Source organism: Schistocerca gregaria, chromosome 5, assembly GCF_023897955.1.
Source record: "Schistocerca gregaria isolate iqSchGreg1 chromosome 5, iqSchGreg1.2, whole genome shotgun sequence".
In the NCBI taxonomy this organism is placed as follows: Eukaryota; Metazoa; Arthropoda; class Insecta; order Orthoptera; family Acrididae; genus Schistocerca; species Schistocerca gregaria.
Genome location: NC_064924.1, coordinates 9,866,787 through 9,938,875, shown reverse-complemented (window position 1 = coordinate 9,938,875; position 72,089 = coordinate 9,866,787). Strand labels below are relative to the sequence as shown.

Genomic DNA, 72,089 nt, shown 5'->3' with positions numbered 1-72,089 from the left:
GGCGTTGCCTGGCGAAAAGTTGTTGCGATGCCTCGTGTAAGGAGGAGAAATGCGTACCATCACTTTGATAAGGGTCGGATTGTAGCCTATCGCGATAGCGGTTTATTGTATCACGACATTGCTGCTCGCGTTGGTCGAGGTCCAATGACTGTTAGCAGAATATGGAATCGGTGAGTTCAGGAGGGTAATACAGAACGCCGTGCTGGATTCCAACGGACTCGTATCACTAGCAGTCGAGATGACAGGCATCTTATCTGCTTGGCTGTAAATGATCGTGCAGCCACGTCTCGATTCCTGAGTCAACAGATGGGGACGTTTGCAAGACTACAAACATCTGCACGAACAGTTCGATGACGTTTGCAGCAGCATGGACTATCAGCTCGGAGACCATGGCTGCGGTTACCCTTGACACTACATCACAGACAGGAGCGCTTGCGATGGTGTACTCAACGACGAACCTGGGTGCACGAATGGCAAAACGTCATTTTGTCGGATGAATCCAGGTTCTGTTTACAGCATCATGATCATCGCATTCGTGTTTGGCGACATCGCGGTGAACGCACATGGGAAGCGTGTATTCGTCATCGCCATACTGGCGTATCACCCGGCGTGATGGTACGGGGTGCCATTGGTTACATGTCCCGGTCACGTCTTGTTCGCATTGACGGCACTTTGAACAGTGGACGCTACATTTCAGATGTGTTACGACCCGTAGCACTACCCTCCATTCGATCCCTGCGAAACCCTACACTTCAGCAGGATAATGCACGACCGCATGTTGTAGGTCCTGTACGGGCCTTTCTGGATACAGAAAATGTTCGACTGCTGCCATGGCCAGCACATTCTCCAGATCTCTCACCAATTGGAAACTTCTGGTCAATGATGGCTTAGCAACTGGCTCGTCACAATACGCCATTCACTACTCTTGATGAACTGTGGTATCGTGTTGAAGCTGTATGGGCAGCTGTACCTGCACACGTCATCCAAGCTCTGTTTGACTCAATGCCCAGACGTATCAAGACCTTATTACGGCAAGAGGTGGTTGTTCTGGGTACTGATTTTTCAGGATCTATGCACCCAAATTGTTTGAAAATGTAATCACATGTCAGTTCTAGTATAATATATCTGTCCAATGAAAATCTGTTTATCATCTGCATTTCTTCTTGGTGTAGCAATTTTAATGGCCAGTAGTGTAACTCAGGAAAGCAGATCACCTGAAGTGGATGAAGCTCTTTGTGTACCATCAGCGACAGGTTAGAACAGTCCTGGAAAAGCAGTAGGCCTCCCTAGGGGAGGGGCGGGAGGGGGAAGGAGAGGGAGGGAGGAGGGTAGGTAGGAGGGGAGGTAACTGTTTCTAGGCAGTTTAGTCTGTATCCGCAAATCGAGGTGAAGACACGTGGACTATTCTGGTCGAAGTTTTCTTTTTTTGATAGTTGTGTAGTGTTATTGCAATGTTTCGTCTTCCCATAGAACCAATGCTATGAGTATAATGCACTTGTAGCATAACATAGTTGTTGCTATTGTGTTTTTTTAAGTATTTTCTCGATTATAAGAGAATTATGTCTCCCTCCTCCTAACACACTCTGGCATCACTCTCAAGTAAAACACATCTACTCATCCCGGAATGTTTGCTCATTATTGGTTATGGGGTTTTTGTTGGTCGTACCAGCATTAGGTTATTCGCGACTACCATAGTGTGTGCCACTTGCAAGAAGAATGTAAACTATGTCATCAAAAGTATCCAGACACCTGGCTGAAAATGACTTACAAGTTCGTGGCTCCCTGCGTCGGTAATGCTGGAATTCAACATGGTGTTGGACAGTCCTTAGCCTTGATGACAGCTTCCACTCTCGCAGGCATACGTTCAATCAGGTGCTGGAAGATTTCCTGGGGAATGGCAGCCCATTCCTCACAGAGTGCTGCACTGATGAGAGGTGTCGGTGTCGGTCGGTGAGGCTTGGCACGAAGTCGACGTTCCAAAACATCCCAAAGGTGTTCTATAGGATTCAGGTAAGGACTCTGTGCAGGCCAGGGATGTTACTGTCGTGTAACCACTCCACTACAGGCCGTGTATTATGAACAGGTGCTCGATCGTTTTGAAAGATGCAGTCGACACCCCCGAATTTCTCTTTAAGAGTGGGAAGCAAGAAGGACCTTAAAACATCAATGTAGGACTGTTCTGTGACAGTGTCACGCAAAACAACAAGGGGTGGAACTCCCTCTATGAAAAATACGACCACACTGTAACACCACCGCCTCCGAATTTTACTGTTGGCACAACACACGCTGGCAGATGACGTTCACCGGGCATTCGCCACACCCACACCCTGCCATCGAATCGTCACATTGTGTACCATGATTCGTCACTTCACACGACGATTTTCCACTGTTCAATAGTCCAATGTTTACGCCCCTTACACCAAACAAGCCGTCGTTTGGCATTTATCGGCGTGATGTGTGACTTATGAGCAGCCTCTCGACCATGAAGTCCAAGTTTTCTCACCTCCCGCCTGACAAAGTACTTGCAGTGGATCCTGATGCAGTTCGGAATTCCTGTGTGATAGTCTGGATGGATGTCTGCCTATTACACGTTACGACTCTCTCCGTCGGCGGTCTCTGTCAGTTAACAGACGAGGTCGGTCTGTACGCTTTTGTGCTGCACATGTCCCTTGACGTTCACACTTCACTACCACATCGGAAACAGTGGACCTAGGGATACTTTGGAGGGTGGAAATCTCGAGTACAGACTTACGACACAAGTGACACCCAATCATCTGACCACGTTCGAAGTCCATGAATTCCGCGGAATGTCGCTGATGTCGCTGCAGTCGCTGATGTAAAACGTATGTTTTTGGGGGTGTTGTTCGGATACTTTTGGTGTCATAGTGTTGGACAGTGTGAAGTGCTTATTTTGTAGTATAGTCAATGCAAGATTCAATGTCCTCGTTTCAATATTCATTGTAGCAAGCACAAGTTCATATAACGGGAGCGAATTTACCCTTATTTAGCGGGAAATTTCATTGATTTTAGTAATATATCCTCTATTTGCACTGTAGCTGTCACAGTATTCGTTTTAAAAGTGTAAGGCTACACCGTTTACGTTGTTCGAGCCGAGGTCTGTCGGCACAATATTCGTTGTACGTAGCAAGCACAAGAATCACATCTGGAGAATACACGATGATAGTACCTCATGTAACAAAGGAGTGTTCATATCTGTTGAGTCACTTTTTCAATTATACTCCTGGAAATGGAAAAAAGAACACATTGACACGGTGTGTCAGACACACCATACTTGCTCCGGACACTGCGAGAGGGCTGTACAAGCAATGATCACACGCACGGCACAGCGGACACACCAGGAACCGCGGTGTTGGCCGTCGAATGGCGCTAGCTGCGCAGCATTTGTGCAGCGCCGCCGTCAGTGTCAGCCAGTTTGCCGTGGCATACGGAGCTCCATCGCAGTCTTTAACACTGGGAGCATGCCGCGACAGCGTGGACGTGAACCGTATGTGCAGTTGACGGACTTTGAGCGAGGGCGTATAGTGGGCATGCGGGAGGCCGGGTGGACGTACCGCCGAATTGCTCAACACGTGGGGCGTGAGGTCTCCACAGTACATCGATGTTGTCGCCAGTGGTCGGCGGAAGGTGCACGTGCCCGTCGACCTGGGACCGGACCGCAGCGACGCACGGATGCACGCCAAGACCGTAGGATCCTACGCAGTGCCGTAGGGGACCGCACCGCCACTTCCCAGCAAATTAGGGACACTGTTGCTCCTGGGGTATCGGCGAGGACCATTCGCAACCGTCTCCATGAAGCTGGGCTACGGTCCCGCACACCGTTAGGCCGTGTTCCGCTCACGCCCCAACATCGTGCAGCCCGCCTCCTGTGGTGTCGCGACAGGCGTGAATGGAGGGACGAATGGAGACGTGTCGTCTTCAGCGATGAGAGTTGCTTTTGCCTTGGTGCCAATGATGGTCGCATGCGTGTTTGGCGCCATGCAGGTGAGCGCCACAATCAGGACTGCATACGACCGAGGCACACAGGGCCAACACCCGGCATCATGGTGTGGGGAGCGATCTCCTACACTGGCCGTACACCTCTGGTGATCGTTGAGGGGACACTGAATAGTGCACGGTACATCCAAACCGTCATCGAACCCATCGTTCTACCATTCCTAGACCGGCAAGGGAACTTGCTGTTCCAACAGGACAATGCACGTCCGCATGTATCCCGTGCCACCCAACGTGCTCTAGAAGGTGTAAGTCAACTACCCTGGCCAGCAAGATCTCCGGATCTGTCCCCCATTGAGCATGTTTGGGACTGGATGAAGCGTCGTCTCACACGGTCTGCACGTCCAGCACGAACGCTGGTCCGACTGAGGCGCCAGGTGGAAATGGCATGGCAAGCCGTTCCACAGGACTACATCCAGCATCTCTACGATCGTCTCCATGGGAGAATAGCAGCCTGCATTGCTGCGAAAGGTGGATATACACTGTACTAATGCCGACAGTGTGCATGCTCTGTTGCCTGTGTGTATGTGCGTGTGGTTCTGTCAGTGTGATCATGTGATGTATCTGACCCCAGGAATGTGTCAATAAAGTTTCCCCTTCCTGGGACAATGAATTCACGGTGTTCTTATTTCAATTTCCAGGAGTGTATGAACAAACATCGTAGCAGTTGAGCTGTTAAGACCAGCAATACTACAGGCATACACTCAGCATGCTATAGCACGAAGAGCAAGTGAACTATGTAAGATTCCTCCACCGTCTATTCCTCCGCTGTCTGCACAGCCGGATCTCACCCTTCCACAGTGTAGTACGAGAACTCACACACGCACACACACACACAAATATATATATATATATATATATATATATATATATATATATATATATAAAGCAGCCATTCGGTACAGTGGTGCGTCTATAACCAGAGGCAGCGGCCTGCGAGTGTGGACACTGTTCTCCTGCTATCGGGGACGCAGCAGGCAGATCAGCGCACAGTGAGGTGACTGGTATATAGATCCGTGTGTACTTCATTTTCGAGGGACGTGTTGTTTGATTGCTTTTCCTGCATGAGACTGAATTCACTTGGACGAGGACCACTTTCAGAAAGCGCCAGCACATCCAAAAAGTTGGAAAGCATGCCGCTGTGGACCGTCAAGTTCTTCATCTGTGACGCACAGTCAGATATTTCGCTGTTGTTCCACGGGGGTCAGTCTTTCCGAGAAATACGTTTAACAGCTTCCAGGCTCTTCAGTCTTTTGTTCATCTATGACTGATTTCTGCAAACAGGTAACTGTATAACAGCAGATGGGTCTTTCTATGACTAACTGCAACAGTTTAGAACGGGTCTCAAAATGTGGCATCCCTCCCTACGAGGGAGAATAGGGAGGGAAGAGGGGACATAGGAGGGGAGGTAAGTCTGGTTCCAAGCTGACTAGTCTGCATGTGCACACCCGAGGTGAACACACTTGCAGCTGCCACCAAACTCTCCTGGAGAGATCTTTTGGGGTTGCGGTAGTTATGGTGGTTTTTTCATGACAATATAGATGTGTAATTAGAGCAGTGAAGCACTTTCTTCAGTTGTGATAGCGTGTCTTGGCCTTCCTTCATATAAGTGATACGAGTGGTTTGCCGCCTAGCCCCTCAACTTCATTTTCTGTGTTCAAGACCCTCAGCAGCTATATGCTTGTAGGTCAGTGGAAGGAAACTCTTCCTACACTTCAATGATAGTTAGCTGCCCTATCCCTACATACCACGTATCAGTGTAGAAGTGTCTCAGCAATTATGCACTTGTGGATTATTGTGAAGCAACTCTTCCAACACATCAGTGATAGTTTACTGAGTAAGCCCTTCATACGATGTTTCTGTATGCAAGTTCCTCAGCAGCTATACCCTTGTAGATCAGGAGGATTCAAATCTTTATGCATCTGGGTGATAGTTTTCTGTCCTATCCCTTCGTACCATGTATATGCGTACGTTCCTCAGCAGCTATCAACTTGTAGACCAGTGTGATCCAGCTCTTTCTACACTTCAGTGATACTTTGATGCCCTGCCCTTTCATATCGTGTATCTGTGTATAGGTTACTGAGCAGCTAGACACTTGTAGATCACTAGCAGGTAACTATTCCTATACTTTACTGGTGGTTTACTGGTGGTCTGATGGCCCATCGCTTCATTCCTGAGCAGGTTCAAAAATGGTTCAAACGGCTCTGAGCACTATGGGACTTAACTTCTGAGGTCATCAGTCCCCTAGAACTTAGAAATACTTAAACCTAACTAACCTAAGGACATCACACACATCCATGCCAGAGGCAGGATTCGAACTTGCGACCGTCGCGGTCGCGCGGTCCCAGACTGTAGCGCCTAGAACCGCTCGGCCACCCCGGTCGGCCCTGAGCAGGTATTTGAGATCGCTAGGAGGCAACCATTCCTATACTCCAGTGATAGTTTGCAGCACTATCCCTTCACACGATATATCTGTGTGCAAGTTCCTTAGCAGTTATACACTTGTAGGACTGTAGGAGCCAATTCTCCCAGGAGCCGCTTTCGAGTGCTACTGTGGACTAGGGCACACAGCAAAGTGAACATATACACACATTCGTTGCAAGTGTGGCTGGGGGACGACGAAAGGTAGGGGCACGGTGGGAGCCGGCTATAGGACAGTTTCGAGCACCCTTTGGTGGCAGTATTGTGGACTAGAGCAGTTGGTGTTCAATGCCATGTGCGATCGTAATATGCGGGTTGGTGGGTGGCGGAAATTGGAGGCGGAAGGCGGCTGAGTGTGGAAGCAGCAAGATGATACCCTCAAAAATAAGTAAAGTAAATAAATACTTTAAATCATTCCTCTCTAGTAATTCAGCACAGACTCTTTTTCCCGCCAGTTCACAAGTGGAGGAGGGGAGGGGAAATGGAGGAGGGGAAGAGAAATGGGGAAGGGGAGGATAGCTGGGGGAGGTGAGGGGAAGTGAGGGATGGTGAGTGGAATGGAGATGGTGACATCATTTGCGCCATACTGCCACATCTACTTTCCACAGCGAGGAAGTGAGGAAATCACCATCTTCAATAAATTACAAGGTAAGGGTTAATTAAACAATATAATTAATACCGATGTTATTAATACAAATGTGATAGAATCCTTGAAAGTAAAGTATGGATGAATTGGTATTTTTTCGATATCTCTGTTTAGTCAACAGTGCAGACTGCACCAACTTCAGCTTTATCCTGTCTACTCATGCGTTCACTGACTGCAGCAACTACAGTCCAGTGTGAATCGATTGTCATTGACAAGGCGGAAAACTGTCTCTAGTGCCCTGTTAATCAAAATATTTTTACAAAAGCTGTTCATATGTTGTGTAACATAAAGAGAGAATCAACATCTCTTGTAGACACGCTGGACAGTCTGTGTTGGTACAACAAAAAATTGGCGTGCTTCATCACAGTTTGCACACCAAAACAAACAGATAGGCCCTACGCAGACTATCCGTCAGTGATAGTCATGTGACTGCCTGGTACTAGGTCTACAGCACCTTTTACAGGGGTCCAAAGCTTCCAGTTTTCAGCATTTACAGCAGTCCCAAGCGAGTAGTTTACTTTTTTAAGAGGGTGGCAATATTTTGTCCTGTAAGTTTGTCATACGTGCGGTCCCACAGATAGGCTTTGTATGGTTCTTTTCTTTCATCTGATGTGCTATGACAAAGGACTTGCTACCACACGTGCATGTAGCACTACGAGACATCAGCAACGTGAATGTGTCACTCTAAAACTATGACTGTGTGTGAGTACCAGCATTAGTGATGCATCAACCCAATTTGTGATTCTTATTCGAATGTGAGTGGGGCGAAAAGAAGACTTCCTATAGAAACCGCGACTGATTATTGTCAAAATTTTCATTGCCAAACGAAAAGTGAGAAGAGGACAAATGGGGTACCGAACTCAATAGCGCGAGGTCTAGTCCTACAAAAAGGTTTTTTTGAAGGTAACGAAGGCAGTTAAGAAAAATTTAGTGAACTGAGAAAAATGAAATATTTTACGAACAGCTAGTGATAGCTACATAACTGAAGTGATAGAATGTACATCTCTTCATGTCTGCATTCGGCATAAAGACGTACTGTTCTGGCTCTTAGAAGCCAGTGGTGTGAAAACAAGAGTTCCTCCATATTTAAAAATTTAATTATTACTGATGCTTCTGAGAAAAACTTGAAAAAAATTGAAGAAAAAGGTGTAATCTTTTGTGAAATGATTTGTCTGAAAGGGAGAAATACAGAAGATTAGATGAACATTTGATATGCCTTTGAATGGTGCTCGAAAATATATACAGCAAATGAGACTCCACCGGCTGGGTATCGCCCAGTACTGTTTGAAATTGTAGGATGCTCAGTTAAACGTTGAACTTTAAATTCTCAGTCAGCATCCGAATTGATGTACATAATTCTCAAAACTATCCAAAGGGGCGTTAAATGTTTCATAGTCCATTTTATTTCCTATCTTTAAAGAAGTATCTCGTAAATAATTTGAGACCCGTTTTCCTGTGAAAAACTTTTTATGTATTCTCTTTCACGACGTTTGCTCTGTTGAGGATGCATGGCACGAACAGCCCGATGGAGAAAGCTCCACAGACACTCAGTTGGGGTCAAATCCGGGGAGTCTTGTGGACAGTGGATTACATTAAACGCATCCTCGTGCTCTTCCGTTCTCGCAGTTACACTACGTGCTGTGTGACACGTTGCTTTGTCCTTCTGGTAGATCTCATCGAGCCAAGGAAAAAAAATGCATTTAGGGACCCCGAGGATAGATGTATACACTGAGCCTTCCAGAGTGAAGGGATCGCCTAAAGGATGCCACGAAAACGTTTCCCAGACCACAATGCGCATACCTGTGTTTGCTTTGAGACTGAACAGTGAATTTACCTTCAAAACCTTTTCTTAAGAATTTACTTTATTTACTGGAGTTTCATCAAGAACATTAACACATTTAATCACACTATGTGAGCGTGGAAGTAGTTGCCAGTGGGCAACTGAAGAAAACAAATTAAACTTCTTTCAACAAATGGAAATTTTATTCCTAAGAAGGTTTTATTTTTTGAAACATTTAAAATTATAATCAGAAACCACCATCTAAATATCAAGTTACAGTTTATTCAGAGGGAGAAGGAACAAATATTGACAGTATGAGCTTTCGGGCTGAGAAACTTGCCACTCCCTTTTGACACGGCCGTGGTCACGACTACTCACAACAACCTCTGAAAGACTACACTGGTGCAAATCTGCAACACACCAGATTAATTTAACTAAAATTTTTAGCACCTCACACAAGCACAAAAAAACTTGCCACCAACAGTGCAACTTCACAAAAAAAACCTCTTACGATGGAAGGGTGGCAACTTTATATACTAAAATGAACATTTAAATAAAAAAATCCATGAAATGCAGTCTTACATAAAATATACAAACATGCTCTACATTACACATATACCGCCTCTCAAAATGATAGGTAAGATAAAAACATATTTCAGGAATTCGGCCGTTACACTTCAAGAAATAAATTCGTTAACACCGAATCTGACAAACATGACAGAGGCAGCTATTAACGTATGGCAGATTTACAGGGAGATTACTGAACAACCCGAGCTTCAGGTTGCTCTAACCCTCCCCTACTTCAGAAGGAAAAAATGGACCATTCAATTCATAAATAACCACCTTCCCGCAGGTGGGCAAACGGAGAAGAATGGTGGGACGACCCCAAAACAAAGCGGCCGGTGACCTCATCAAGAAAACAAGTAGAATTTAACAAGTAAGTGAAACATCATATCTCCAATCACTTAACTTCTAATAAACTGCGATTTCTGGCGAAGACCTGGCGCAGCACGCCTATCGCTCTCCCTAACCGTCCGCTGCCAGCCGTTGCAACGGCGCAGGAAGGCTCGCCGACCTCCCGGCTCACGGCGTCGCAGCTCGTCCCGATATCGTGGTTCCGCTCCAGTTGCTCTCTTGTGAGCCGCGGAGCTGCTACCCCTTTCTATACGGCGCTGCCCTCTGGACTCACTTGGGGACCTCACATGCGCCGACGTTGTAATTGGGTGAGTGACGTGAAGGAGAACGGTATGGAACATTATCACGGAATGTCTCAGTGCACGACCGACCAACCGAATCCAACCGCCAATGACCATTGCCTGAACAAACTCGAGCAGACTGACGGCCTAACACATACTAACATTCCGGGCGACAGACAGACACTGACTGCCCCACACTGACCCAGCTGACCAACTGACCACCTGGCGAGCTCATAGAGCTACTGAAATTCACGTGAACAGGCAACCTTTCCCCTTTCACACCAGAGGGAGACACCAAAGCTGCGATTGCCACAGCGGCGCCACCGCCAGAAACGGAGGGCGACTGCTTCACATTACGTGCTGCGGCGCGCTCTTCAAAACAGCAACTTTTTACCACGGCTGAGAGACGTTCCACCCTGTATGCGCCATTGATGTGTGTCTGATGCATCATAAAACGTGATCCTCCTGGAAACGCCACCTGTGGCCACTCAGTGACGTCCAGTCGCGTTGTTGGTGTGCACATTCCCGCCTTCAATGAACAGCAGACAGCATGAGTGCATGAAAACAGGCGCCTCCTGCAGATAATCATGCGCAGCAACATTCCCTAAACAGAGGCCATGTTGGTAGCACCTTAGTTCATATGGGTGGCCAGTTGCTCAATGGTTCGACGTCTACTCGCCCATACACATTATCACAGCCACCACTGGCCCCTGTCATCTTCAGCCCATGATGGACCGCAGTAGCTTCAACGCCAGTCTTCCATAGCACCATTTATCCATGCATGGTATTCTTCAACCACAACAGAACATGAACAGTTTACAAACTCAGTCATTTCGGAAATGGTTCTAGCTTTTCCCCAAACGCCGATGGTCATGTCGGTTTGGACGTCACATAAATCATTTCGTTTGCACATTACAACTACTGCTCTATTTGGAAACCCACCGACACTCTTCGTGTACCCCTCACTGTTAGCGCTGCCAACTGCCAACGGTGAGACGTTACTGGACGTTGATATCAGTCGGGTGGTGACGCAGATAGCAGCACAATTTGCTAGTGTGGGTTGCGTACATTCAGGGGAAAACGTGAGTGATTTATGAACCTCTCAACCTCCCCTTAACCTATAGTTCTGTTAATTGGCTTATTACCCCCTGGGGGTTGATTTATGACAATCTGTCCTTCAACATGCAAAGACCTAGAGAGATCCTGTGTAATTGGGTGAGTGACGTGAAGGAGAACGGTATGGAACATTATCACGGAATGGAAATTGCAGTGTTGGAATGAGAAAACAGATCTACTTCACCAGCGCTTTGGAAAAGGTCTTATACTCCTTCCGATTCTCTTTGCGAAAGCAAAATGTCAAAGTGTATTGATTAAGTGGAACTCAGCTCGTTCTCTTACTTAATAAGACATCTAATGTAGCTGGTTTATTACCCTCCTACTACTTGTCAGTTTCAAATTAAATTGGAGACAGTGTTGCAGGGAGGGTTGGTTAAATACAAAGGAAGTACTACGACATTCATAGAGACGGATCATATAGGGTCCTTAGCCTATAGGTTTACCGAAGCGGTAGTTCATTTCAAAACAGAGAGCTGACGCGATTGCAAGAATACATTGTGACTCCATCCAGGGAGGGTTGGTTAAATACAAAGGAACTATTACGAGATACATAGAGAGAGATCATACAGGGTCCTCAGCCTATAGGTTTACCGAAGAGGTAGCTCATTTCATAATAGAGGGCTGACATGTATGCAAGAATACATCGTGAATCCATCCAAATAGGGGGACAGGGCAAATCGCAATAAAATCTTACTGAAATTATATACTGTTTCTGCTAAGGAATGTAGTTTTTTCAGCTCCACTCTGCTGATGGCTGTTTCCTACACTAAGAAACATTATTTGTGTCATGTGGTGTAGGCTGTATACATGATGCATCCATACATGTGTGACCCTGTCAAAGTAATGGAGGAGGTGCATTAGCAACTATATAGAAATTTAGAACTAAGCGACAATGTCATCGGCTGACATAATCATGAGATCGACACAATGAGACATTTTGCTAACATGCTAACGTTTTGAGAGTGGTGATTTGGACCTCGATCAATTGAACACAATGGGTTGAAATTACGGTAAACCTGGTACAATTACGAAAATTGATGAAAAATACGTAAAACTGAAGAAAATGCGAGATGAGGGTACTTACATGCTCGCCCTGGTGTATGAAAATCATTCCACTGCTCCACAGGTGCGATTGACAACTGATGGCGCATACTCTATAGGTTCAAGTCCTCCAGAATATCCCCTTGTTTAGCATCGTAGTATGCTCTGTAAGTCATAAAATTGAAAGACATAGTCTCTAATGATTTTGAGGTCAGGGTGACTAATGCCTAGGACACTGAAACAGCGATCATATACCTGGCTGCAATATGCACCACCAGTATGAGGAATCAATGCTCAGGGTCTCTTCGAAAAAAGGAACACCAAGACGTCTGCTACCTTGTCACTGTGGCAGATGAGTTAAATCTAGAGATCATCACCTACAGTTAGCTGTTTGGAAATCGTCCATAGTAATGAAAACTCTTATAGTTCCCATATGTTGCGATGACCTCCACATTTTGTCAAGAAGAAACACCATCCTTTGTGGTGTTCGAGCAGCATAGTTTTCAGCAAGTGTTGTCCAGCGGTCTTTGAGAACCAATGGTTCGAAATATGTTAATGTCAGTTTAGAGTATGACACAGACCTTCAAGTCCTGGTGGAAAAACAAAATGTATCATCATCATCATCATCATCATCATCATTTAAGACTGATGATGCCTTTCAGCGTTCAGTCTGGAGCATAGCCCCCTTATAAAATTCCTCCACGATCCTCTATTCGGTGCTAGCATTGGTGCCTCTTCTGATGTTAAACCTATTACTTCAAAATCATTCCTAACCGAATCCAGGTAACTTCTCCTTGGTCTTCCCCGACTCCTTCTACCCTCTACTGCTGAACCCATGAGTCTCATGGGTAACCTTGCTCCTCCCATGCGTGGAACATGACCCCACCATCTAAGCCTGTTCGCCCTGACTGCTACATCTATAGAGTTGATTCCCAGTTTTTCTTTGATTTCCTCTTTGTGGACACCCTCCTGCCATTGTTCCCATCTACTAGTACCTGCAATCATCCTAGCTACTTTCATATCCGTAACCTCAACCTTATTGATAAGGTAACATGAATCCACCCAGATTTCGCTCCCATACAACAAAGTTGGTCGAAAGATTGAACGGTGCACAATAACCTAGTCTTGGTACTGACTACCTTCTTGCAGAAGAGAGTAAATCGTAGCTGAGCGCTCACTGCATTAGCTTAGCTACACCTCGCTTCCAGTTCTTTCACTATGCTGCAATCCTGTGAGAATATGCATCCTAAGTACTGTTCTAACTTTGTTCCTTCTATTTGGCACTCAATCCGTTTATATTTCTTTCCCACTGACATTACTTTCGTTTTGGAGATGCTAATCTTCATACCATACACCTTAAATTCTGATCTAGCTCTGAAATATTACTTTGCAACCTTTCAATAGAATCTGCCATCACAACTAAGTCATCCGTATATGCAAGACTGCTTGTTTTGTGTTCACATACTTTAATCTCACCCAGCCAGTTTATTGTTTTCAACATATGATCCATAAATATTATGAACAACAGTGGCGACAGGTTGCAGCCTTGTCTTACCCCTGAAACCACTCTGAACCATGAACTCAATTTACCGTCAACTCTAATTGCTGCCTGACTATCCATGTAAAGACCTTTAATTGCTTGCAAAAGTTTGCCTCCTATTCCATAATCTCGTAGAACAGACAATAACTTCCACTCATAACACTTCTCCATTATTTGCCGTAAGCTAAAGATCTGGTCCTGAAAACCTCTAAGAGGCCTAAACCCACACTGATTTTCATCCAATTGGCCCTCAACTAATACTCGTACTTTCCTTTCAACAATACCTGAGAAGATTTTACCCACAACGCTGATTAAAGAGATACCTCTGTAGTTGTTACAATCTTTTCTGTTTCCATGTTTAAAAATTGGTGTGATTACTGCTTTTGTCCAGTCTGTTGGAACCTGTCCCGACTCCCAGGCCATTTCAATTATCCTGTGTAGCCATTTAAGACCTGACATTCCACTGTATTTGATGAGTTCGGACTTAATTTCATCCACCCCAGCTGCTTTATGGCACTGCAATCTATTGACCATTTTCTCCACTTCCTCAAATGTGATCCTATTTCCGTCATCATTCCTATCCCATTCTACCTCGAAATCTGAAACATTACTGATTGTATTTTCACCTACAGTGAGCAACTCTTCAAAATATTCCCTCCATCTGCCCAAGGCATCCACAGGATTCACCAGCAGTTTTCCTGACCTGTCCAAAATACTTGTCATTTCCTTCTTACCTCCCTTTCGAAGACTGCTAATTACACTCCAGAATGGTTTTCCAGCAGCTTGACCCATAGTCTCCAACCTGTTTCCAACGTCTTCCCAAGATTTCTTCTTGGATGCTGTAATTATCTGTTTGGCTTTGTTTCTTTCTTCAACATAACTTTCTCTGTCTGCCGGAGTTCTAGTATGTAGCCATTTTTGACACGCCTTCTTTTTCCTTTTACAAGCTGCCTTGACTGTGTCATTCCACCAAGCTGTTTGCTTCTTCCTGCTTTTACACACTACTGTTCCAAGACATTCTTTAGCCACTTCTAGTAGTGTGTCCCTGTACCTTGTCCATTCCTTTTCCAATGACTGTAATTGACTACATTCAACTACCTGGTACCTTTCTGAGATCGCTGTTATGTACTTGTGCCGGATTTCCTTATCCTGAAGTTTCTCCACTCTTATCCTCCTACATATGGACCTGACCACCTGCACTTTCGGCCTCACAATCCCAATTTCACTGCAGATTAAATAATGATCAGTATCATCAAAGAATCCCCTGAATACACGTGTGTCCCTCACAGCCTTCCTGAATTCCTGATCTGTTATTATATAGTCAATGACAGATCTGGTTCCCCTGCCTTCCCAAGTATACCGGTGAATGTTCTTTTGTTTAAAAAAGGAGTTTGTGATTACTAAGCCCATACTGCACAGAAATCCAAGAGTTGTTTCCCGTTCCTGTTGGCCTCCATATCCTCTCCAAATTTACCCAAAACTTTTTCATACCCTTCTGTTCGATTTCCATTCCTGGCGTTAAAATCACCCATGAGCAGAACACTGTCTTTGTCCTTTACTCTAGCAACTACATCACTGAGTGCCTCATAAAAACTATCCATCCTATCTTATCGTACACTGCTTTGATGTATTACAGCAAGAAAACAGCTTATCAGACTGCTTATGATAGTCTGCGGGATATGGTCGTCCTACAGTGTGGCTGATGCGACTTTACACTGGTCTGTGCAAGTGACTTCGATCACTGGATCAGTACCCATATATTTAATATGATCGTCACATAGTCACATGTATTACAGACTGCCTAAAACCGCTCTGGAGTTTTGATGTGTAGGGTCCTTAGCACATCAATTCGAAAAAGGTGGCTCATTTCGAGATATGAGAGTGCCACAGAGGTGATTCACCAGTGGCTGAAAACAGTGAAACACTTCTCCATAGTCTCCAAGGCAAGAGTGTGGCTGAATGGACAAACTTGATTCCAAATCACAGACAACATTTCTACCAGAAAACATAACATTATATACCTGAAAAGCCGGTGTAGTGGTCATAGGATTTTGGACACATCTTATGACTTCAATCCAGTGTTGCATTTTTAAGTGACTCCTCACATAGTACTCCATCTACTGTGTGTTATCATTCTAAGTCAAAAAGTCATGCTTCCTCGCCTATACCTCATGGATATATCGCAGAACATTCGATACACTGTGAATGTAGCATCGAGACAGAATGCATTGCAAGTTCTTTTGGTTAGCGTGAGAAATATCTAGCTGTGGCATGAGGGAGTTGCAAATATCGTCTTAATACCGCATTCATAAGTCGAATCAGTTTCTAAATGCAGTGAGAAGGGTGGTTTTATTACGAGCTTAGACCACAGGTGACGTGCAACTACACTTTCGGTATGTTAATACACACACCCCAGCGATCAGAGTATATATTCAATGTCACAGTATCTGTGTGTAGGATGACTTCAAAAGGCAGCAGTATCATACATCAAGTTATAAACCACGTATAGTATTTAAGATAGATATCATAAGCAATACTTGTGTATGCCTGTTGAAGCAAGATCGCTTTTTACACAGGGTGACAGTAATATAGGTGTTGGAATTGAGTTTTTAATAGCTGGCTGCTTATAAGACGGTTACCTCTCTCTTCCTAAGATACACTGGTACCATTCGCAAGAAAAACAAAAGAAGCATGTTCAAACATTACAGGATTTTCGCTCAATATTTTTGGTGCCCTCAACGTTTTATTATTGATGAAGTATTATAATTAGAAGGGGTTGCGTGGTAGATCCTCTGTGATCAGTAGAATTTTAAAATATGTGTTGGGATGTAAAGTTACTATGATCAGGGTTCCAACATATACAAAGAAAATTACTATGTCTGCTCGTAAGGGTGGTATGGATTTGCGTGTAAAATCAAGATTTCAGCACACTGGTAGCCGTAAGGGGTATAAAAGATTTTGCACAGAAAATTGTGATCAGTCATAAGGAGGACATAGTTATTGGTATTTCCAGAGACACAGCCATCAGGAGAAGGTATTTATAATACTTTGCATTGTCAAATGTCATCAGATTGGAGCTACAGACATAATATTTAATTTTAATTACAGTGATAAATATGTGTCTGTTTTCTTAGTGTAGCACCGTTTTGTGTGTGAAGCTGGTAGAGTGGTTGGTGGAGTGTCGACAAAAGTGATCATGTGTGTTTTGTGAGAAGTTTCTGTTTGTGCTGGACTGTTATTCCCTCCATGTAATTTGACTGGTTAATTTCTTGGTGACAGTGTCTGTGATCTCCGAACATTCGGTACAGCAGGTGTGTGGATGCCAGGGGATGGGCAAGCAGCTGCTGACATGGCCAGTGTGGGTGTGGGTCTCTCCCAGTCTGTGTGGGTGCGGCTAGCTGGCAGTTGGTGGAAGGCACGTACTTTGCAATCAAGATGTGTGTGAGACTGGAAGGCATCAAATAGTGATTCATGATTTCTGGTCTGGCCTGCTACATGTGGATATTGAGACATGACAATGGAGGATGTAAAAGAGTCCCAGCGATCTCCAACATCAAATTGTGACAACTGCTGCTACCACTACTATTACTAAAGAATGGAACATCATTTATGTGTATCGTGTTGACTGCTTCTCAATGCATTGCAGTGCACTTTATTTTGTAGTGGTATTTGATATTGTTATTATCTTATCACACTGTAGATCCATCCTCCTCCTTCTTCGACCTGGTGTATCTGGAAGAACCAACTTAGGGTTTTAATAGTGCTTTAAAAATCCGCTCACAGCATCAAATTCACAATTGATCAATTTATTGTTTCCAGTAGTGATATTGCCAGCACACACACACCAGTCCATCCCCTTCACAGATTGTTCCAGAACATAGCATGCAACTGAGCTGAAATTCCAATGTAATGGAGTTCCTACCAAGTAACCTAAATGTACCAGTATCCACCAATAGTTAGGAAAGACACAAAAAATGTAGAATGGTTTGGAAACTTGACAGTTATGGGATCGATTCCCCCAAAATAAACCACTCCTGGTATCCAACAATAAGATGCAGGGAAAAACTGCCCCCACACAAAGTACATGAGTTAGTCAGACAACCTGATAGAATGAGGGAGATAACTTTGTTCAGGTGAAGAATGACACATGACAGAGAGAGAGAGGGGGGGGGGGCAGGGGGAGGGAGGGAGAGAGTGAGAGAGAGAGGTGGGGGGTGAGACAGAGGGTGGGGCAGAGAGAGAGAATGTCTTTCGACAGGAATTTTCCAGGTATCAGCAACAAAGACCTACTGCCAATTGTTTAAAAGCTTTCGGCTAGTGATAGTTTGTCTGACTGGAAGTAACCAGAGAGTTTAGGGAAGGAGAGGAGGGAATTGTAGGGAGGTGGGCTGGGTGGTTGCTTCTCCCAGCGTCCTCTGCCGGTGCTGTTGTGAACTAGCTCAGTCAGCAGGGTGAGGACATGGAGCAGCTACTACCACTGACCTGGTATGGAAAGTGTATGTTTGGGAGTAGATTGCGTAGATGCTGCAACCGCAAATAGCTGGTTCAGGTGGCAAAGGATACTGCCGCAAACAAAGGGGACTTCAGCTGTGGGGGTGACCTGGCTGATGGACCATCTCAAAGAAAAAAAAAAAGGCACGCAGTGGTCTGAGATAGTATGGGCTGCTGATTTAGACAGGTTGATGTAGTGATGCAGATTCTCGCAAGCAGTGGTACGGAACTGGAAGTAGGCATTTGGGGTGTGCTAATACCACGGGACTGCTGGCAGTGCAACAGCCAACAATGGGCGTGGAGGGAGTGGGCATAGTGCGACCTATCGGACAACAGGGCGTCGTACAGACTGACAAAGCGTTCGGCGTGTGGGCGCGCAGTAGCCTGGCTGGCACATCTGCCTTGCATGTGGTATAAAGTTATGATTGAAACATTTATGACAGTGTAATTACATGTAGTGACTTACGTTGACATCGAGTTCTTGGGGGTATTCCTTGTGTGATAACAAGAGAATGCGATCTATTTAATTACTTCTTTTCCATATATTTTCCAGTACCTGTATCTTCTCAGTAGACAGTGATGAGCTTTTCACATCAAATAAGACACAGATACAACCTCTGCGAATCAAATTTTATAAATAAGCAGTACGTCATCTGCTATGTAATTGCACTGATTTGTATTTCCTGTCGTGAGATCCTTCCTCTCCAGCACAGACTGGGTCGTTTTCCCCACAAATTTTGAGTTTCGGGAGGGGCAAGTGGACGTGGAGGAGGGATGGCTGTGGAGTTTTCCAGAATAAGAGGGGTTCATTAATTGATCGATTTGATTAATTAATTAATTAATTTGATACGAAAAGTGTGCTTGTATTGGTGAGGTGCTTTTTATGAGAGGTGGGGGAGTAGGAGACGAGGGGGAGGGGTGGGGGTTTCTGAAAAGGACAAATTATCCCCACGAGGCCATAAATCAACCCCCAGGGTGTCACGATTCAATTAACAGAACCATAGGTTAAGGGGAAGAGGAGGAGGTCATAAATCAATCAAGTTTTCCTCTAAATGATGCAACTGACACTATCAAAATATCAAAATATGCTGATACCCGCTTTGACAGCCCCTCCCCCCCTACTGACATCGAAATAACGAGTGTGGTCCGTAGTAACTCGTGTGCCAACATGCGAATAGAACGAGCACCAAGAATTTCCTGAAGGAAATTTGCTGTTTGCGGCATACAAGAGAGCTACACTACTGACTAAAGCAAAGGATGTGTGTCTGGAAACCCTGACGTGAATGTGATAGGTCCTTTAACGGCAATGCTCCACAGAAAACGGAAACATTATGAAAGAGTAGACACAAAAGATGTTGTTAAGAGCAAAATGGGTATAAAATTATTTCTGAAATGGAAATGGCTGCTCCAAAGAAAAGAAAATAATTTAAGAAACATTTGATGCCCTTTTGAATGATGCTCGAAATCATTTACAGCAGGTCAGGTGCTGATTGAGAAGTTAAAGTTCAGTGTACATCTTAGAATCCTGCAACTTCAAACAGTACTGTTCGATACCTTACTAGTGGAATGTCATTTGCTGGATATCTTTTCGAGCACCATCCAAACGCACGTCAAATGCTCTTTGCTTCTATATTTCGTAGTTTTAGACAAATGATTTCAATAAATATTACACCATCCATTTTCTTTCATTCATTCAATCTTTGTTCAGAAAGCATGAGTCATATTTATTTAAATATGGGGATAGTCTAGTTTTCACTCCACAGGAGTGTATATTTTTATGTGGGAAGTAGCTAGACCTGAGTCGACACAGCTCTACATCCTTGACGGTACCTCAGAACGTCACTGAGTATCTGTTTGTGCCCCTCTCACAGCGATCCATGATGCATCAAATGGTTATTCCAGGTTTTGATAGTGTGACTAAACTGTGTATTTGCAGTTCATGTCATAAAAATAACGCTACCTCGGAGAAATCGGTTTATCCATGCCTAAGTTCTAAATGATGGCAGTGCACGTGCTTCAGAAATGAATAAATTGTTGAAGAACTTGCACCACCAACCTTGTGACTTGCACAGTTTGTGTCTTTACTATTTACCCGTGTAATAGGAAAACTTTCGCAAAATCTTGTTTTTGCCAAAGGAAATCGCAACGATCGTGCGCAATGGATGTAAAAGTAAACCAAGCAGTGAGCGCCATTGAGTAGAACGCACTGGCCATGTCCATTGAGCGGCTCGTTGTGCAGCCTGCGATGCGGCGCCTTGGCAGGTGTCTGGTGTGGGCTCCATCAACATCAAGACTTAGCAGCAGCCACACAAATTGGGAGTCCTTCTGCATGCAGTTAGCCTTGCACTAACGCCTACCCAAAATCAACTGTGTCAAGTCTCAATCATTTCCAATTCACAACATTGAACTAGCTGTGCAAGTTCGTAAGATAATAATAAACTTTAGTTAAAAAATGTAGTGAACCCTCATAGTATAATACCCTGTGGGTACCGAGATGGACCTTTCCCTAGCTGTAATCCGAAAATTGTACTTAGGCTCTACACTGAATCACGAAACATTGCCCATAGAAAATGAAATACTGTAACACAAAACAAAGCACGAAAAGGCGAATATGCTCCTGTTGACTGACAAGCGGGGTACCAGCTGCCTCATTCTACCTTCGTCATCAATCTTTAAAAATTATGGAAATTTGAAGTTCTTATTATTTACGAGTCGTTTGCATGTATGTAGGCTGTGCAATGTGTTATTTTGACATTTTACAATCAGCAGGCACGTGAGTAGAGCATTATACATGAGTTATTTAGGAGTAGTTTGCAGATCTGTATGCTGTGTGGCACGTCACAGTATGTGTTCTGTATCACTGTGATATATACTCCATCCCTAAATAAATTGTTCCAAAACAAATAAAGTACACTCCTTCCTCTCTCCAGCAGCCCAGTGCAGGATGAGTCCTTTTCTCACCAATCCCTAGGAAGAGGTGGTGGTCTGTTGACTTAAGTTACTGGAGGTAGTCCAAGTGACCTATCTTCCCACGATTTTCTTAGGTTGGAAGAGAAACCCGAAGTGACCTTTCCTTACCGCCAAAATTCAAACTTGGTGCCAGTTCCTAGGACGAGGTGGCAGTCGGGTGACTTAGGTTAGTGGGGTAGCCTAAATGACCTATCTTCCACTAGATTTTCTTATCTTTGTAGAGATAACTGTGGTGTGATGCATTATCCTGTAGGAAATGGAACATTTTCTGGGGGAGGGGAGGCGATGGGGGTTAGGTTAGTGGAGGTTGCCCAGTTGACCTATCTTCCGGCCAAATTTCAAACTTCCTGCCAAAATCAGTCATCTCAGATAATGTCATAACTACCATCTTGGGTGACGCCATCACCGCCATCTTGGATGACGTCATCGCCGCCATCTGGGATAATGGTACCTTGGGGTAGAAGTGCTTTGTACCAATACTTCAGTAGGGGTATAATATTTAAAACTTCAGATCTGCAGGAGGTATGGTCCCTGTAAATGCCTATAATATTATTGGATTTCAAATAGGTTGCATATGAAGTATTTGTCATAAAAGAAAAGGGCAGTCAACAAGCTGTATTTCGTAAAGATGCTAAGCATCACAGCGCGAGAGTAAAGAGACGAAATATTTTTATAATGTGGCCCTATACCAAGACGTGCGTCCAGCGTTTAAATACTTTAAATTAAACACTATGACCTACTGGGCGCACATATTTAAAATCATTGCCACAGCGCTTGATAGCAAGAAGCTACGAAATAGAAGAAAGAAGAATCTATCTTTTGTTGAGAAATGTTCTAGACACTTCATTATCCCTTGTTCTTTTGGTCGCCGACATGTTAAGTAGTACTACGTAGCATTACTACAAGTTGTATTTTTATTTTGTGTGAAAACTATGTGAAGCTACGAACAAACGTTTCAGTAACTCGAGTGAAGATATAATATATTTCACGCCCACGCAAGGGCATTTAATTTTTAAGAAGGAACGGACTGGAAGAGCAGCTATTATTGGACTGCGCCGTGTACAAAAGAAATATCAGATGTAAGACATGTATTCGTGGTATATTTGTCAATGTCTAGAAGTTTAAAGCCAATTTGTTAAAAATATATTAATATTTTATGATGCAGTAATTTTCTTCCTATTCTTTTCTTTTACTAACCAAAAATGATGTTCAAATGTATGAGCTTTGTTACAGGTTCGGTCTTTATCACGGTGTCTCTATTGTATTTGGGAGACTACTAATGTGTTCAGCTTCCGAGCTGTTAATCTTTTTCTTGCGAAATTCCACTAATTTGCTTTCATTTCAATTAAGAAAACCCCTTCGCGTAATCAATCAGTATGTCTGCTGAACACAATCGAGAACCAACGGATCGGTGATCAATTAATAATGTCTCTCTCTTTTTATGTCGTGCTGAAAAACGGCCACACAGGATAGCCATAAGTATGGAATCCATTGTTAAGTTGCATTTTGCCAGTAAATATTACCAACTAACAGTGACAGTACCACTTTAGTACTATTTCTTATGCAGAATATGCAAATCCTAACACAAGATGCCGAAACTCTTATGGAAGCTGTTTGGGATGCCATTTGCTCTAGGCGCCTTATTAACTGAAGCCTGGTGTGAGATTTGCTTTAGTTCTTCGAGGTCGGAGGATTGGGGAAGTCTGTTGTTTGCGTCCTCCATCTTGTGTATACGGTCGGTGGATCGAGATAGCCGTATTCGTACTTGTGTACCAGGGACAAGTGCGCTGATATAGAGTTCTCGATAGTGCTGGGCTGTTATCCACTCTTTAGTTGCCTTTCATGTATTATGAATTTGGCCCTGCGGATCCGCAAAGATGATGCGTTGCTATCTGGCTCGACTGTATTCTCTAATTATGTAGTACGTGGTTGTGGTTTGACGGAACCGTAACGCAGTATCCTCGACGTAATTGCATATCCATGTATAGCCATGCTAGTATGTCTTAGAATCTGGACCTCATATTGTTTGTTATGTGATGGCGGTCAGACACTTGAAACGTCTCTGTGAGGTCGTTTCATAAAACGCTTGTAGAATTCGTTACAGCTTATTCACTTTACTACCTGATTTTAGCTCAATTCATGAACTCTTCCAGGAAGACTGAGCACTCAGATAAGGCCTATTGAATATTATATGTCTATTTTAATGTGGGGTTTCGGTTTTGTTTTGTGGGAAACGCTGAATTGGTCACCGTCTGCTGGGAGCAGACGATGTTGCTCCTCGTTCGAAGGAGAGCACAGGATGACCAACTTAGGTTTCCAATACCTGAACAGAGAGGTTTACCCAACTTAGTCGAAATCTGTGTCGAAGGGTTAAAACGTCCCCTTGGAAAAATTGTACAAGTCTGTGCTTAAACTGACACACTATATTTTTAGCGCAACGCAATCTGACTTTCAAAAATCTCTACGAAAGAATGGCCCTGACTAACATTAACCTATACCTTTCACAAATCACTTACCTCACCAAAAATCTTCGTTACTCGAACTACTGCAATACAGCGAGCGCCACTACTGCCAGCTAAACAAAAGATTCAAACTACGGAAGGCACTAACTTCTGATAGGAATAGTTAGCAAATGAAAGATTTTAATAGAGAACAAACAATGTATTTACCTTAATATCATCAGAAGTCATAATATATATAGCAGTTCGCGACATCCAGTCTTAGAAATTTCAAAACTCCGCCATCTCTCTCCCCACGTCCACCACTGCTGGCGGCTCACCTCCAACTGAGCAACGCTACGCGCTGTTCACATCCAGCTGCCCAACACTACAATGGCAGACAGCAATGCAAACTAGCCACAGACTGCGCACAGCACAGCCAGTGATTTTTCATACAGAGCGCTATGTGGCGTTAACAATAAAAAACCTAAACAGCCTACTTACAGGGTGTTTTTGTGTATGAGGTTGGTGACGAAGGGATGCCCCTCTGGTAGCTTCCGCTGCATGGGGAGCTAGGTAATCTCGAAAGAGAAAGCGGCACTCTTCGGTGAACGCTTGGTGAGTACGGATCGTAGCTCTTAAGTGGTAGGAAGCAACTTGAGCTAGGACTTCGTTATGTTTAACTGTTGAAATACTTAAGAACTTCAGCTCAACTGAAGCGTGTGAAGCGAGTTGTTTTTCCGAATGTGCCGTAATTGTATTGCTTTAAATAGGTGATTTTTTGGTGTTTGAGTTAAAAGTGTGGTAGTTGCTTTGTTCATTTTGAACAACGATGAAGTAGAGTTGCAAACGGTAAATCTGATTAAGAAAAGCTGGTTAGGATCACTTCAAACGTACGTGAGTATAATACTGTGGCGAAGCGAGTATGATTTTTAATGATTTTAATCTTACATTTTATGGAAGTTGCTTTTGTCTTTGTGTGTCGATTTTGTGCCACTTGTTTGGTAATAAATGACCCTTCTGGTCCACCACGGCACCGCAATAGTCTTTATTTTAACAGTTTGAGTGTTTAATGAGCTGTAATTTCGGCAATAATATCTGTTCTTTCGTGCGCTTTCTACAAAGCAACACAACAGTTTGATTCGGAATGCACCACGTGCTCTAGTTCGGCCGTTCGCAAGCAGCAGACGCAGTTGCGGGGTTGAATAATTATCGCACAACCTCGTGCATCCGTTAAACCTCTGTCCAGAATAGTGAATGCGAAGAATCGTAATGCGAATCTCACTGAGGTATTTTTATGGTTTTAATGCAAAGGAGACGATAGTACCATTGTCTCCCACTCCGGTTTTCTATGTTTCTTCTAGCTGTTGTTAAATTGTGCCCTGTTACACGTAATTCTTACTTAAATATTTATAGTCAGGCACCAGTTATGTGTAGTTGGGATGTGCAACCAAATACTTAGATACAATAAATGATCTACGTGAATGATAAATTCTGTGGTGTTTATCTTACCCACTTACTCCGACTTCCAATCCTGAATTAATGAAGTTGCTTGATACACGACATGGAGTGATATTTATCTGGCTACTTAAAGAAATTTGCATCCTTGTAATTAAATTATTAAAGTAATTAAACTAATAATTTTCCAGCTCTGTTTTTTTTCTAAATGGTTAGGGAGGGCTTGGGCTGGTGGCGACCCTGAATTTCTGAATTCCTATCCTTATTTGTGTGAGAGAAGCAGCTAGAAATGCGAGATAACGTATATGGCTCTATGAGAAACGTCGTAAAGATAGTAATACGTTACACACTTCATATAGTTCTCTACCATGTAAAATGATACTGCTGAGTAGGTGGTCGGCACTGAGCCTCCTTCCAAGTATAAAGCTTTAAAAACATGATTTTCGTCTTGGCACTACCGAGCCGCTATTCTATTCCTCTTTTGTATCTTGGGAGGGAGGAAATGCATTTTCCTTAAAGTGCTTGTACCTGATAGTGTAGGTAACACGAAAACTGGACTACACAATACAGGGCAAAACATTTTGATCTACAAGATGACGATTTCGGTGTATCGTCCAATGAGGTTGGCAGTGTGGAAGGTATGAGAGAATTGCTGGACAGGTACAGTCATCACGTTAGCACCACAAGAAGTAGACGCATAAATGGGGATTCTCCTGTGCAGCCGGCATCCGCACATGCACACAGGCAAGGATACAAGCCGTGTATTATAATATCGTTTGAATGAGGAAAATAATGCCTGTGAAGATGCGTAGGGATAGGAACTGCTCTCATGAAACAGTAAAGACGCTGTTTTGGAGGAATTCATTTTATTACAGTGTAATATTGTTGCACATGGAAGAAACGTACAAGTGTAACAGCGAAGAATAAAGTAGGTGCAGGAGTGTAGACGCGGCCGCGTCGCGGGGTGACCAGCAGGTGTGCCCCCGCCGCTCGCCGCCCGCCGCCGGCTGTGACGTCAGCGGCCGTCGTGGCCGTGGCCGTCGCCGTCGCTGTGGCCCTTGCCGTGGTCGTGGCCGCCGCCGCCGCCCCCGCTCTTCTCGTGGTTGCCGTACGCCATTTGAGTGAGGCACGCCGCCATCACCAGAGCGACGAGTAGAAACACCTGCAACACGCGCGGCGTCGCTGTAGCCACCTGACGATGTGCCAGCAACGGCAGAAACGCGGAGTGACGCGCTGACATTCCAACAGAGCAGCGCGAAGAGCGTTATACGAGGCTGACAAATATGAAGGGGCAAAAGGAATGTGGGAATTACACACTGCTGTCCTAGACAGTACTGTGAAATGTTTCATCATTTCTCCAACTAGTTATAAAGTTTCCGGTGTGTATCTGCATCGTCTGGTTTATAGTAACGGGTGCTTATGTAGTATAGCATTCTCTTAATATTGTTTTTAATGATGATACATGATAGTGATGCCTAGTGCTGAGCCATAATAGCTTGCACGAGGAGGCCTCTGGCCTGGCGTCCACCCCATTGGATCCATCTTCATCTGTAGTGCACATGGCTTCTCCTGTGGCCTTCTCCACCAGATATCGCGGCGCCTAGAGTATCAGCAACCAAACTGACAGCCTGCAGCCGCGGGTTGCCCGTTTCGCAGGCACACCGAAGCACTACACAACCGACAGGCAATATTGATGAATGGCCACAACAACAACAACAACGCAGTAAAGACACCAGCGGCCACCAGGGGCCACTACCGGCCCACATAAACATAAGGAAGAAGTCACTGCAGATCCCGTGATGGAAAATAGTTCCGAGGTACTCATCTACCGAAGCGCTATAAAGGCAGTTCATCGACCGCCAGCAGACGTAGATAGCTGCCAGCCCAGCTTGGATCTTCTCACTGATCTCTGGATTAGGCTTGGTATATCGGAGAAGTCTCTGGCGGAGACTAGTAGGAAATCATTTCAGTTGTTTTCTGTATTATTATTGTATGTTGTGTAATTCTAAGATGGATCACCGTTTTGTGTTGGTGTTATACATGGAGAATTTGTTTTGGTTAATCTAACAGTCCAATAAATTGTTTTCGGACTTTGATCGTTAGTTTCTTCTGCTTACGCAGACGTATCAGCTACCATCCGTGAGGCAGTGTGGCAATGTTTGGGACAGTAATCCGGAGCTTTACGTCAGTACACCTTCCCTCATTGTTGGCTAGACTCTCATGACAGACGTTTCTCTCACTACCAGAACTTAAACAAACTCTAAGGCAAAGACCATCAGTCTCTACCGCGCTGGCAACCTCAGCAGTGGAGGTGGGTTTACTGTAAATCGCCGATCTAACTGGTAGTGGCGGATTCCATACGTGAGGAAATGACACCGACTTCAGTGGAGCTGGAACTCGATTAGCAATTAGACAAGGATCTCGAAGAAGTCATTTCAGCCTATCCGATCAGTAGCATTGGCAACTCTCTCCCTCCCTCCCGCGTAAATCAAAAGTAATGGAAGCTGATTCTCCTCTGTACGTCCGTAACACAACGTAGGGCGAATTTGGTTTTTGATGCCAGAGGGGTGAGCATGTGACTGTACTCAAGAAGGACACGTCGCCAGCCATTCTCTCCTTTGAAGTCGTCGTAACGGGACAAAAACTACCATCGCCCTCCTTCCAATACACTATCACGCCATTTCAGTAGTAAGATTCAGCCCGTTTTATCGAGGTGGTAAATCTGACAAGAAGTAACAGAAAAAGAAGACTGCTAAGGAGGAGAACATGGGAAGTTCCATAACTTTATTCCTGAGAAATCTCGCACGGTGTAAGAGGAGCCAAAATAAGGGGACGCTTGTCTCGGCTTATCCCTAGATACTCGATCGTTTCTGAAAAAAGATGGCCAACATTATCGAGGTAATTTGCAGGCAGTGTACATGCCTTTTACCGCGTGCTATTGCTAGGCGAAATGGTGATAGAGTAGCTAGCGTCGCGGATTGTCAATTTTGCGTCCCCTTTTTAAAACCCGGTTATTACTTTAATTTTTGTTTTTCATTTATATACCCATGAATGTTTTTCAGTGTATATTAATATGACGTTGTCCTTCTACACCTACTAATTGTATATAACGTGAATGAATTTAAAAACTAGAGAACATTATTTGAAATTATTTTCGGCCAAATTATTGTAGAGCACCTACATTCAAAATCAATCCAGGCGCTAGTTTTCGGAAAAGCGGTCCGTTATGCATGTTTTACAGCGAATTTACTGCCAATGCGCGAAATCTTCAGCAATGTCAACGACGTTTCTTTCCCGAGGGAAGAAATACCTCTGTGGCAGACCTGCTTTCGCACAATGCTCGTGGAGTTCGGAATATCCGTGTTTCTGCTGAAAATCCCTGGCAGATTAAAACTGTGTGACTGACTGATACTCGAACTCGAGACCTTTGCCTTTCGCGGGCAAGTGCTCAATTTTTTTTTAATTGTGTTTTCGAGGGGTACCTAACAAAGAGAAATAAAAGAAGATCGTAGCCATACCTAAGGGGCACCGCCACTTGTGTCCCTGTCAAACAAAAATGAAGTCTTACCTCTTCAGGCGTTGCCATCCTTACTACGGGACTAACGTGTGTGCGCCAACCCATAAAAACACGATGAAAGGAAGTGGGGGAAGGGTTTTTCTATCGTTATGTACAGTATGGACATATAAATAACAATGTGCGAACAGTCTTGGGTTTTCAAGCCCGCAAAACTAAAACGAAGACACCATCGAAGATAGTAAACATAAATAACAGGAGTATAAAGCTACCACTTTGTAGCCAGGCTTCCCAGCAACTGCGCCAACTGATAAACATTGTGTGATCGTCTGCACATCGTTCTGACCTCATCTACCACTGCCTGGAACGTTCCAACTACACGGCGGCTGTGAAAGGCACACTGCCTGAGGGGGTGGCGACTCACCGTGGTCAGCCTCATGTCGTCACGTTGCTCTGCTGCTGCGTTGCCGGCTGCTGTCTGTCGCTCCTCTGCTCTTCGACTCTTCTGCTGCGGTAGCTCGGTGTCACCTGTCGCACTGCCACGTCGGCCGCCCCTTATATACTGTGCAGTGCGCCTACTGTGCGGACGCTGCGACCTTCCATGCCCCGCCGAGATTATTCACGGCCAGCCGCCGGCGCTTCAGATCGGGGCCCACGGCGCGGGCGAGAAAACACCGTCATTGTCACACCGAAAGCCTTGGCAAGCAGAGCGGAACAGTTCCTGGAGCACACTCCGCGGACGTGTAATCAATTGCCTCCACTCAAGGCGACCGTCGAGCGTTTTGTGCCTCATCGCGTGTTGACCTCATTTAACAAACTTACAAGGGGACCGCTCCTACTTCGTCTGGATTCGTGATATATGCAGAGCTTGGAGAGAAATGAAACTGACAGAAATGGGAGCTCCAGATTGCTCAGCGTTTAGGACACAATAATAATAATAATAACATTTTTGGCAAGGATCGGGCGAGGCACGAGGCATTAACGTTAATAAAACTTTCGGGCAGCGGGTTACGCAGCGGAAATAGTACTGAACTGTAATTCAACGGTCGTGCGGCCGAGTCAATACGCGGACAATTTTTATTTTTATTTTAAATTTTTACTGCACTTACGCTGCAGGAAACGGAAATATTGCTCAATACATTCTATTTATCAATATTTTCATAAAAAGGGGCGAAGAAAAAAAGCAAAAAGAAAATTTAGGATTAAAACTAAATTTCCAAGACAGGATTTACTTGTAATGTCCACGAAGACTTTGCGAATAGCTTTCCAAGAAGGGATTGCAATGAAAGCGTAAACTACTTCGTATCGCCTTAGTTTCATTTTACCTACCATCGGCCCGTGGCAGTCGCTCGTGAACAATAGGTTCCCGGTGCTCTCTTGGACCGAGAATTCAAATAACGACTTACGACTTATCGTCACGCAGAAAAACGTAAAAACATCTTCATTACTTCATCAAAATCTGAGAAACTTACAACAATATATAGGGTGGTCCATTGATCGTGACCGTGCCATATATCTCACGAAATAAACTCAAAAGGAAAAAACTACAAAGAACGACTCGTCTAGCTCGTAGGGGGAAACCAGATGGCGCTATGGTTAGCCCCCTAGATGGCGCAGCCATAGGTCAAACGAATGCTAACTGCGTTTTTTAAAATAGGAACCCCCATTTTTTATCACATATTCCCGTAGTACGTAGAGAAATATGAATGTTTTAGTTGGACCACTTTTTTCGCTTTGTGATATATGGCGTTCTAATAGTCACAAACGTATAAGTACGTGGTATCACGTAACATTCCGCCAGTGCAGACGGTATTTGCTTCGTGATACAATACCAGTGTTAAAATGGACTGTTTACCAATTGCGGATATGGATGATGTCGTGTTGATGTATGGCTACTGTGATCAAAATGCCCAACGGGCGTGTGCTATGTATGCTGCTCGGAATCCTGGGCGACATCATCCAAGTGTCCGGACCGTCCGCCGGATAGTTATTTATTTTAGAAGACAGAAAGTGATCAGCCACATGTGAAATGTCAACCACAACCTGCAACAATTGATGATGCCAAAGTAGGTGTTTTAGCTGCTGTCGCGGCTAATCCGCACATCAGTAGCAGACAAATTGCGCGAGAATCGGGAATTTCAAAACCGTCGGTGTTGAGAATGCTACATCAACATCGATTGCATCCGTACCATATTTCTATGCATCAGGAATTGCATGGCGACGGCTTTGAACGTCGTGTACATTTCTGCCGCTGGGCAGAAGAGAAATTACGGGATGATGACAGATATTTTGCACGCGTTCTATTTAGCGACGAAGCGTCATTCACCAACAGTGGTAACGTAAACAGGTATAATATGCACTATTGGGCAACGGAAAATCCACGATGGCTGCGACAAGTGGAACATTAGCGACCTTGGCGGGTTAAAGTAGGGTGCGGCAATATTGGAGGAAGGATAATTGGCCCACATTTTATTGATGGCAAATGGTGCAATGTATGCTGATTTCCTACGTAATGTTCTACCGATGTTACTACAAGATGTTTCACTGCATGACAGAATGGCGATGTACTTCCAAAATGATGGATGTCCGGCACAAGCGGTATTGAATAGCGCATTTCATGACAGGTGTATTGGTTCTCGAAGCACACGTTCACCGAATCTGGCGTCCCCGCCTGAAGGATATTTGCTATCGCGATCCACCAACAACGCCTGACAACATGCGTCAGCGCATTGTCAATGCATGTGCGAACATTACGGAAGGCGAACTACTTGCTGTCGAGAGGAATGTCGTTACACGTGTTGCCAAATGCATTGAGGTTGACGGACATCATTAATGTGGTATTTACAGGTAATCACGCTGTAACAGCATGCGTTCTCAGAAATGATAAGCTCACAAAGTTACATGTATCACATTGGAACAACCGAAATAATATGTTCAAACGTACCTACGTTCTGGATTTTAATTTAAAAAACCTACCGGTTACCAAATGTTCGTCTAAAATTGTGAGCCATAGGTTTGTGACTATTACAGCGCCATCTATCACAAAGCGAAAAAAGTGGTCCAACTAAAACATTCATATTTATTTACGTACTACACGAATTTGTAATAAAATGGGGGTTTCTATTAAAAAAAAAAACTCATATGATATCCGTTTGACCTATGTCAGGGCCATCTAGCGGCAAACCACAGCGCCATCTGGCTTCGTTCTTTGTAGTTTTTTCGTTTGACGCTTATTTCGTGAGATATTTGGCTCGGTCACGATCAAGAGACCACCCCATATATATATATGATGATGATGAATCTCCTCGCGCAGCAACACAAAATAAATTTCTCGTGGGCATGACAAAGAAAGTCCAAACTTACACTACGAGATTTTTCAAGATGAAGAAGAATCACTATCGTTCAGTATTAATGTAATTCTCCCAAAACTCACTCCGTTATTGCAATCCTGTGATGTCTACATTTAACTGATTTGATGGGAAACCTTCAAAACTACTCTTACAGGGTGTTTCAAAAATGACCGGTATATTTGAAACGGCAACGCAAAGTAAACGAGCAGCGTTAGAAATACACCGTTAGTTGCAATATGCTTGGGACAACAGTACATTTTCAGGCAGACAAACTTTCGAAATTACAGTAGTTACAATTGTCAACAACAGATGGCGCTGCGGTCTGGGAAACTCTATAGTACGATATTTTCCACATATCCACCATGCGTAGCAATAATATGGCGTAGTCTCTGAATGAAATTACCCGAAACCTTTGACAACGTGTCTGGCGGAATGGCTTCACATGCAGATGAGATATACTGCTTCAGCTGTTCAATTGTTTCTGGATTCTGGCGGTACACCTGGTCTTTCAAGAGTCCCCACAGAAAGAAGTCACAGGGGTTCATGTCTGGCAAATAGGGATGCCAATCCACGCCGCCTCCTGTATGTTTCGGATAGCCCAAAGCAATCACACGATCATCGAAATATTCATTCAGGAAATTAAAGTTGTCGGCCGTGCGATGTGGCCGGGCACCATCTTGCATAAACCACGAGGTGTTCACAGTGTCAAATAAGGCAGTTTGTACCGCCACAAATTCACGAAGAATGTCCAGATAGCGTGATGCCGTAATCGTTTCGGAACTGAAAAATGGGCCAATGATTCCTTTGGAAGAAATGGCGGCCCAGACCAGTACTTTTTGAGGATGCAGGGACGATAGGACTGCAACATGGGGCTTTTCGGTTCCCCATATGCGCCAGTTCTGTTTATTGACGAAGCCGTCCAGGTAAAAATAAGCTTCGTCAGTAAACCAAATGCTGCCCACATGCATATCGCCGTCATAAATCCCGTGCACTATATCGTTAGCGATTGTCTCTCGTGCAGCAATGGTAGCAGCACTGAGGGGTTGCCGCGTTTGAATTTTGTATGGATAGAGGTGTAAACTCTGGCGTATGAGACGATACGTGGACGTTGGCGTCATTTGGACCGCACACCTGCTGCACTAGCTGCGCGTTGCCCTCTGTGGTTGCCGTACACGGTCGCCCTACCTTTCCAGCACGTTCATCCGTCACGTTCCCAGTCCGTTGAAATTTTTCAAACAGATCCTTTATTGTATCGCTTTTCGGTCCTTTGGTTACATTAAACCTCCGTTAAAAGCTTCGTCTTGTTGCAACAACACTCTGTTCTAGGCGGTGGAATTCCCACACCAGAAAAATCCTCTGTTCTAAGGAATAAACCATGTTGTCCACAGCACACTTGCATGTTGTGAACAGCACACGCTTACAGCAGAAAGACGACGTACAGAATGGCGCACCCACAGACTGCGTTGTCTTCTATATCTTTCACATCACTTGCAGCGCCATCTATTGTTGAAAATTGTAAGTACTGTAATTTCGAAAGTTTGTCCGCCTGAAAATGTACTATTGTCCCAAGCATATTGCAACAAACGGTGTATTTCTATCGCTGCTCGTTCAGTTTTTATTACCGTTTCAAATATACCGGTCGTTTTTGAAACACCCTGTATCTTATCGAGAGTAAGTACCCAGGAAAGACTCCTATTGGACACTCCTGATTAACAATATTGTTTTTGTCGGGCGTCTAAACTTGTGCATTGACGATGTAGAGACTTAAATTACTAATTTGTGAACTGACTACATAAAACCACTAAGTACGTCTCATCTTATTTTAGGAGCTGAGAACACGGTTACTCCTCGTCAGTCAGCTAAGCCGTCGGTGCTGACGAATGTGCTCCAGTGTCTTCATTTTGGCAAAAGGAAATGACGTCCCCTACTTTGTCCGTCTTCCTAAGCCTCTGATGGTAATTTTCGATCCAAGTTGTCGTCAGAGGTCGAGTCCAGCATGAAAGCTGTCACAGTTTGTCTGGAGAGGTGACAAAGTCGGCGCCCATGGTCGCTGCACGCTCTGACAGACGGGAGGTGGCTTCCGATCGTGTGGACCTGGAGCAGGTCGCGCGGCCGGAGGGAAATACGGGCCCGCAACGCACCTGAGACGTCACGCTTGTCGCCCTGCCCGACATTCATCGCGAACGCTCGGCAACGTGCGGGGCTGGGAGGGAAATCAGTATGTCAGTGAAAATGTATGCTGAGTCCTTAACTTTCTCATTCGTTATCGACAACGCGAGTGTATATAAACACACAGGCACTAAGTGCAGTATTAAATTGTTCATAACTAGAAACTCGCTCCTCACTGGAGACGGTCGCTGCAACTCATAAGACCTGCAATGTCACGTGCTGTTACGTAATACCATGGGGCCCGCATAAGTCGTTGACACGCCATTTGTGACGTCATGGGTTGACGGCACTATCGGCGCAGTGCATCACACAGACACGCAGATAAAAAAACTTCTTATTAGTATTAGATTCACGAACTTTTTTATTAATATTTTATTTAATGGTGCAGACAATTACGTTAGTAGTGCAGAGCCAAATATGTATGTTTTACATATGTACAATGAATATACTTTGGACTTTACTGTGCACATCTCTGTAGTCGTCATTCATTTTCCTTGTTTCATAGCTATGAAATTGGTTGTTTAATGTTAGAAATGAGTTATGATATTTTAGTTCGCTCTCAGATCTTGGCTGAAATAAATCACATGTGCTGATTTGCTTCAAGAGAGAGAACTAGTTCCGTGTTGCTCCAGTTTCTCTTTATTGGCTGGTAGCATTTTCTCTCAAGCTGATATACCACTTTTGATAAAGCTAAGAACTGCTCAAATCCACAATTGGCCCCCCACACGATAATTCAGTCTTGATTTTCTGTTTCTTATCTTGGCTAAGTAACGATCCAATTAATTAAATATTGTTGCTATAATGAGTATCCATGTGAATAGTGTGTGTTCGGAATTATCAATTTATACTGATTACAGAATCATAAAGGGTTTTCTCCAGAGCCATACGAACAATTTCTGCATATTTTCCTGCTACTGTATAGTTTACTTGTGAGACCACACTTGCGTTAAAGGGTGTTGCTATAATTACCTCTTGGTAGTTTTTAATTTTGTTGAGTGGGTGAACTAATGTCTGATAGTATCTATCTTCCGTTTGCTGTGGCATATTCATTCAGTGCATATATTCCAATTACAATAGTTGAAATTTCATACAACGTAATAGTGATAGTACCAACTGTTTCGCATTAAAAATACATAATCCTTGACGTAAGTACTCAGGACTTTGTTAACTAGAATGGAAACACCTGTTTTGTCCGTTTATGCCTAAATATTTCCAGATATGAGAATATTAAATTATCCGGATATTTGCTCTCGGAATGAGAGTAAGAGTGTAACGAACAGGGTCGTCCGTGAATGTGACCTTGAGAGCTTGATTTGTGAAGAGAAGAAAGCATACGAAAAGCTTTTATCAACTAAATCATCTCAAGATAGGCAACATTACACGGCATTAAATCAGGAACTAAGGAATAGAATTACGTAATAAAAGAACAAGCTGGAGCATAATTGCATTCAGATTGAGAGTTCCATAAATGAGTCACAAACTACAGAACTGTTGAGGGTAATTATTGGTATGACGAAAACGCGAATATGTGTATTTACATCTACATGGCGGCACAGCAAATCAAACTTAAGAGCCTGGCAGAAGGTTCCACTCTCGAACACAGAGCTGAAAAAATAAACACTTCTATCTTTCTGTGCGACCTATGATTTTCCTTATTTTATTACGATGATCGTTTCTTCCTAGGTAGTACGGTGTTAACAAAATATTTTCACGTTCGGATGAGAAAGTTGGCTATTGAAATTTTGTAGGAAGATGCCACTGCAACGAGAAACGACTTGGTTTTAATGATTTCCATCCCGAATCCTGTGTCATGTCTGGGACACTTTCTCCCCTATTTCTCAATACCACAAAACGTGCTGTCCTTCTTTGAACATTCTCAATGTGCTCCGCTAATCCTATCTGGTAAGGATTCCACACCGCGCTGCAGTACTGCATTAGAGTCGTAGGCAGTCTCTCTAGTAGATCTGAAGCATCTTCTAAGTGTTCTGCCAATAACAGGCAACATTTGTTCTTTCCAATTTAAGTTGTTCGTAACTGTTTTCAGTTGAATTTACGGCGTTTAGATTTGATTGATTTATCCTGTAACCGAAATTTTACGCATTCCTTTTAGCACTTACGTGGATGACCTCACACTTTTCATTATTTAGGGCCAACTGCTAATTTTCCCATCAGCAGACATTTTATCAAATTGTCTTGCAATTATTTACGATCTTAAGATAACTTTACTAGACAATGTAAGAGAGCATTGTCTGAAAACAACCTCAGACGGCTGCTCAGATTATCTCCTAAATCGTATGTATGAATAAGGAACAGCAGAGGGCCTATAATACCTTGGGGAACGCCAGAGATCACTTTCGTATTATTGGATGACTTTCGTCAGTTACTACGAACTGTGACTTCTCTAACAAGAAATGGAATAACTCAGACGGTATTCCATAAGCACGCAGTTTGATAACAACCCGCTTCTGAGGTACGTTGTGAAAAGCCTTCTGGAAATCTAGAAATGTACACTACTGGCCCTTAAAATTGCTACACCACGAAGATAACGTGCTACAGACGCGAAATTTAACCGACAGGAAGAAGATGCTTTTCAGAGCATTCGCACAAGGTTGGCGCTGTGGCGACACCTACAACGTGATGACACGAGGTAAGTTTCCAACCGATTTCTCATACACAAGCAGCAGTTAACGGGCGTGCCTGGTGAAACGTTGTTGTGATGCCTCGTGTAAGGAGGAGAAATGCGTACCATCACGTTTCCGACTTTGATAAAGGTCTGCTTGTAGCCTATCGCGATTGCTGTTTATGGTATCGCGACATTGCTCCTCGCGTTGGTCGAGATCCAATGACTGTTAACAGAATATGGAATCGGTGGGTTCAGGAGGGTAATACGGAACGCCGAGCTGGATGCCAACGGCCTCGTATCACTAGCAGTCGAGATGACAGGCATCTTATCTGCATGGCTGTAACGGATCGTGCAGCCACGTCTCGATCCCTGAGTCAACAGATGGGGACGTTTGCATGACAACAACCATCTGCACGAACAGTTCAACGACGTTTGCAGCAGCATAGACTCTCAGCTCGGAGACCATGGCTGCATTACCCTTGACGCTGCATCACAGACAGGAGCGCCTGCGATGGTGTACTCAACGACTATCCTGGGTGCACGAAAGGCAAAATTTCATTTTTTGGATGAATCCAGGTTCTGTTTACAGCATCATGATGGTCGCATCCCTGTTTGGCGACATCGCGGTCAACGCACATTGGAAGCGTGTATTCGTCATCGCCATACTGGCGTATCACCCAGCTTGATGGTATTGGGCGCCATTGGTTACACGTCTCGGTCACCTCTTGTTCACATTGACGGCACTTTGAACAGTGTACGTTACATTTCAGATGTGTTACGATCCATGGCTCTACCCTTAATTTGATCCCTGCGAAACCCTACATTTCAGCAGGATAATGAACGATCGCATGTTGCATGTTTTGTACGGACCTTCCTGGATACAGATAATGTTCGACTGCTGCCCTAGCCAGCACATTCTCCAGATGTCTCACTAATTAAAAATGTCGGGTCAATGGTGGCCGAGCAACTGGCTCGTCATAATACTCCCATCCTACTCCTGATGAGCTGTGGTATCGTGTTGAAGCTGCATGGGCAGCTGTACCTGTACACGCCACCATGCTCTGTTTGACTCAATGCCCAGGCGTATCAAGGCCGTTATTACGGCCAGAGGTGGTTGTTCTGGGTACTGATTTCTCAGAATCTATGCACTCAAATTGCATGAAAATGTAATCACATGTCAGTTCTAGTATAATATATTTGTCCAATGAATACCCGGTTATCATCTGCATTTCTTCTTGGTGTAGCAATTTTAATGGCTAGTGGTGTATATTAAAACACATTTGGCTATTACTCATATATTACAGATCTATGAGACATATTTGCACGTGGAAATGCACTGTTGATTGATTTTGTTTTTTGTTTTTGTTACTAGTACATGATGACACCAGAGATGGAAAACATTTGTGAGAAGAATATTGACTGAAATACATACGCATTTTTGTGGTAAAATGAGTATTTAAATTAACAATGTACTACCAATCCATAATGATTTCTTCCCTTTTTTTAACATTTTTAGCAATGGTTATTTAAGTTTCTTGCCATGAATTAGGCTAATGCTGTGAAAAGTATATAATTTTGTAGCATATTATGACTATCACTTAACATTGCTTTTATCTTATGTGAATTTTTGCATTACATAATTATTAGTGCACCAACATCCCTTTTGCCACTGTCTTCTTACTGACGCTTTACAATGACACTGATATCTTGCCTTTTTTTGGTGGCACACTTTACTTTAGTTGCTGTATTGTTTTTATGGTGGAACTTTTTGTGAATGACTCGTCTTAGCTTAAGAATGTGTACTTCATTTTGTTTACTGGTTTACCAAAACGATTGTTTGCTGCATACGCATAAGACAGGATACTTTGCTGCACTGCCTTTCTGATGAATATTTGTCGTGTTCATATGTGTATAACTATGAGTCTGGCTGCACTGGCTTTCTGGTGAAATGTTGTGAATATATGTATATTGTGGCGCCTATAGTTTTATGAAAGTTCACTTAGGATAAGCACTTACTAATCGTGGTTTTAAACAAGGTAAGTGACAAGGCTAATAAGAGAAATGTGGAGGATGGGTATAGGAAGACAGTAAATCAAGAATGTAGTAGGGGCACCTAGAATGGAGTAAGAAATCAGTACAGAGAAACTGAAGTTGTAAAATGTGTGAGCAGTCAGATCGAAAAAATTTGCATATATGCTTTGGTTGAGGAATGTCGTGGTTTGCAATACGAAAATGTAAATGAGTATAAGCAGGTTGTATTATGTGGTTATACTGATGTGATAACGTAATATGTCAAGGGAGTTTGAATATGAAAATTTTGGCAGGTAAACTGACGCAGTGTCTTTGGCAGGCAAATTGAGGTAAAATATGTTATGAGAAAAGTATGAGGGTTTAGCAGAAAACTAATCAGTGCATTAGGGTAGTATATTACACTAGGATAAGATATCACAAAGACTAAGTCTTTCATTTTGAAGTGCACTCAATTTCCTTTCCTTGTCCTTTACGTGAACTATGTTACATTTGTTTGTTATTTCTTTATTTCTTGTCTATACACCTTCTTGCTCTTATGTTCTGTGTGTGTTTATCGTGTATGTATTTTTATTACCACTCTTCCTATGTTTTACATGTTCGTCGTTAATTCTGTACAACCAGACATTTTCTGAGATATTAGGTAACGTACTATCGTTTATCTTATGCAGACTATATTTTCTTGTACATTTTCATGGCCGTTTGTCACCATTAGAAGATATTGATGTTTTGTCAGTTGCTCCATTCGTTATACTTTACTTTTGTATCTTTCACAGAAAATTCCATCCTTATTTGTCTATACACATGTTTTCTGATCACACTAATTGTTGAAATCTACAAATATTGAAGTTTTGTGTAAAATGTTCATCTCATATTTTCATCCAGTGCTCTTCCCAGGAATAAGGTCATATTTTCACTATATATGAAAGCTTCATGTCACATAGATATTCATGGGTCATTTCTTAGTGAGACAATACTGCATCTGCAATTCAGACTACTGTAATGTACTGTTAGAAAAAAAAAGCAGGTCACTGAAGTTGCCAGGAATGTAATTTTTGCTCACACTCAAAGGATGCGGGAGTACTGAGTGCGAAAATACTTACCTACAAGACTTCGAATGGATAATTACTTCCCTGAGTCTGCTTATATTTGGTTCTACATTTACTACCAACCCCCAGAGTGTTCTCAGTGATGGACATCAGTTACCTTACTGAGTCTACCTCTGATATAACTTCGTCAGTGCTTCAAGAAATGTGTCAGTACTTGCTAGTTGCCTGCCATTCCTTAGCCGCAGGATTCATGACAAGAGGCGTTAAACGTTATCTTAGTTGGTGCTAAATGATGCAACTTTTTACCTTCAGTTATACTCCCATGCCAGCGTCAGCTCTAAAGATATGAAACATTAAAACAAGTAATTCAATATTTACCTTCAATGCACAAAACTCAGCAAATAGTGTGTGTGCTCCTTCCCTGCGCAAAGGGCAAATGTAAGGTTTTCATATGTTTTCTGCCAGTGTAAATAAATCACCCGTAGTGTACTGGGACAAAAATGCATGAGCGCAGTGCACTAGCAGTGGATAAGATCCCTGACTCTGTGGTGCACCTGATCGCCAGTCAGTTGTGCAACGCTGGGGCATTCTTTTTCGAGGCATAGTGCCAAGCAGTTGAGTTTTAGTGAAGGTTTGGTACTTGTGACCCTGAGAGACATTGTGTGGAATACTTCATTATGAACGTGATTGGTTCAAATGGCTCTGAGCACTGTGGGACTTAACTGCTGTGGTCATCAGTCCCCTAGAACTTAGATCTACTTAAACCTAACTAACCTAAGGACATCACACACATCCATGCCCGAGGCAGGGTTCGAACCTGCGACTGTAGAGGCCACGCGGCTCCAGACTGTAGCGCCTAGAACCGCACGGCCACTCCGGCCGGCTATGAAAGTGAAAACCTGTTTATAAACCTATGTTATTGATTCCATTGGAGGAATTTTTCAAGGTAAGCAGTGCATGTGCAATTATGAAATATTTGTCTGTCGGAACTATTAAATGAAGGAAGTCTTTGTCCTTCACATAATTAATAACATTCACGGTTGGGAATAATTTGATCACTTTGTTTTCATTATGTCATAAACAACGTACTTGTTTAAAATATCTGTAACTTTTGTATATCGTAACTGTTAGGGTCTTCTATGTTGTACAGTCTTTATTGACTAAAATCAGACGTTAATTTTTCAAGAACAACTTTCATTAAGGTAAAACGCTCCTCCATCATTTTAATAACATTTTTAATATTTTGTAGTTGTGAGTTTTACCTTGCGCCACACTAAGCCACAGATGGTTTCTGACAAGTAAAAAAATTTTGTTGTGAGTAGCTTATTTTTCTTTAGTTATTGCATGTGCTGATTTCTTTTTGCTTTCGAGAACGCTGGTACACTAGACACGAAAAAACGTGCTGAGCATGAGGTTAGTTTCTTTTATTTCATGATAGGTCTCGCTTTGCGTTCTTATGAGCAAAGAGTTCGCAGTCAGAATTTCGGCCCTTGTACTCAGCAAGCAGATTAATTTACAGTGAACAATGTAGGTAATTCCAAATAGTTGTTTTTCTTCTGACTAGAGTAACATTTTATGTCTGTCGACATTTCTAGTCAGGAACTACACGTCATGTCACGTAACTTTCATAATGAACCTCTCTATCGAGTTTCAGTTAAATATTTTTCACTGAGTACACAATTAATTACTTTTTCATTTAATTAGATTAATTTTCATTACTTCAAATTCAGTATTTCGCTATGTTTAAAATTTTGTTTCAAGGCACTGTTCATACGAGCAACACAGGGGCGACCAACAGTCAGTGTTGATAAGCGGATGAGTACGGTTACACAGGTGAAGTTTTCAATAAATGGAGTATTCTGCATCTTCATTTATAGATAAATTTTTATAGAAAGCTTACGGCCTCCATTACAACAGTAATCAAGGGATGAACAAAAGTCAAGGACGTGGAAAAACTAACGAGAAATTGCTGAGAACGATCTAAGCTCCGATTCAGAAAGAGGAGATCCGGATAAACAGATAGATAAAAGAACGGTACGAACGACAGAGACGATTACAAACAACACCAGGGAAAGAAGGACAAAGTTCTATGGACACATACACAGAATGAACGAAAATAGACTGAGCAAGAAGATTTTTAACATAGTGACAGTTAATGCAGTGAGAAATACCAGGAAAAGAAAGATCTCAAGAAAATGAACATCTCTACAGAAGACATGACAAACGGAAAACTATGAAATAAAGTTCAGAAAACAGAAATCTCAGCAAACACCCAAGAAGAAGAAAACGGGAAAGAAGTGGACAGAATAGAGGAAGAAACAAGTGAATAAATGAAAAGTTTTTGTAAAGGAAAGAGAGACGGAACAAAATTGCATGAAAGTGGAATGCGTTTTAGCGGTCTTCTTAAGGCAGTATTAACGATGGTAACAATGCCGGCCGGGGTGGCCGAGCGGTTCTAGGCGCTTCAGTCTGGAACTGAGCGATCGCTACGGTCGCAGGTTCGAATCCTGCCTAGGGTATGGATGTGCGTGATGTCCTTAGATTAGTTACCTTTATGTATTTCTAAGTTCTAGGGGACTGATGACCTGCTATGTTAAGTCCCATAGTGCTCAGAACCATTTGAACCATTTTTTGATGATAACAATAATAATGATAACTAATAATGATAACGATGATGATGACGATACTAACAATGATAACAACTAACAATGATAACGATACTAACAATAAAAATAACAATAACAACAATAATACGAGAGTCATACTGAAAACAGAGTGAACTAACTCTGGAAACCAGTCAGTTTATATGTACGAGCTGAAAAGTGACCGAGAAAAGACGAATGTATGAAGTAGGAGTCCAAAAACACATACTTCTATAATCTTCCGCATAAAGTGTAGTTATTAATGGTTAACACAAAATGCAGTCTGGAGCACACAGAGATTTAACCAAAGAAGGATGGAATATTAACTTTTCGTTGGGACAAAACCTGATTTTATGACGAGTATTTGTCGGTGGCAACAGTTTCGTACGGTGACTATGACGAAGGAAATTGTCACCTTGACTCCACTTTGTTTCAGAAGTTAGGGGCATGAACAAATAATCTGTGTCGACGTTGTACTGTCAAAGTGGTGCGTTACGTCATCTAGACTAGAGAGAATGTACTTAGGTTAACGGCTAAATGAAACTTGGACAAAATGTAAGCAACGGAAGTAGTATTAGAGATTTCCGACATCCATAAGTATGTACTAGTTAAGGGTTTGGCCTTCATGGTACTGAATAGTGGTGGACGATTCGTCATCCGTTCTGGGGAGTGTCCCCTGGCTGTCGAGTCATGACAATACACACTAGATTAATTTTCTCTCATAGTGAATATCTATTTCTTTGTCCAACCTGTCCTTTTATTCTTCAGCGTCAGACTGTACGAAACCTATTTTGTTTCCATGTGGAATAAGATGCATGGTAAATCTTTTCTAAATTAATTAATGTTACCAATAAGTGCCAATTAATTGTAAAATTATTGTAGAAGACAAATAAAAATAAAAAGCGTACCAAGAGCGTAGTTGAAGCAAGGAACTTAATATCATAAATATATAAAGAAAGAATCTAGTTAAAACTCCACATGGGCAGAGCACAGAGTCTGTGACATAAAAACGATGGTGCAGGTGCCACTGTCAAAGAGATGAAATTACTCGTCGTGGAAACCAGCTCCGACACAAAGGAAGTAAGGCGTGATTTTTTTAACAAGTGTGGAAATATGTTTTGAGTGTAATTAATATTAAGATACACAGAACTGCGACAGTCCATAGTGTTATCCAAGAACATTGGAATGCAATATATAGAGGAGGTCGGTGGGTGTGCGCCGTCGTCACAGCTCGGTACCTCACTAGTGCCGCGTGTTATCACTATGTTTCTGAGTGAGTACATAGTTGTTTTATCTACCAGACTGCTGGCAATGGCTCTCTGCAATTGTGCGATTAGGCAGTAATGTGTCTTTGTGCTATTTATAAGGGATATACGCTGAAGAGCCGGTAAGACATCAAATCTCCAACATCAATGAGACGTAAAAAGATCCTGCAACAACTGGACCAACGACGACTGAAGAGAGTCGTTCAACGTGACAGGAGTGCAGCCCTTCCGCATATTGCTGCTGATTTCAATGCTGGGGCATCAAGAAGCGTCAGCGTGCGAACCATTCAACGAAATATGATCGATGTGGACTTTCAGAGCCTTCTGAAATGGTCGCACGGGAAAATCCCCACCTCATCGTTACCTGGGACTTGCTCGTGCGGCGACTGTAACCTCGGCTCAGACTCACATAAATCTTGATAACCTGCCGTTGTAGCGGCGGTAGCCGACCTAACAACTGCGACAGACACTTGTCTTTTAGAGGCGTTGCCGACTGCAGCGCCGTATTCGCATGCCTATACCAGTTTCTTTTGGCGCTTCAGTGTATTACATTTCCTTATATTGAGTGTCAATTGCCCCAAGCGCCATTCCTGCACATCTCTTCCTACATTTGGCTGAAATTTTCTAGGCTTGTAAACAAGACGATTCGTTTCAATTGTTAATGCTTGTAAGTGCACTATACATTTTGCTGTTCGAATTATGAAAAGGATTTGGAACAGGACCTTTGAATCTTCCTTTAAAATGTGAGTTGAAGCCTGATGCTATTCCAACTCTACAACTCCCATTCTCCATAGTTGATTAAGGGGATAGTTATCAGGATGAAATGAGAGAAAAATTTGGTCAGAAATACTAAGTTACTGTAAAGAAACTACCAGCAGAATAAACGTCAACCATGAAAATAAACACCGCTGTTAATGCTACAATGCAGATTTGTGCCAACAGTAAGAACATAAAAGGATCGTCAGTGCAATTGTAATGCTGACATACTTACAATAAAACATTTTTTTAAATGGTCGAAGATTTTTTTCTTTTTTTCCAATGTCAGTAACAACTAGTTAAATGTGAGCTTAAGCATTATTTTGAAGATCATTGTGTAACCTAATACCGAGCCCATGCATCACGGAAAACTGTATGGTATATTCAAGGTCACTATGTAAAATGATACTTGTTACATGTCAAGATAACCTTCCGCTCACGCTTCTGAGGCAGTTGTCCTACTAAAAAATGAAAGTCATCCATCCACTATGTACATTCAAGGGCCAAATTCAAGGTCACCCACCCACTGTACCGGTTCAGTCTCACATAAAAGTCCCAGACGAGGTCACCCTATCGCCATTCATTTAGATCAATTGAATGACTTAAAAATTGCTCCCCTACATTGATGAAAGCTTATAGGATGACATGAAATGGAGGCATAAGAAAGGCTCCTTTCCAATGAGAATATGCAGAAGTCTATCCAAGACGGGACAAAATCCTAAAATTGCCACTTTTCATATAAATGATTTGGTGAGTTTCACAGTGTGTTGTATGGTAAGAAATGAGTGTGGCAGGACTTTCACAAAATTTATTTTATCTCAGTTTATCAAGGTGGTTTACCGTGGTACATAAACTTTATCCACATTTCATTGATTCACTTATCTGTGATTATATCCTCACGACGAATCCCTATAATGTTATGTTGACACTGAAAATTAGAAACCTGAAACATGAAAAAAGGAGGACATGCAGCACTCACGCTCTGTACGAACTTAATTGTGTTTAGATAGTTCATCTGTCCTGGGAATCGAGACTCTAGACGATTTTTGCCTGTTGGATACCGGCAAGATATCAGTCCTGGGGATTCCAACACTTCCGAGAACGTTCTAATGTCCACTCATAAGTTTAGATGTTTTGTATGATTTTGCATGCTATTGTAATTCCAGAGACAAAGGGGTCTTTACAGACGTACAGACTGACAGTCGGATAAAAAAGTTACACACAAATATTTTTTCAGTGATACAAATCAATAATTTTATGACTTTTCTCCTAGTTGTACTGTGAAACGTGGCTTCTTACCACATTTCGTAATTGTAAGTTGACGGGAAGCACCCTAAAGTTTTTGACGACTGATTTTGAGAATATCAAAGCACGTGACGTAATTGGGAGTATTTCTTCATTCCACTGACATAGAAGCTTAACTGTTTTACACCGCCAAGGGACCTCAGACCTTAGTATGGGACGTAAATTTCAACTGGGTACATCAACGTGTTCCCGAGAAAAAGGAGGCTCAACCGTCGAATAATAGACAGCACAGACGGACAGGGCAGAGAGGCGACAGAGCGATACTGTAGGGGTTCCGGTTTTAACGATCATAAAAAAAAATTAAGCATCAAGTATATTTATAGCGGATAAACAGGAAAAACTACAAAAACCACTTACGGTATTCGACTTTTATGTCATCCATAACAGTTCTGCGTTTACTGAACTCCACATGTGGTCGTCTAAAAGGCTTTATTACATTATTCTCGCACTTTGTGCTATTTAATGTTTGCCAGCACGATTCAAGGTAAACAATATGTGTTTGTCAAAGCTACATTTTATTGATTACTCTACTAGATAACAGTTGAAAACTTTGCAAACCTGCCGTGAAATTGGCCGCTGCAATCGACTTTACTGAAGATATCTGTCTGGAGTGAAGTCCGCCTTATACAAGAGTGAAAAGGGGACTTTTAGCAGTGCAGACGAATAGCGATAGAAGCTTTTGAAAGGTGGTGTTACAGAAAAATACTGTAGATTCGATGGGTAAATCGAATAATTAGTGAGTAGGTACTGAACAGAACTGAGGAAAACGGTAGGTTGTGGCACAGTTTGTGTAAAACAAGGGGTCAGCTGATAGGACACATGCTGAGATATCAAGGAATGGTGAATTTCGTACTGGAGGGAAGCACGGAAGGTAAAAATTTCAGGAGGCCAAACGATGGACACAGTAAGCAGGTTCAAATGGATGTTAGGTGCAGCAGTTACTCGTAGATGAAGAAGCTTGTACAGAAGAAACTAGCGTGCCGAGCTGGGTCACAACAGTCTTCGGACTGACGACCGACCACAACAACAATCGACCTGGACTGAACCAAAGCTATCCTCTTCTTCACGGTCTATCGTACAGCCACGCCAACCGTATTGCAGAATTCTCAACAACGTGATTTTCTGCCAGCAGCAGTTTTATCTCACTTAAAAAATAGTATTGATCTATGACGTAAGACAAATTGACATCACAGGATGCGACAAAAAAAAGTGCGGGAAATTTGATGAGGTGTGCTGTCGTATTGACTAAATTACTATAATTTAATTACATCATAGCATTTTCTGCAAGCACGCCTATTGCTATTTACAATTTTAGGACAGTTTCTTGTAATGTCAAAAATTTTCTCCCACTCTCCAAGATCGGCAAACAAAGACGCAAATAATTCCGAGACTTAAAATGTCAGAAATTACAGTGCCTTATTTAAAGAAATAAACTGTAAACATGTACCAAACTTACAAGGATCTTGTCCCTGCATTATTAATATGTGATGTCATAGTGTGTTCAAAACAATGACGTATTCTGTAAGTTGAAACGTATGACGACCTTTCATTGCTATTTACATTCTTGGGGTAATTTTTGCAATGACACCGGTGCTTTTCCTGTTTTCAAGATCACCATCCCAAGACATACGTAAACATGAGGCTTTACATGTGAAACAATTCGCACGGTGATATTTTAAGCAACTACACTCATATACCATATTAAACAATTAGCACAGCGTGATATTTTGAGAAATACACCGATCTTCCATGTTAAGGGAATCACACACTGCAAAAAATACGCTCTTGCTTCGTTCCAAGTCCATGAGGAACTTATACCGGCATTTTTAGTGGGTTACAAACGATCATATCACTAACAAGGAGTCAAACACTATAAGATTAAATAGACTTGTAAATAACGACACGGAATCCGCGTGGAAACACTAAATTGCACTGTAAACAATTTACTACATCTGTGCTGTTACCACTACAACTAGCATTCGGTAGGTGAGATGAAGAATATGCACATTATTTAATAGGAACAAACAGTACCTACCATTGTTTGCATCGTAGAGCGCCACTGGGATCGCGAATCTTTCCGTTACAGTGCTACTAACGTGTGAATTAGCTGGGGAATGTCCACTGGCAGAAGCGTCCCACGCACCTGACAGACGAGAATGAGTGAGACTCAGAACGGATTCTGGGGTGATCTCTGTCACGGTGGCAACGGTCACAAAGCACCCCACAGTCTTGAAATAAGACTGGCAGGTTGCAGTTCGCAGGTAGCTGAAGTCACGCGTGTTCCTTGTCAGTATTAGCTGCCGCTGCTGCCTGACCACACACGCTGTGTGGCGCCAGACGCGTCTGAGGAGGCTCCCGTCAACAGTGTCTGCGTGCCTCAGAGTGCAACACACCTCTGTGGCCAGACGTACAGATAATCGAGTCATTGTGTTACTTTATTAGGCAGTAAGCACTCCTCAGAGCAGCTACTAATAATTTTTGTACCTTGGCTATTAGTCGTTGAGGATATTTCCTAAAAAGTGAAGTGTTATTAACATTCCGTAGCTGAAGCACCATACACTGTCTGATCAAAAGCGTGTAGAATCTTACTGATCAGAGATACAGCATGTCCCTCGTAAAACAGTCGTCACGTGTTTCGGTATATATTCTGAATTCATAACTGGAGTAAGCCGAAACAAGTACTTCTCATCAAGTCTTTAATGCAGCGAAAAGTGTTGCGCTATTTCATGGAATGAGAAAAATTATTTTCTAAAATTCAACTTTTATCTGCTCTTTCGATAAGTGGTCCCAATCTGGTCTAGTTTGCTATTCGTTAGGCAGTATATATTAACAGGGACGCTAAGAAAGGTGATCATTAGCCAGTACTCCTTTACACAGCACCCTCCTGCATGCATTCCTCGTTTATAAACTTCGAATTATGCTGTGTGGAGATCTGAGGTATAAGGTACCCTCCACTATCTAAGAAATGGATTTTCTGTTCGGCGATCGCCAGTTCGTGATGTAACAATGTAACAGCTATACAAATACTAGCACTGTATGTTTCTAAGCCCATAGTTTTTTTTAACCAGTAACATATGGGGATGCAGATTAAGAGTTCAGCATAGCAAAGATCAAATAGCCTCAGCGAAGCACCTTTGATTATACATTGCTTATTTTCTGCTTACCGTCGTATGTTGTTCTTCCCATGTAGGCTCTAAGAACTGCTGTTCCACTGCAGGGGTGCCACGTCGCCATCTAAGACACATATTGACTAGCGCAAATAGGAAAATTTCAGGCTTTTTTCTTTCGGCGTATGTTCGCTGTCCTTATGTTTACTTAGTATAGGTTTAACAATATCCTACATAATTTTTCGCTTATAATTTAATTCTACATCGAAATCATCTAATTCTCTGCTCCAGCCACTAAGCTGACAATGAGTTATATTATTGGATTATAATACTATCTAATTTTTCTCTTGTAAAATATCTCTTTTATGGCATTAACAGTTATTACATTCTTCTTCGAATGCTTCAAGCTCAGAGCATTCTCGAATTTTAATTTTGCATCTTACTTCGTGCATTTCACTACTGTTATAATGTCTCACACCTTTCTGGGTGAATGATGGCAGTAGTTCATGTTATTGTGGAATTTCCACATAAAACTTTAGGTTTAGAACTTTTACAAACGATTGTCCATTACTCCATTTGTTACTAACTCTGCAAAAGACTCTTGCGTTGCACAACATTCACTCCTCAAGATTTAGATCAACATAACATCCTTCTTAAGCTAATTCAAATGCAAGTTGATTTTTATAAAGAAATTATTAACATATCCTTTACTACAATTGCCGTCCATTGATCCAAAGATTTCTGCGGGCACCCCAGTGAATGATCACTCTCCATCGGTATTGACAGTAAATGCATATATTTTATTTATCCCACTCGTATCCAGATTTTTCCATACACTGTGTTTAGAGTATTTTGTGACCCTCGCTTGCAGATCTGCAAAAGATCCTTCTTTTTCCAGTTGTTGTTGTTGTGGTCTTCAGTACCGAGACTGGTTTGATGCAGCTCTCCATGCTACTCTATCCTGTGCAAGCTTCTTCATCTCCCAGTACCTACTGCAACCTACATCCCTCTGAATCTGCTTAGTGTATTCATCTCTTGGTCTCCCTCTATGATTTTTACCCTCCACGCTGCCCTCCAATACTAAACTGGTGATCCCTTGATACCTCAGAACATGTCCTACCAACCGATCCCTCCTTCTGGTGAAGTTGTGCCACAAACTTCTCTTCTCCCCAGTCCTATTCAATACTTCCTCATTAGTTATGTGATCTACCCATCTAATCTTCAGTATTCTTCTATAGCACAACATTTCGAAAGCTTCTATTCTCTTATTGTCAAAACTATTTATCGTCCATGTTTCACTTCCATACATGGCTACACTCCATACAAATACTTTCAGAAAAGACTTCCTCACACTTAAATCTATACTCGATGTTAACAAATTTCTCTTCTTCAGAAACGCTTTCCTTGTCATTGCCAGTCTACATTTTATATCATCTCTACTTCGACCATCATCAGTTATTTTGCTCCCCAAATAGCAAAACTCCTTTACTACTTTAAGTGTCTCATTTCCTAATCTAATTCCCTCAGTATCACCCGACTTAATTCGACTACATTCCATTATCCTCGTTTTGCTTTTGTTTATATGTATCTTATATACTCCTCTTAAGACACTGTCCATTCCATTCAACTGCTCTTCCAAATCTGACAGAATTACAATATCATCGGCGAACCTCAAAGTTTTTATTTCATCTCCATGGATTTTAATACCTACTCCGAATTTTTCTTTTGTTTTCTTTACTGCTTGCTCAATATACAGATTGAATAACATTGGAGAGAGGCTACAACCCTGTCTCACTCCCTTCCCAACCACTGCTTCCCTTTCAGGCCCCTCAACTCTTATAACTGCCATCTGGTTTCTGTACAAATTGTAAATAGCCTTTCGCTCCCTGTATTCTACCCCTGCCACCTTTAGAATTTGAAAGAGAGTATTCCAGTCAACATTGTCAAAAGCTTTCTTTAAGTCTTCAAATGCTAGAAACGTAGGTTTGCCTTTCCTTAATCTTTCTTCTAAGATAAGTAGTAAGGTCAGTATTGCCTCACGTGTTCCAGTATTTCTACGGAATACAAACTGATCTTCCCCGAGGTCGGCTTCTACTAGTTTTTCCATTCGTATGTAAAGAATTCTTGTTAGTATTCGGCAGATGTGGCTTATTAAACTGATTGTTCGGTAATTTTCACATCTGTCAACACCTGCTCTCTTTGGGATTGGAATTATTATATTCTTCTTGAAGTCTGAGGGTATTTCGCCTGTTTCATACATCTTGCTCACCAGATGGTAGAGTTTTGTGAGGACTGGCTCTCCCAAGGTCGTCAGTAGTTCCAATAGAATGTTGTCTACTCCTGGGGCCTTGTTTCGATTCAGGTCTTTCAGTGCTCTGTCAAACTCTTCACGCAGTATCGTATCTCCCATTTCATCTTCATCTACATCCTCTTCCATTTCCATAATATTGTCCTCAAGTACATCGCCCTTGTATAGACCCTCTATATACTCCTTCCACCTTTCTGCTTTCCCTTCTTTGCTTAGAACTGGATTTCCATCTGAGCTCTTGATGTTCATTCTCTTATCTCCAAAGCTCTCTTTAATTTTCCTGTAGGCAGTATCTATCTTACCCCTAGTGAGATGTGCCTCTACATCCTTACATTTGTCCTCTAGCCATCCCTGCTTAGCCATTTTGCACTTCCTGTCAATCTCATTTTTGAGATGTTTGTCTTCCTTTTTGCCTGCTTCATTTATTGCATTTTTATATTTTCTCCTTTCATCAATTAAATTCAATATTTCTTCTGTTACCCAAGGATTTCTAGCAGCCCTCGTCTTTTTACCTACTTTATCCTCTGCTGCCTTCACGACTTCATCCCTCAGAGCTACCCATTCTTCTTCTACTGTGTTTCTTTTCCCCATTCCTGTCAATTGTTCCCTTATGCTCTCCTTGAAACTCTGTACAACCTCTGGTTCTTTCAGCTTATACAGATCCCATGTCCTTAAATTCCCACCTTTTTGCAGTTTCTTCAGTTTTAATCTACAGGTCATAACCAATAGATTGTGGTCAGAGTCCACATCTGCCCCTGGAAATGTCTTACAATTTAAAACCTCGTTCCTAAATCTCTGTCTTACCATTATATAATATATCTGATACCTTTTAGTATCTCCAGGGTTTATCCATGTATACAACCTTCTTTCATGATTCTTAAACCAAGTGTTAGCTATGACTAAGTTGTGCTCTGTGCAAAATTCTACCAGGCGGCTTCCTCTTTCATTTCTTAGCCCCAATCCATATCCACCTACTACGTTTCCTTCTCTCGCTTTCCCTACACTCGAATTCCAGTCACCCATGACTATTAAATTTTCATCTCCCTTACTATCTGAATAATTCCAGTCACCCATGACTATTAAATTTTCACCTCCCTTCAGTATCTGAATGATTTCTTTTATTTCATCATACATTTCTTCAATTTCTTTGTCATCTGCAGAGCTAGTTGGCATATAAACTTGTACTACTGTAGTAGGTGTGGGCTTCGTATCTATCTTGGCCACAATAGTGCGTTCACTATGCTGTTTGTAGTAGCTTACCCGCATTCCTATTTTCCTATTCATTATTAAACCTACTCCTGCACTACCCCTATTTGATTTTGTGTTTATAACCCTGTAGTCAGCTGACCAGAAGTCTTGTTCCTCCTGCCACCGAACTTCACTAATTCCCACTATATCTAACTTTAACCTATCCATTTCCATTTTTAAATTTTCTAACCTACCTGCCCGATTAAGGGATCTGACATTCCACGCTCCGATCCGTAGAACGGCAGTTTTCTTTCTCCTGATAACGACATCCTCTTGAGTAGTCCCCGCCCGGAGATCCGAATGGGGGACTATTTTACCTCCGGAATATTTTACCCAAGCGGACGCAATCATCATTTAATCATATAGTAAAGCTGCATGCCCTCAGGAAAAATTACGGCCGTAGTTTTCCCTTGCTTTCAGCCGTTCGCAGTCCCAGCACAGCAAGGCCGTTTTGGTTATTGTTACAAGGCCAGATCAGTCAATCATCCAGACTGTTGCCCTTGCAACTACTGAAGAGGCTGCTGCCCCTCTTCAGGAACCACACGTTTGTCTAGCCTTGTAACAGATACCTCTCCGTTGTGGCTGTACCTACGGTACGGCTATCTGTATCGCTGAGGCACGCAAGCCTCCCCACCAACGGCAAGGTCCATGGTTCATGGGGGGGGGGGGGGGGGGGCTTTTTCCAGTAACAGTATCAATTCGTCCTTCACGGCAAGTGTTTGGGCTATACACTCCAACTTACGTTTTTTACTTAATTCGACCTCTTGCAAAACCTGTTTTCATTTTTTATACACATCACATACTAACTATACTTAGGGGAGGAATTTTGGAATAAGTAATATGTAGGGATCAGTCCTCACTCACCAATATCTATATTTGGCAGTTTTGCAGTGAACAGTGTCGTACACTGAGAGAACTTTTTCTCCAGCTTCTGTATAATACACATGTATCACAAGTTTTCTTAAACTATGTTCTCCGAGTTGAATGGTAGAGAATAAAAAATTTAGGCAGAGAGAACATGATTTATAACCTTTCCTCCGCCTTGATTGTCAGGCAAGTGTATTTCATTGGGTGCATTTTCTCTCAATAGTGTTTTGAGAGAAATACGTCGTCTTTTCGCGAGCTTTTGCTGAAGTCAGAAAGCGCGGAAGTTGAATGCGCGCCAGAGGATATGGACCTGGATCCCCACTAGGGGTCTCCGTGCTCTGGCGCTCACCTGTGCTGCGAGCCTCGCCGTGCGAGTGCGCCACTCTCCGTATCACGTGAAGTCCGCGGCCAATCGCGTTTTCCGCAGTCAGATATTTTAGGCAACCCCGGCATTCGAGGATTGGATCTCCTCAGTTCCACGTCGAGAACTTGCACTGCCTGGGCTATTCAGGGTGTACTCGTCGCTTCGGAAGAGCCCCCTCCCATTGCCATCGCTGCCGGCCGCTGCTCGGTGCTCACCGCCGCCGCCCCTGCCGCCCCCGCCGCCGCCGCCGCCGCCGCCGGCCCCTGTTTTAGTTCCTTGCCCACTTTGAGGACTCCTATCGCCAGTGCACCCCGGCTACCATCATCATCTGTACCTCCCCTTCACCTGCCCCCACTGTAACCTCATGGAGTGCTTCCTATGGTCTTAACCCGTCTCTTCCACCTCCCCTTCTCACAGTCTCCTCCCCTTCTGTCTCTTCATCCCTGTATCCCCACCTGTATGTTCCTCCTTCCCCTGCTCCTTCTCCTGCTCCTTCCCCCGTTCCTGCCATTGTGGCCCGCAGAGACGACTTTCCCCCCTCCTAACCTCCACGCTACAACTACTTCTGCTTCCCTGGCCCGAGTAACAGCCCACCTGTTGTGTACATAGTTCCGCGTAGTCAGCGCGTACACAACTTTCCCACCTAGAGCGCGCCCCGCTAAGCACAACAGTGCAGGCACAGCCCTCGTCCGTTTCCGCACTACGAGATGGTCCTGTGTTAGAGATGGACCAAATTCTGCTAACGCTTATCCGTGTATTAATATGTAACGCAGCCAATGAGATTGCTGCTAACGTAGAACCTTTTCTCCTCACGGATCACACTCGCCCAGTGATACCTGAACGCGCGAGATATTATAACGAGTGAACAGACCTCTGATTAGTCAGTCTGAATTAGTCTGCATCAGTCTGCATTAGTCTGTACCCGTCTATAGTCAAGTTTATGTCTGCGCCTAATAAGATTATCATATTCCTGTACTTAGCCATGAAGGTAAATGAGGTATGTGAGAATAAGATAAACGTACCAAGACCAAAGGGACTTCAGATTGTCAATTGTAAATAGCATCCAGAATGAAGTTAAGTAAGGTTTATGCTGCATCACAGTCGCCACCACTGAGCGCCCCACTCCCATACCCAGTGCTGCCACCTCACAAGAGGGGCCTGCCTCCCACCATGTCCCCAGTCATCCAGTCCCTCATCCCTCCTCCCAGGCCACACCCGCCAAAAAGCTTCCAAGCGCCCAAGTGACAACTTCACCTCCACCCCTCCTACAAAAAACCACCCCCCACCCCACTTCCCTCTGACCCTGCCACCCTCACCACCCTACACTTCCTCTGCAGGCCATCGTTTTTGAATCTACCTCATCTTCCTCACCACCCATGACCAGGGTACACTCATTTACAACTGGCAATTACAGCAACACATCTGGAACATACTTACAGCAAAGAAATGCCTAGACTAGCGCCAGAATTGCAGACGCCTCAACTCCACCCTCCCTGTCAACTTCTCCAAGAACAGCTGAGCATTCCACTGCCTTACTGGTAGCCATCCCACCCCACATTACCCTATCCTCCATGACGATCATCCCTTCCCTGACAACCTCAGCAAGGCTAACCATTTTGCTTCCCACCTCTCTGTGGTCTTATCCATTCCTGACGATCGCCATTTTGATTACTCGTACTCCCCACCATCTTTGGTTGTACTGTTACCTCCGTCCATCCATTTGCCCCTAGCTTCCAGTACTTGGATCAGTTACACACATCAGCACTCCCAGCACTGTACATGACATCACACTTGTCCTCCGCTCCAAATGCAACACCGCCCCTGGTCATTATGGCGTCACCCACTGCCACCTCAAGAAATCCCCTCTGTCCATCCTGGCTGTCTTTGCTACCCTGTACAATGTCCTCCTTTCCACTCGCTTTTACCTCGACCTGTGGAAGACTTCCCTAAACCCAACTACCCCCTCTGATACCTCTTCCTATTGTCCGATTTGCCTCACCTCCATGTTCAGTAAGGTCTGAGACCATTCTCTCCTGACTTATTCACCGCCACCTCCTTTCCCTTACCCAGTGTGGCTTCTGGCATTCCTTCTCAGTCGAAGAACAGCTTCTTAAGCTTATCAGTCTTATTTCCCTCCAAATTAACTTTCATCGCTCCACTATCTTTGTTTCCCTTGATCTCCAGAGCGCCTACAGCCATGTCTGGCATCCCAGGATTCTATTCAAACTCAGGACCTATGCTCTCACTATCAAAAATGGTTTAAATGGCTCTGATCTCTATGGGACTTAACTTATGAGGTTATCAGTCCGCTAGAACAAAGGACTACTTAAACATGACTAACCTAAGGACATAACACACACCCATGCGCGAGGCAGGATTCGAACCTGTAACAGTAGCGGTTGCGCGGTTCCAGACTGTAGCGCCTAGAACCGCTCGTCCACCCCAGCCGGCTCTACTTTATCTCCTGTACACTGCTGATATGCCAAAACCTCCCCCGCCTGTTCATCTCCTCCAATTTGCTGATTGCACCGCCTTCCTAGTCCTTTATCCTACCCTTCAACTGTCCCATTCTCCAAACCCACCCTGACCAGTTCACCACTAGGTGCACCCAGTGGTTCCTTCGTATCAACCCCTCCAAGACCCAGGCAATCATCACAAGCTGCACCATCTGCCCCTTCTGTCTCCATGATTTATACCTAACCATTTACGATGATGGTCGAAGTAGAACGGATATAAAATGTAGACTGGCAATGGCAAGGAAAGCGGTTCTGAAGAAGAGGAATTTGTTAACGTCGAGTATAAATTTAAGTGTCAGGAAGTCGTGTCTGAAAGTATTTGTATGGAGTGTAGCCATGTATGGAAGTGAAACATGGACGGTAAATAGTTTGGACAAGAAGAGAATAGAAGCTTTCGAAATGTGGTGCTACAGAAGAATGCTGAAGATTAGATGGGTAGATCACATAACTAATAAGGGGGTATTGAATAGAATAAGGGGGAAGAGGAGTTTGTGGCACAACTTGACAAGATGAGTGGACCAGTTGGTAGGGCATGTTCTGAGGCATCAAAGGATCACAAATTTAGCATTGGAGGGCAGCGTGGAGAGTAAAAATCGCAGAGGGAGACCAAGAGATGAATACACTAAGCAGATTCAGAAGGATATAGGTTGCAGTAAGTACTGGGAGATGAAGAAGCTTGCACAGGATAGAGTAGCATGGAGAGCTGCATCAAACCAGTCTCAGGATTGATGACCACAACAACAACAACATTTATGATCATCTATCTACCTCACCCATCTCACCACTACCCTCAAATACCTTGGCCTCACCCTCGACTGCCACCTCACCTGGGCTCCCCCTCCTTACAATCCAACACAAAGCCCACAACAGCCTCCTGAAACTCCAGTCAGGCTGGACATGGGGACTGCATCCCTCCACCACACCTACAAATCCTTGATTCGCCCCATCGTTTGTTATGCCAGCATTGCTTGGATTTCCACCCCTCCCAAATTCTATAACGCCCTGCAAATCCTCGAGTACCATGCACTCCTCCTCACCTTCTGTATCTGCCTTCCATCCCCCATGCGCATCCTCTATGATCTCATCCCCTTCCCTCACCTTCTCCTTTTCCTGGAACACATCTGCACTCTGCATAATGCCTGCAAACGCGATTACACCCACCCCATGGTGTCCCCATTCCTCTCCACCTCCAGCCTGTTGCCGCACCTTTACTGTTGTGTCCCGTCCTCTCTCAATCTCCACACCCTCCACCTCCTTTCCCAACGCAACCTGCAGCACCTACCCTTCCCAGATGATCTTTGCCCACACGTCTACCCCTCCTACCAACTCTAACCCCACCTTCCTCCTGCCTCGTCCTCAGAGCTCCCTCTCCTCCCCCTCCCTCTCCTGGTTGTCTTTCCCCCTCCTACACCCTCTCCTGTGCTCCAGTGTCTCTGCATTCCCTCATGCCTTGTCCTTCCTCTTCATCTCCCACCCCACCTTTCTCCTTTCTCTTGGTACACCCCCTAACTCCCCTATTCCTTTCATCCCACCTCCCCCACTGCATCTTGCTCTCCCCTCTTTTTCCATCCCCTCAGGCCTCTCCCTTGGCAGGTCTGCCTGAGCTGTGCGTGGCTCATGTTCATGCCATCTATTATGTGACATCTTGTTTTACTGAACGGACGCCTCGACATTTTAAATTTCAATTACTGGTGTCACTTAATTACTGTTTTATGTGTCCATGAGTGGCAGCAGTAGCGCGTATTGATATTTACCCTGCCATATTATCTTTGCCAGACAGTCGTAGTGTGTCATAGGGAGAGATTGGACCTGGAGGGGTTGGTGTTGGAATGTGGCAGAAGTGCAGTCGGGATGTAGCAGAAGTCGGGTATGGAGCGCTAGGGAGGCGCGGCCAGCCAGCACTCTCCGATCACTCGTGGTACAGTATAAACTGTCCTACGGATGGAGATGGCAGTGGGAGCAACCATTGGTCGGACGTTCAGTTGGTCGCCTCTTTGGGCGACGTGTGTTTGGTCTTTTGACCGCTTCTGGGCCTTGTCACTGGGTCATCTTGTTGGATGTGGCTAGTTCCTTCCTTTGAGGAGACGTCGTGGCCAATGGGCAAGAGTTACCTCTGCATAATTGGATCCGAGACAGTGTGCTCTGTTGGCCGTGTCTCCCAGTTCCCGACGAACAGAGGACGCCCATGGTTTGAGTAACAATGACCTTGGTTGGTTGTTGGTCAGTCGTCTGGTCAGATGACGTGTGTTTCGTCACCAACCGTCCTTCAGGTTTGCGTGTGTGTCTGCTGGTGATTTGTTCTAGTTGTTTATCAGTGATTCGTTTTATGAGTGTTCGAGTTTCTCGTGGCAGTGTTTCGTGCAACACTGTGTACCTTGTGTCAGTTCGACTGATCAATGCCTTAAATGTTTACTGCAGTAGCCACTGCGACAGAGCAGTGAGTAAGTGTTTTCTTACCATGTTGATGTTGTCGCCACGGTGTCTAGTTCCACAACCGTTTCGATGTTCATGTATGTCGGTAGTTATTGTGCCTCGGCTTATTAAAAAACCAATACAGACGAGTGTTACTGGTCTCTTCCCGTCGCTGGCATTTTGGTTGTAGTGTTTTTGGTCTGGTGACCGAAATCAGGTAGTTGGTTTGTTCGTCAGCTGTCTGTTGGTTGGGTTGCCTTCCTATTTAGAGACTGTTGGTCAGGCTGCCTGTCTCACCTAAACGGGCGTTTGTGTTACAATTCCAGGTCGACTCTTGGAAACTTCTGAGCGCCGTTCCGTGTCTGTTGCATAGTAACTTCTCTGTTTGAGTTTTAGTTATTTGGTTGATGTGTGGTCTTCAGCCGAGTTTTTATATATCCTGAATTAATATTCCTGTCTTGCCCTTTAAACATAAGATTCTTATTCCTTATATAGAGCTTTCAGCCGAATTTTACATGAAATTTTTTACGGCCTTAAGCCGTTAAATTATTGTGTTGATGTCTGGCCTTAAGCTAAGTATTAATAACTATTAAATGATGTCCTTGTTTTGCCCTTAAGGCATGAGATTGTTATTCTTTATTTTATATAAAATGTTTTAAGGTAAGGCCTTCTGCCTGTTTATTGAAACTCCTCTTTTTGAGTAATATGCGACCTCCAGCCTAGTTCTATTAAAACTAAATTGCTAAGGCCTTCTGCGGATTAGATTGAAGATTTAGAAAATATTCTTGGGTGAAACCTCCAGAAGAATCTTGTATTTCTATTTTGCTTAGTATTTTGAATGTTGCCTTCAGCCGATCTAAAGTTAATCAAAGGAGGTCAATTAAAGTTTTTGTAATATTGTGAGTTGGTAAATAAAGTTTGTGTGCTGAGTGAAGCTGACAGGAACTCACTTTGGCCCATTTCCACAATCTAATCCGCACTGTCCTGATAGCCCAGGCATCCCCCCCCTCCCCCCGGAAAGTTTTATTGTTTGTTGTGTGTGCTTCATCTCTTAAAAAAGTTTTAAGATATCTTTGTTCTGGAGTGTCTTAATACTATGGCCAACTTTTAACCTGTGTGTGTGACTTCAGTGTCTTTTTTGTGCTCTACAAATCGTCAACTGTGTTTTTTTAACTTTATGTAGGCTTTTTAACTGTCTGCCCATGAATGTCTCTGTGTCAGTGTATATTTTCCCTCCATTGCCTCCCCTTACTCTTTTTTTATGTCCCCCTTCTTATCTCCTTTATATGTATAATTTTCTGCTTTTATCAGCAGTCATGTCACTCGGCTGAGGAGCGGCGGACTGTGCCCATATGCGGCAGGGGAATGAAATCGCAACAAAGGGAAAAAAACAAGCTACCCCAGTAGTTCGGTTCTCGCCGCAATTCGAGTGTGCATCTTGGCCATACTGCGTTCCAGTTCCAATAGTCGAAATACGTACTGTTATTGTTGTCTCACAGTTCCTGCTTGCTTGCCTCGTGTTGTGTCCTGGTCGGTCGTAGTGTCTATCGTCCCCTACATGTTCGTCTCTCCTGTCTGTTCATTGCTAGCACTAACTCCAGCAGCTTCCCTGTCTGGCGGCTTCGCGTCTCCATTCTCTTCCATGCACTGCTCGGTGGTCGCTCATGGCTATAGCATTAGCGGTGAGGCAGAAGGTTCAATAGCATGGAGGCTAAGTTTGTCTTCTGGAGCAACAGCAGCAGCTCATGTAGCAGCAACAGCAGCGCCAGTTACACATCTTACAGCAATCCTTGCAGTTGACGACCTTCTGCACCATCTCCTGGGTGTCCCGGATCCAGAAGCTTCCCCACGTCCGCCGTTGTTTCCGCCCTTCGACGACGCTAAGGAAAACTGGGAAACATTCTGGAATCATCTGAAACAACATTTCACAGCGTTTCAGGTCAGGGATGACTCACAACAGAGATCGTCATTCTTGTCACAGGCATCACCAAACAACATTCTTTCTGCTCCAAAAGTTGGCACCATTGTCAGACCCCATGGTTCTGTTCATTAACGAGATATGTGTGCTGCTGACTAACAACTATTCCCACCATTACCATGTCATGCCGTCTTGGCTTGAGTTCCACCAGTACCATCAACAGCCCGGTCAGTCATACCGTTCTTGCGTCACAGACTTGCACGGTATCAGCTGCAAATGCAAAACGTCACTTGCACCAATCAGCATTACAAGGCAAACTCCTTGATTCGTGATATCGTTCATCTGGCACTTGATCCAGAGGTCTGCACGGCTGTGTTGGAACTCTATAACCCCTCACTAGAAGACATTCAGTGCATAGCCCACTGCTTTGAAATTGCACAAGTGGCAATCAGTTCCCTTCCCGCCGCCAAGGATTTATCTGACCGCCAGCTTTTTGAACAAGGTTAACTGCCACTTAAAGATTTACCCCAGGCCACTGATTTTTCACAGACCCTCAATCGCTTTTGTCACATAGGGATGCCTTTCAACTGGACTCCTGCCTGTGATCAAGCCTTTTCTCTACTTGCTCGTCCATGCCTTGCTTGACTTCCTTCTCTCTGGACCGCCCCTTAGTTGTGGTGGCCGATGCTTCGGCGTATGGTACTGGGGGAGTTCTAGCTCACAGGACTGAGGATGCCTCAGAACAGTCCAATACGTATGTGTCCAAGACGCTATCTCAAGCACAGACGAACTATTCTCAGATTGAGAAAGAGGCTCTGGCGACTGTGTTTGCCATTCAAAAGTTTTACATCTACTTGTTTGTGACGAAGTTCTCTCTCCTCACTAATCTCATGGCCTTGGTTACCCTATTTAGCCCACCTGTACACCTACCAGATGAAACTGCTCAACGTCAATTACACTTACTTAATCTGATATATGCCCACTTCTCAACACTACAACGCAGATGCCTTGTCATGTCTCCCCTCAGGTCCTGATCCTGAGTTCGACCAGCAGGAAGTCTTCTGCTTCCACGTTGATTTGGCCAACCAAAATATACTGGACGGATTTCCGATCATGGCTGCACAGGTCACCTCTGCCACTCGATGGGATCCCATTCTGCAGCAGGTTCTCTGCTACATGACCCATGGTTCGCCCAACGATGAGACTCGCCTGTTGAAAACTGAATTCAGCCCCTGGTGGCACCTCTCACACAGGCTCTTGGTTGTGGCAGGTCTCCTTCCTTCCACCCAGCACGGCACCGTATGGGTTGCAGAGGCTATCACCCATTGGTTAATCATCCCACCTGATTTGCACCACGTCGGTCGTAGTGTCTGTCGCCCCCTACTTGCTGGTCTGTTCTGGCAGTTCTTTGCTAGAGATAATTAGAGCACCACCCACGACTGGTGGCTTGTCGCCTTCTTTCTCCGCCGTGCACCGCTCGTCGGTCACTAGTGGGTATAATACTTTACTGTTACGTATTCGTGTCCTACAGTGACACTTATATTAAATCCTTGCACAGTAAAGTAATGCCTCCAGCCAAGCTCTATGTATCTAATGTTTTTTTGATGATTGTGATTCCCCTTGTCATATGGTATCCCTTCCAAACGCATAGAGGGCGTGTTTGGTATATATATATATATATATATATATATATATATATATATATATATATATTAGCTTCTCCACGAGCACGCAGAAGTGCCGCAACGCAACACGGCGTGCCATGGACTCGACTAATGTCTGAAGTAGTGCTGGAGGGAACTGATACCATGAATCCTGCAGGGCTCTCCAGAAAATCCGTAAGAGCACGAGGCAGTGCAGATCGCTTCTGAAATGCACGTTGCAAGGAATCCCAGATATGCTTAATCATGTTCATGTCTGGGGAGTTTGGTGGCCAGCGGAAGTCTTTAAACTGAGAAAGGTGTTCCTGGAGCAACTCTGTAGCAACTCTGAACATGTAGGGTGTCGCATTGTCCTACTGGAATTGCCCAAGTCCGTCGGAATGCACAATGGATGCTGGTGATCAGACAGGACGCTTATATACGTGTCATCTGTCAGAGTCGTACCTAGACGTATCAGGTGTCCCATATCACTCCAACTGCACACGCCTATTACAGAGCCTCCACCAGCTTGAACAGTCCCCTGCTCCTGCTCACATGGAGGATCCATGGATTCATGCGGTTGTCTCCACACCCGTAAACGTCCATTCGCTCGATAAAATTTGAAACGAGACTCATCCGACTAGGCAACATATTTCCAGTCATCAACAGCCCAATATCAGTGATGACGAGACCAGGCAAGTGTAAAGGGTTGTGTCGTGCAATCATCTAGATTGGCTCCGAAAGCCCATATCAATTATGTTTCGTTGAATGGTTCACGCACTGACACTTGTTAATGGTCCAGCATTAAAGTCTGTAGCAATTTGCGGAAAGATTGCGCTTCTGTCACGTTGAACGATTCTCTTCAGTCGTCGTTGGTCCCATTCTTGCAGTATCTTTTTCCAGTCGCAGTAATGTCGGACATTTGATGTTTTACCGAATCTCTGATATTCACAATACACTCGTGATATGGTCGTACGGGAAAATCCCCACTTCATCACTACTTTGGAGACGCTGTGCCCCATCGCTCGTGCGCCAACTATAACACCACGTTAAAACTCATCTAAATATTGATAACGTGCCAGTGCAGCAGCAGTAACCGATCTAACAACTGCGCCAGACGCTTGTTGTCTTATACATGAGTTGCCGGTCGCAGCGCCATATTTGCCTGTTTACATATATCTGTATTTGAATATGTATACCTATAACACAAACCAACAGGATTACTGAGGTGTTTAAAAACAATATCTGTGAGGTATAGAAAACGCAATTCGTTACTTTAGACATTCTTGGAATGGCGAAGATAGTGATTTGATCTGATTTTCATGAAACAATCGTACAATAAACACACAATAGTCGATTTGGTCGCTTATAGTTTTCTGTATATCCACCCCATGGTCTGTAGTATTTACCTCAATGTTCCGAAAGCATCTCGCTAAATGATAGCTGCCTCCGAGGAACAGCATTGGTTTGTTGTTTACAGTCTTGGCGACCCTGGGGTTCCTGAGCTGGGAACTGGCAAGCGCCTCCACTCCTGTGTCACTGTAACCTCTGGACATGCTTCAGAGACCATTGCGCGGCGTGGCGGTGGAGCGTTGTGTGTCACAGGGAACAGGAATCTTAAGTTGACTCCCTGGTTCGCAGGGATGGTAAAAACCTCAATACAAGAAGTCTCGAGGTGTGTTGCGTGATGATAAGATGCGTGGCTGTTAAGGCGGAACAGTCGCTAGTGGGCAACCTCTGGGTTATCTGCCGCATCTCAGTTGTGTAAGCCTTACCTAGGCAAGTGGCGCTCTGTCTAGGTGGACATGTTTCCCTAGCTGTTTCTGAGAACAGGCTGGATCGTTCGAAATTATATCTTTGTCCTCCCAGCCGAAAGGGTGCGCCACTGGCAGGTACCAGCACCCAATCAAACAATAGGACTGGTGTCGGCAGTCCTCCAGACTTGGAGACTACGCAGAGTCTTGCAGTCTCTAGGAAAAGAAACGTGCTGGGGGACAGGATACCGTTTGTAGAAATGAGTATTCCCAACAAGTGAACAACATCCAGAAAGCTGAATGCCTCAGGTAGTATGCAATTGAAAGCGAACAGCATTACACCTTGAACTACAACAAAGGTGTTGTGAGTTGCATTGATCTGGTTGACATTCCCCAAGAAGAATTGAAAGCTGAGTGGTCCCAGTAAGGAACTTTTGATGTGCAAAACATAATGTAAGGGTTGGATTGTGATCTTGTGAAATAGACTCGTTTAGATTGACTTTCAGCAGCTCAAAGCTTCCAGGGAACGTAAAGGCAGGTTTCCTTTTCCTCAGCGTGCAGACTTATTTTCCCAGACCTATGTACTGTCTTCAGTGCTAGCACTTTCGGCACACCGCCAGAGGATGTAAGGAAAAAGCCGCCTGTAACAAATGTGGTAAGACCCCCCTTGAAGGAGTTGGTTGCTCATCCCCTCCAAAGCGCGTAAGCTGTTCTGAGGATCACCCTGTCTGGAGTAGGGGCTGCAGTGTCTTTCTTGAAGAACGTTAGATACAGGAGATCAAAACAACTACGTTTGTCTCATATGGTGAGACCAAAAGGATCTATGAGGCCATGCAGTCCATGTAGTCAGATACCTGCTTTATGTCTGTTCAGAAGACCGATGCTGCTACACAAACGAAGGCTGCTAATGTTATCATTAGTACCTGTGTTTGTCAACGCACTTGTGCCGCTGCAGTTCCTGCAATGCCTGTAGTTCCTTCCAGAACATCAGACAACGGCGTGGTTGTCAATGTTGTGGAGCTCCCTGCTCCTCCACAGGTTCACACTGGTCCACCATCCAATGCTACCACTAGCACCTCCGCAGATGTGGCTCTGAAACCTCCCCATGCAAAACGCCAAAGGCTAAAGCAAAGAATCAGCTCCGAATGAAGATGGGATGCAACCAGACTGATGATGTCATCTATCTATGAAATCTCTCATGACACATCTACAGAGCTGTGGTCTTTGATGTCGTCCTGGGGCACACATCTCGCCCCAGCAACGAGCTTCCACCCACTATGGGCTCACCTCCACAACGGAAAGACGGGGTGAAAGTGCACCTCCCATGATAGATGCGTTATATATTACAATGGAACATTAATGTGTTCAGGAGAAAATGATGGTTCAAATGGCTCTGAGCACTACGGGACTCAACATCTGACGTCATCAGTCCCTTAGAACTTACAACTACTTAAACCTAACTAATCTAAGGACATCACACACATCCATGCTCCAGGCAGGATTCGAACCTGCGACCTCCGGCCGGCTGTTCAGGACATATGTGGAGGAACTGAAAGTGTTATCACAGGGACGCTCCCTGTGCTTTTGTTTGTAGAAAACGCATTTTAAAGCATCTAATGCACCTGTACTACACAGCTATACACAGTATTCGAAGGAAGACCTCACTGGGGAAACAGCGAAGGGAGAGGTCACTTTGTACATCGACAAGAGCACTGCTCCTCTGCCAACAGCTATGGACTTGCAAGCAGCTGCAGTCGAACTTCATGTATGTCGGAGGATCGCTGTTTGCTCTTTATATTCGTCTGTAGATGATGTGATTGCCTCTGCGACTCTAACAGAACTTACAGAACAACTCCCCCTACCATTCCACCTATTGAAAGATTTGAATGCCCATAATCTGTTATGGGGCTCGAGATATACTTTCTCTATGTTGGAGCCTTGTAGAACCTCATGACATCTCAGAAGCTACGCATCTTTAATATGGTCAGTCCCACTACACGGCTGCTACTGGCTCATCCTCGCCCATCAACCCCTGTTTCTGCTCTCTTGCCCTTGTAGACTCAGCCCAGTGGGAAGCAACTGACGACCTTCATTCCAGTGACCACTTCCCATTATAGCTTCACTGTTGAGATTTGCTTGAACAGAAGCCACCGAAATGGATGGTCAGCAGGGCTAACTGCATGCTGCTTAGCCAGATGACTGTGTTTGTACGCCGTGACAACATCCAGGAATGAGTGGACCGCACAACATGTGTTATCCAACATGCCTCTGAATTATCCATCCCAAAGCTTTCAGGTCATTGTCTCGGCGGAGTGTCGTTCAGCAGTAAGGGACAGGTGTGAGGCTATTTGACATTTAAAATGCGACCCAACAGACGATAACATAGCCTCTAGAGTTGCAAGGATCAAGGTGGGACGTGTAATTAAGGAGAGCAAGAAAAGGTAATGGGAGACGTGTCTGGACTCCACCAACTGTTCCACTTCTTTGAAAGTGTGGGAAGCCATCCAGAGCATTTCCAGCAAACACAGTCGTTTTCAGTAGCAGCAAGCTGAAACAGGAGCGTCTCCAGATAATACCCTGAGGCTTTGTTCAGACAATGGCAGAGCATTTTGCAAAGACTACTACCAATGGCAGCCAGGACCTGACGTTTCGCCGCTACATTGCGACTGTAGAGAGGGGAAGGTGGTCTTCAGATCAAACAGTTCAGAGTCCCATAACTCCTCTTTCTCCATGTGGGAGCTGGAATTGGTACTGTCTAAGACTAGTGATACTGCACCCACCTATGAGCAAATCCCGTACTGTATTCGCAGCATTAGCCACTAGTGTCAGAGGAAATCCTCCTAGAATGTTTTAACCTTACATGGCATACAGAAAACTTCCGCAACTCGTGGAAAGAAACAATTCTCCTCAAAATCAGTAGTTGTCAGAGCATCACCGCAACGAGCTACGTAAGAACGAGCAGGTAGTGCATGGTTAACCGTCGCTTGGTCTGGTTGTTAGAGGCCGGTGAACCGTGGATTTACTTTCAAAATCTTTTCTTAAGGAATTTACTTTATTTACTAGCGATTCTATGTCTTTTTTTAAACAGTTTTTGTAATATCAAGTTACAATTTATCCAGCGGCAGAAATAACTTTTTTTTTTTTTCCAGTATGAGCTTTTGGGCTGAGAACCTTGCCGCTCCCTTTTAACACGGTGCATATCTACAACACACCAGATTACTTTAAACTAAAAATTTCAACAACTCACACAAGGCCATAAACTATGCACCCCGTAGGAGGGATGGAAGTGGTACAAAACACTCATGTGAAAAAAATTACTTGCCACCGAAAGTGGAACTTGTTTTTAAAAGAAAACTCTTACGGTGGAAGGGTGGTAACTTTATATACTAAAATGACCATTTAAATAAAAACCCGTAAAATGTACAAACATGCTCTACATTACACATATGTAACCCTCTAAATATCAAGTTACAATTTATTCAGCGGCAGAAATAACTTTTTTTTCTTTTTTTTGCAGTATGAGCTTTCGGGCTGAGAACCTTGGCGCTCCCTTTTAACACGGTGCAAATCTGCAACACACCAGATTACTTTACACTAAACATTTCAACAACTCACACAAGGACATAAACTATGCACCCTGTAGGAGGGATGGAAGTGATACAAAACACTCACATTAAAAAAATTACTTGCCACCGAAAGTGGAACTTGTTTTTAAAAGAAAACTCTTACGGTGGAAGGGTGGTAACTTTATATACTAAAATGACCATTTAAATAAAAACCCGTGAAATGCAGTCTTACATAAAATGTACAAACATGCTCTACATTACACATATACCGCCTCTCAAGATGATAGGCAAGATAAAAACATATTTCAGGAATTCGGCCTTTACACCTTAAGCAAAAAATTCGTTATCACTGAATCCGACAAGCATGGCAGAGACAGCTGTTAACGTACGGCAGACCGACAGACAGGCAGGGAGGCAGACACTAACTGCCTAACAAATGCGGACGGGAGACAGACGGGCAACCAGGGGACGAGAGACTGACCAAGGAAACACGTAGAATTTAACAAGTCAATGAAATAACATATCACCAATGACTTAACTTCTAATAAACAGCGATGTCTGGCGAAGACGTGGCACAGCATCCCCAAAACGGTCTCCCGAACCGTCCGCTGCCAGCCGCTTCAACGGACGCAGGAAGGCGCGCTGATCTCTCGTCTCATGGCATCGGCTTAGCCACAAGTCTTGGAGAGCAGACAGGGCTTGTCTGCTCCACTTTCATACAGCTTTTGTGCCTTAACGGGTAGACGATGGATGCACAGTGTATGGGATAGCAAGGCCTTCTTACCTGAAGGTTATTGACGCTATACTCCATGAGGGTATTCGGTTCATCACGGGTGCTTACATTACCAGCCCATACCAGTATCTGTGCTGAGGCTGGTGAACCGACACTCACTAACCTGTCGTCAACTTTTCATGGTGCGTCAGGCTTGTAAGTTCCTCGCAGCTCCGACTTCACCTGCATCCCACACTGATGTTCGTCTGCCTCTGGAAATTTTTTTCTCTAATCGTAACTGAGCAATAGTGTTACTCGGGATCTGTGTCAGCGTCTGCTGCAGTCACTTGGCGTGGACCACGTGCAACTCCAGATTGAAGGTCTTAAGCATCTGTCACCGTGGTTATTGCAGAGGGCTAAAGTAACTTTAATTTTAGTGCTCTATAGTAGAGACTGCACTCCTGCTTCTGTTTTTATTGCGATACTTTTTTTTATTTTGTTTTAAATGAGCATCACAACTACGTAGCTGTCTTTATGGGTGCGTCCGAACAGGGGAACTGTGATGGTTGCTCTGTTGTTTTCTCGGATAGTTGCGAGCGGCCGGGGCTAGCAGTGTATTTAACACTAAATTCTTCTAGAATCTTCATATGGAAATGATGCTCTAAGACCCCCCCCCCCCCCTTTTTCTAACTCCGACCTTTGCTGTTGCACATGGATTAAGAAGAAACGCGAAGTGACTGTAATCGACCTTGCAAGTGGAGTAGAGAAGAGTTTGACACACGCAATAATTTAATTTGATAAAGGAAAGATACAGTAACGTAGTGAGAAATGAAAGGTTTGCTCTACCGATCTATAGAATGCAAGTTCTGTTCAAAATAACAATTTGATTTATTATGACTAAACTCAAAATAATAAAGAAAACACGTGCAAATGGGATACTCAAATAAATGCTTTGAAGGTCAAGTTGTCCCTAAACTAGCTTGTGACATTTATGACCAAGTGGTATGTGGAGCCAATTTTTTCCAATTCAAATCTTAAGAGAAACACCCACGCAACCCAACATTAATTGCTGTTACAGTAGTCAGAACTCAGATAATGAACACCCAAGACAGAACCACGATAGAAAAGACGGGAACAGGCGAGCTCTTCAGAGCTCTGATTATCACATAGCAAAATTCCCTAATCTGGCGGTGCTGCGGACATACGTTACCAAGCTGTCTTCTCAATTACAAGGACACGATCTGGCGTACCGGAGGCGATGGCTGGTTGCTTCGACGTCCCGTCGTGGTAATGATAATGTCACGAGTATAGCCCAAAACAAACTATTCTGGTCTGGTTGTTCCAGACTAAAGACTTCCTAGCAATTCAAACGCTCCTCTGAGGCAGACGAAGAAGGCTCGCCACACAATCACTGACGGAACAGTGATTGATTTTAACAAGCGAAGTCAGACAGTAGCTCCGATAGAGTCAACTTTAGCCAGAACTGCTCAAGACGGAGAACAAAGGCGGCTTGCATTCAGAACGCTCAATTGCCGACTGTACTCTGAAACCTACGTTGAAGTCGAAACTTCAGCAACTTCGTCAAACAGTTACAATTAAATCAAAGTATATTAGACAGCCAACGGAAGGCAGGCTGTCCAGAGCAGCGAGAGCTCAGTCTTGTAACCTACTCCGACCGAACGTCGAGACTCGACTCTCTCCAGAACACCCGTACAAGCCAAACACAGAACATTACCGCCCCCACGACAGTGACCGTGGTTAAACGTGCCAATCGGCAACTCGAAAACCAGCGGAAAATTCCACTCTATTGCCGAAGCACTACTATTCCACCAACGGAGATACTTGGCGCCAATTTATGTCCCGATTTTGTTACATCACGGAGCTAACCCCTGAGCAAGCCAATCACAGTTATGATTTTGCATAAAACGCGGAATTTGCCCACCAAGACTGCCTGGGAACACAAGTCATTCCCACACCTCGCTCGTAGCCAGTCAGAAAGTTTTTTCATTAAGTTTCTGTAAAGTAACGGAATCTCTGACCCGAGCTGCTTCTTCAGACCGCTGTGGGTGTGTCGCCCCTACTCTTATGACCATGTCGGCGTCTAGATAGCATCCACTCGACTCCCTCACACCCGTCGGCATAATCCTTTCATCCCCAGCACAACACTCCTGTCTTTCTGTACCATACAGGCGACGAGAGACGCAGCATGGGAAGAAATAGCAACTCTTCACCGCATGCAATTAGAGAGGAAAATCTTCAGATTTTCTGGGTTCTCAATACTAGCCTTGTAATAACCATACTAGGCTATACTTCGCCAAATCGCATTACTCAGAGTAAGATATAGATATGAGAGGGGCAAGTCACTGTGTACATGCCACCTCTCATAGTGTCCTCGAGGACTGAATGCCTCAGGACTTAACTGTCTTCAACTCAGAATTATATGCGATCTTGTGGGCACTGGAGCACATGAGACGTTCTTCAGGTGCTAAATTCCTTGTCTGGTACTACAACGGCTGTGGAATGATGTGTCTTTCTGCTGGGTACCTGGGCACATGGCTATTATGGGGCCGGCCGCGGTGGTCTAGCGGTTCTAGAGGCTCAGTCCGGAACCGCGCGACTGCTACGGTCGCAGGTTCGAATCCTGCCTCGGGCATGGATGTGTGTGATGTCCTTAGGTCAGTTAGGTTTAAGTAGTTCTAAGTTCTAGGGGACTTATGACCATAGATGTTAAGTCCCATAGTGCTCAGAGCCATTTGAATCACTTTTGCTATTATGGGAAGAGAAAGGGTGGATCTAGCAACCAAGGAGGCGTGTTGTGAACCTCAGTGTGCCATACCCTGCGTGCTATAGCCTCGCTGTGGAGGTCCAGAGTCTTGCGTCGTTGGGAGGATGAGAGGCTGGAAGTGACAGATAGTAAGTTCCACTTAGTAAAGCCCACAACGCGTCCGTTGCGTACCCCGTTCCAGCTACATCCATGGGATGAAGTCGTCCTTACTCGTCTTGGCACAGGCCACTGCCCTATAATGCATAACTTCTCCCTCTAGCGACAGGTCCCTGTAATGTGTGGTGCTCCAATGTGAGTACAGATAACTTGCCACCACATTTTATTGGACCATACTTTATTTCCGACCAGCGGGCCGCCACTGATTTGCTGACGGATTTGCAGTCTATCTCAGGCAACGTTCAAACGAATGTAGTTAGAGTTTTACAGTTTCGTGAATTGTCCAACATTTCCCCCAAGATTTTAGGGATATGGTTTTAATATGTTAACAGGGTCACAGGCATACCCATGTTTTTTCTGAATGGTGAGCGTTGACATTTCCCTGTGCCTCTCTTTTAGCTCCTCTGTCGTTTTACTTATATTTTAATCTCCTGTATAGCACCTTTTACACTTTCTCCATTCTCTTAGCTCTTATGACTATATTTTCGTAATTTTATCCACATTCGTGTCTTTTAATGTGTGAAGGGCGCTGATAACCTTACCACTGAACTCCTGTAAGTTCCAAACACACACTGCATGCTAGCACCAGGTAGGTATGAGATATAGGCGTCAACGATCATTACAGCATATTACCTTTCTGGGACATATGTATCCCATCAAACATAGAAGGATTAACCATCCCCCCAGTACTGTATAGACATTAATGTATTCATCTCCACCTCATTACCTGACCTTTTGCCAAGGTACTGTTACTTTAAGTCTATTGTGAACTTGTATTAATACTCAATGAATATAATGATTTCATGTCCTTGTGTTCCTCTATTAACATGACTCGATAGCAAGTTGTAATATGTAGGTTCTTACAGTGACTAATGTTTCTTTCAGTAGTCTGATGAAACACCCTATTTTATCATTTTGTGAGTTACT

The 72,089-nt window shown here is 43.8% G+C and overlaps 1 long non-coding RNA gene across 1 annotated transcript; it reads right to left on the bottom strand.

Moving 5' to 3' along the window:
- Positions 1 to 25,957: 25,957 nt before the first annotated feature.
- Positions 25,958 to 29,165, bottom strand: LOC126272473 (uncharacterized). Its single transcript, XR_007549227.1, has 2 exons — positions 29,047 to 29,165; positions 25,958 to 26,270 (listed from the first exon to the last, which is right to left on the bottom strand). It is a non-coding gene; the product is annotated as an uncharacterized LOC126272473 (long non-coding RNA).
- Between the last annotated feature and the right edge of the window lie 42,924 nt (positions 29,166 to 72,089).